Genomic DNA, 72,089 nt, shown 5'->3' on the forward strand with positions numbered 1-72,089 from the left:
AGTGACCTTCAGAAGAGCATTGTGTATCACAGACAAAGTGGTTGATTTCAGGGTCACAGAATTCCAGTGTCAGCACATAGCCAAAAGGTGGTATTGAGAGCAACAGTGTAATATCCAACAGCCAAAGTCTTTTGCAGATCAGGGGATTCATGATAGTCATATGATAAAAAGGGTTTGCAGATGACTACATAACGATCATAGGACATAGTTGCCAGAAGGAAAAATTCTACTACTTCAAATAGATCTGTGAAAAATACCTGACCTGTACAAGCGTTATAGGTAATGGTTCTATCTCCTGTTGCTATACTGTACAAGAATCTAGGGATACAGGCAGATATGAATGAGATTTCTATAAAGGAAAAGTTTTGCAGAAAATAGTACATGCCAGTTTTTGTTTTTCTTTTTGCTTTTTGGGTCACACCCAGAGATTCACAGAGGTCACTCCTGGCTCTGCACTCAGGAATTACCCCTGGCAGTGCTCAGGGAACCATATGGGATGCTGGGAATCGAACCCGGGTCAGCCACGTGCAAGGCAAATGCCCTACCCACTGTGCTATCACTCCAGCCCCCAAGTACATGCCACTTTTAAGGTGGGAATCTACAAAGGTGAGGATAATGATGGTCATGTTTCCAACAAGGCTCAACATGTAGGTGATAAGTAAAAATATAGAAAGTAGAATCTGCAGTTGTGACTCATCTGTCAATCCTAAAAAGATGAATATAGTTATTGTTGTGTGATTTCTCATTCCTGACTTCTGAGTCTTCTTTATCTGTGTGTAAAAGGGAGAGAGATGACTGTAAGATAAAGAAAAGTGTTTCTTTTACTTGGATTTTGCTTAGAAATATTAATTAAATAGTATATTATTCGACTTGATTTCCAAATCCTGCAGACTTTTGAAAAGTCTAATTGTATTCGATTTATTTGAGAACTTGGATTTCACTATGAGTAGTAAAACTTAAATGAGGACAGATAGTTTACCTGGGAATCAGATACAGTAGTATGTATAAATTTGTATCTTTGCATATATGATTGAGGATTTTTTAAAGGGGTAGATAGAGATTTTGCACTACAGGTAAGTTTCCTACCTTGCATATAGCCAACCCAAGTTAGATCCCCAACACTGTATGGTCCCCTAGGTTTTGCCAGAGGTAAGCCCTTAGACAGTCCTAAAAGTATACCTATTTAACTTAGCTAGATATGACCCAAAGAAAACTATAAACAAATGAAACAATAAAATAAAAGAACATGGAAAGAATAACTTTTAAAGTTGGAATAGCACAACGGGTAGGGTGTTTGCCTTGCATGCAGTCAACCCAGGTTCGATTCCCATCATCCCATATGGTCCCCTGAGCACTGCCAGGAGTAATTCCTGAACTCAGAGCCAGGAGTAACCCCTGTGCATCACCAGGAGTGACCCGAAAAGCAAAAAAAAAAAAAAAAAGTTGGAATGGGAAGATTGGGGCAGTCCTGGTTAATTTTAGGAATTCTGAATCTCAACTCAGGGATCATTTCAAGCTCTGCTCTGTGGATCATATCTGGTACTGGGTATTAAACCTGGGTCAACTAGTAAGAAAAGTACTTTAAACTCTTTATTATCTTCCAGACCCATGGTTGAGAGATTAAAAGTAATATCTGAACATTGTAATCCCTGCCACTGTGATTCATTTTCTAAAATATTATAAGAATACATATTATTTTAATTCTTAAACAAATATCATTAAGCAGGAAAGTCATTTCTAGACAATATCTATGATTTGCAAACAACGTCATTTTTAGTATTTATTCAACAACAATCCAATCCAAAGTGTCATGGGATATTTTTTGTCATTATCAATACTTGCTTTACCTACTTAATGTAATCATTAGAATAGACTTATTTGCAGCACATAATTTTTCTCAAGTCTAATAGCATAAAGAATAATAATTATGTATTATTATTTATAATATCATTATAAATAATTAGAAATTACTTTTCTTCCTATAAATAAAATCCAGTTTTAATTTTTATTATCTGCCTGTATAATCCCCTGCCCCGTGCCAAGCTGTCTTCACTGGGGCACCCTTGAAGGGGGGTGGGTTGAGTTTTCCTCACCCCCCCAAGCAGAGCCCCAGCAGCCAAAAACCTCCAGAACCCAGCAACAGCCATGTTCAAGGCCACTTTCCACATGCTTGGACAAGCCTAATCCATGAATTAATTGACAGAGGAACCAGGGACCTGTGGCTGAGATCTCCAAGCCTGCTCAGATCGGGACTGGACCTCCTCCACCCAGATCCCCAGTTTCCTAGTAGCTTGGCAGTCACACCCACAAACTGCCCCCTGGCACCATGTAATCTCATCAACAGCCAGGATCCAGAGACTATAAGACAAAGCTCCCAGAAGAGACCGATACAGAATCTCGCATAGCCAAGCCTGGCAAGCTACCCGTGGCAAGCTACCTGTGGTGTATTCTATATGCCAAAATACCGTAACAATAATGGCCTCATTCCCTTGACCCTGAATATGACAGGGACAAATAGAGATGTTACTGGCGCCAGTGTGAGCAAATTAATGAGCAATGGGATGACAGTGATACAGTGATACCTGAAGATTACTTTTTAAAATTTATTTTATAAGGTAGTTCAAAATATTTTATTGCATTTAATAATCAAACACTAATCCCACCACCATATTATACCTTCCTACCACCATATTTGTGGTATTTTCATCCCAAGCCCCAATCCCTGCCCGAAAGCACAACCGAAATAATATATCTTGTATTGTTTGTTATGAAAAACTGCTGAAATGCTACAAAAAAGTATCCATAGAGGAAATAGTGTGAAGATTGTTCTATTTTGGCAGGGACCATTAAGACTTTCATTAGGATATCACTAACATGTTGTTAAAGGTTGAGTAATGGGAACTTTCATATATATGTTGTATATATTATGAAAATATATGTATATGTGTATGTATATATATATATATTTCACATATATATTTCCCTTTATGATTGGTTGCCTACTATTTGAACCCCATCAAATGTGGTGTGATACTCTTAGAGAATGGGTAGGAAGTGTTTTATGATGTGTTGCATAGCCGAAAATGTGGTCTCACAGATTTTTTTTTGGCTTTTTAAGTCACACCTGGTAATGCATAGGGGTTCTTCCTGGCTCTGCACTCAGGAATTACTCCTGGCAGTGCTTAGGGTACCACATGGGATGCTGGAGATCGAACCCGGGTCGACTGTATGCTAGACAGCCCCTCTACCTAAAGATTATTTTTTGGGTAATTTATAACTCTTGGTATGTTTACAATATATTTTTGGTTCGTATCAAACAGTGAGTTAAAAATACATTTAATTACAATTAATATATATGCTAAACATTCTATACCATAATTGTCTCTTCAGACATTTTCTGTGGGTCACTGCAATGATTATTCCCTGCTTTATTTTCACTAACATCTTTTTTTTCTTATGCAAAGAAGAGATTAGAATATATGATACATGTTTCAGTAAAATACTGATTATGTGAGTTAACAGGAGTGTTTATCAAGCTCATTTTTTTATTGATTCAGTCTCTGGCCTGGATAAAACATTTATATTCATCTCTTAATTAAGCCATTGATATTATTATTAAGTACCTATTAAGCATGGTCTAATTTCAGATAAGATAAATCCCAAATATTTCCAGATCAGTTCTCCAGTTCTATGACACAACTTTTAGATAAATCAAAACAGTAAAAAGACTCCCTGGGTGAGAACTCTTGTTTCCAATTTGAACCACTTGGCCCACAAACGAAGCTGCCCATTAGAGGGGGTGATTTTTAGGCTTCCAGACTTGCTACCAGACTCTGGTAAAATATCATATTCATTACACATTAAATTCGACAATCAGAAGTTGAGCAAGTACTGGGTGCTGGTCACTAGAGAGACATATTGGCTCTATGACTATTATTTAAAAGTATATGCTTAGAACTTTTCTCGCCATATTATAGAATTCCAGAAATGTTATTTCTTTTAGTAATTAAAACAAATTCAAATAGCTGCGGAATGCATGAAAGAAGTTGTAAATAAGACTTTATTATCATTCTTTAGTCAATAAACTTGCAAAGCTCTTTTAACTATAGAAAATATCAAGACTATCACAAATCATTTTGAACTAATTATGAAAATCGCTATAAAACCTAGACAATCCTCTGGACAACTTCATAATTTTTTGTCAAACTAGAAGGAAATTTTGTTTGTTTGTTTGTATGTAGGTGACAAAACACTGCTTCTAAAAATGGTAGTTCATACCATGTTAATCAAACATTCCTACAAATCAAAAATTTTTGATAGAGGTTATAGAAATAAGAACTTATTTATAAATAATTTTTGATAGTTAAATTTTTTCACATTCACGTAATTATAAACATTTATAAATTACCTTTTATTTACTACTTATGCATGTACAAGGAGATGATAAATAGATATGGACTAGACTAGACATAAAAATCATTTACATAGACATACTGCTGATCAATATATGGAGTGATTATTATTGATTCATAAAATAATTTTCAGTTAGAAGCTTTTTTCATTTTAATCAGAGAAGCCAGCCTATATGGAGAAGAGTGACTTGATCACCATTGGATAAATTATAGGCAGATTACAACGGGACTAAATATATAAGGCTTGAATTTGCTGCATGTTTAATTACCATGCTCTTAATTTCTTGAGAGCAGTAGTTTTTGTGTCTTTGTTAGTTAGTTTGTTTGTTTGAAGTAGGCACACCAGGAGGTATAAAGGGTTTAGAGCTTGATCTGTTCTTCAGCTATCACTCTCAGCTGTGCTCCTGGGATAACCTTGATCAGCTACACCCAATGCAAGTTCCTTAACCCCTGTGAAATCTTTGTGGCCCCAAGAACAGTAGCCGTTTTAGAAAGCCACTTAAGGCATTTTTCACCTGTTTGTTTCTCAGAGTATAAATAAATGGGTTTAACATGGGAGAAATGGAAGTAGCTAATATAAATACTCCCTTATTAACATTCATTTCATCTTTTGCAGAAGGTTTGATATAGATGAAGATACAGCTGCCATAAGTGATGGAAACCACAATCATGTGGGAGGAACAGGTGGAAAATGCCTTCTTCTTTTGCTGAGCAGAGGGAAACCCAAGAATCGTGCGAATGATGCTTCCATAGGACCAAACTACAAAAGTGAGAGTCATGAACAGAATAAAGGAAGCGGAGAAAAGAACCATCTTCTCTATGAATTCTGAATCAGAACAGGAGATCTTCAGGAGAGGGTAAGCATCACAGAGAAAGTGGTCCATTTCAGAGTCACAGAAGTCCAGTGTCAGCACATAGCCTAGTGGTGGTATCATGAGAAACAGTGTAATTATCCAACAGCCAGAGATTAGTTTTTTGCAGACCAGGGGATTCATGATAGTCATGTAATGAAGGGGTTTGCAGATGGCTACATAACGATCATAAGACATAGTTGCCAGAAGGAAAAATTCCACTATTGCAAATAAGTCTGCGAAAAACAACTGACATATACAAGAGTTATAGGTAATGGTTCTATCTCCTGTTGCTATACTGTACAAGAATCTCGGGATACAGGCAGATGTGAATGAGATTTCTAAGAAGGAAAAGTTTTGTAGAAAATAGTACATGGCAGTTTTAAGGTGGGCATCCACAAAGATGAGAATGACAATGGTCAGGTTTCCAACAGCACTCAACATGTAGGTGATAAGTAGAAATATAAAAAGTAGAACCTGCAGTTGCGGGTCATCTGTCAATCCCAGGAGGATGAATGTGGTTACTGCTGTGTGATTTTTCATTCCTAGCTTCTGAGTCTTCTCGATCTGTCTGTAAAATAGAGAGAGATGAGTGAAAGGTAAAGAAAACAATGTTTCTTTCACATAGGTGCTCTTCAGTAATGTCAATAAATTAGTTTATTATTTGTATTTCAAATTCTGTGTGCTTTTGGATAATTTAAAGGTATTCAATTCTTTGGAGACCCTGATTTTCAATATCACAAGGAAAACTTAAATGAAGACAGATATGCCACATGGAATCAGATACAAAATATGGATAAATATACACATTTGCATATATGATGAGAATATCTTTTAATGGACTAGAGAAACAGTACTACAGGTAAGTTTTTACCTTATATATTGCCAACTCAGTTTTGATCCCTAATACTGCATGTGGTCCTCTGGATTTTGTTAGGTGTCATCTCTTAGAGGGTGGGTGCTAAAAGAATACCCAGTCTAACTTGGCTAGGTATGGTCCAAATCCAATAAGAAATAAAGGAATAAATTTAAAAAAAGAAGAAGAAAAAAGAAAGAATTTCTTTAAATTTTTGAATGGAGAAGATTGCAGCAAATCCGCTGAATTTCTGGACTTCTAGCTTTGACACAGGAATCCTTTCACTCTCTGCTCTGGGTATTCTATCTGGTGCTGGGGATTGAACCTGGGTCACCTAGTAAGAAAAGTACTTTAAACTCTCTATTATCTTTCCGGACACAAGATTGAGAGTTTATAAGTAATACCCAAACATTGACATCACTGTCATTTCGATTATTTTTCTAATATATCCTGAGATTACAGATAGTTTTAATTCTAAAACAAATGCTATTAAAAATGAAAGTTATTTCAAGACAATACCTATGGTTTGTAAGCAACATTCATTTTTAGGTTAATTCAACAACAATTGTAATCAAGGTCCATGGGATATTTTTTGTCATTATCAAAACTTGCTTAACCTTCTTATTTAATCTTTAGAAGAGACTTTTTCACAGCATATATTGAATAAGTATAATGACATAAAGAACATGAAACAATTTCTTTCCTATAAATAAAAATATAACTTTAATGACAATAAAGAGTTAACAAGACTAGACCATGCTCACTTTTAGTTGATATTGTCTCTGTTCTCGATAAAATATTTTTATTCTTTTCTTAATTAAATCATTGATATTATTATTAACTGTATATCCCAAGGTAAATATAAGGGGAAATATGTAGCACAGGGGTCGGGTGAACTTGTATGCTTTGCATGTTTGGAACCCTGATTTGATCCTGCAGAGCCGTAGGTGTGGCCCTGTTTGTTACAGAACCATTTCATTCATTTGTCCAAGAATCACCAGGAATAGCCTCCCAGACCCATGAACAAGCACTGTATGAGACACTGCCCCACCACACCCCCATCAAAAAAAAAGTGAATTCTTTTGCTACTCTCTAAAGAGACTCTTTAAGTATTCCTCTCCCTGCAAAACAGACATGTTTAAGGTATAGCTTACAGTCTTTGCAACTTCAGTAGTTCCAGACTACTAGTATAAAGCATTAGCCAGAAAGATAGTACAGGAGTTTACGTGTATACCATCTATGTGTCTGACCCCAGTTTGATGCTTTGCAACACATGGTCCCTTAAAGTCTTTTGAGCACTGCCAGGGTCTGTGTGTTGCTAGGCTTCCAACTGGGGTCAGACCCATATAAAGTATACCCCTAAACTCCTAGGTAATCACTGTTACTAAAGTGCCCAAGCAGCAAATCCATCCTCTGACCCTCAAATCCTTTCTCAGTACACTGAGAATCACTGGTCAGGCTTGGGGGTGTGTTGGGCCTCCTCAGTATCTCTTTTGAGACCTGTTCCCAGCCTGGGTAATAAAGCATGAGCTAATAACGCAAATCATACATACTTTTTTAGTTTTCCCGGTGTGTTCTAAAAGTTATTCTACTGTACTGTAATACAGCAGTGGTTTTCATCCACTCCAAAGATCAGTGGCAGTCCATAGAAATTTCCTGCACCTCCCACAAGAAGTTTAATGTTGCTAATGTATGGTCAGATAAAATGCTTTTCAGAAAGTACACATAGCAGGTAGGATTGAAGAGATAGCACAGTACATAAGGTGTTTGCCTGGCACTTGCACTCCCACCTTGAGTTCATACCCAGTATCCCATGTGGTCCCCTGACCCTGCCAGAAATGATTGCTGAGCACTGCTTGGTGTAGCCCCCAAACCCTCTAAATAAACAAAAAGTACACAGAGCAGGAAATTTCTCAGCCTGGCACCCCACTTAGGGGGAACTCGCATGGATTTGTACTGTGGATCATTATCCACAGATATGTGGATAAACACTGGTTAATAACAAGAGTGAATCTAAATTTTAAAAGATACCACATAGTTTAAAATATACTCCATTCCTAAAAATGCTAACTAGGGGCCTGGAGTGACAGCACAGAGTGTAGGGTATTTGCCCTGCTTGTGGCCGACCTGGATTTGATTCCCAGCATCCCATATGGTCCCTTGAGCACCAGGAGTCCCTTGAGCATCAGGAGTAATGCCTGAGCGCACGAGCCAGGAGTAACCCCTGTGTATCGCCAATGTGACCCAAAAAGCAAAAAATATTAACCATCTGAGCTCTAAGCAGATATCCATCTTTTTTATCAGTGAGTACAGCAAGTAGGGCACTTGCCTTGTGAACAGTTGGCCTAGGTTTGAATAAGCCCTGGACACAACCAAGTGTGACTCAAAAATAGATAACTCAAATTGGGATTACAGATAGAACTCAACAGATGTGAACCCCCAAACACAACCCAATGTTATCCAAATACAAAAAACAATTTTAGATATCTGTGATGGACTGGAGCAATAGCACAGAGGGTAGGGCATTTGCCTTGCACGCATCAGACCTAGGTATGATTCCTCCATCCCTCTCAGAGAGCCCGGCAAGCTACTGAAAATATCCCACCACATGGCAGAACCCTGCAAGCTCCCCGTGGCGTATTCAATATGCCAAAAACAGTAACAACAAGTCTCACAATGGAGACATTACTTGTGCCCACTGGAGCAAATCTATGAACAACAGGGTGACAGTGACAGTGACAGTGTATTATCCATGATCTAAATTCAATTTAAATAAATCCAAAATTTTCTACAACTTCTAATTTCCAGATTACTTCTACAGTTCTATAGCAAAACTTCTAGATAAACCAAAGCAGTAAAAAGATTCACTGGGTGAGAATTCTTGGTTCCAATTCTAACCATCAGGTTCACAAATCAAGTTGCCCATAACAGCGGGTGATTGTTAGACTTTCAGAGTGCTGCCAGTGAAGTCCCCTATAATTCTTATTTTTGTCTCATTAATATATTTATGGCTCAAATGAAAGTGAGCCACTTTATTTTATCTTTTCCTTGAAGCTGACATTGTCCTCTACATTTCACAAACACTCTAGACCTTTCACTTGCATCAGATCCTCATTCTTAATTTTATTAAGAATACTTATTTTTTTAGATATTGAATTCCCATTTGACCCAGCAATACCACTGCTGGGAATATATCCCAGAGAGGCAAAAAAGTACAATCGAAACAACATCTGCACATGTATGTTCATCGCAGCACTGTTTACAATAGCCAGAATCTGGAAAAAACCCGAATGCCCCAGAACGGATGACTGGTTGAGGAAACTTTGGTACATCTATACAATGGAATACTATGCAGCTGTTAGAAAAAAGGAGGTCAAGAATTTTGTAGTCAAGTGGATGGGCATGAAAAGTTTCATGCTGAGTGAAATGAGTCAGAAAGAGAGAGACAGACATAGAAAGATTGCACTCATCTATGGTATATAGAATAACAGAGTGGGAGACTAACACCCAAGAACTGTAGAAATAAGTACCAGGAGGTTGACTCCATGGCTTCGAGGCTGGCCTCACGTTCCGGGGAAAGGTCAACTCAGAGAAGCGATCACCAACTACATTGTAGTCGAAGGCCATGTGGGGGAAGGGAGTTGCGGGCTGAATGAGGGCTAGAGACTGAGCACAGCGGCCACTCAACACCTTTATTGCAAACCACAACAGCTAATTAGAGAGAGAAAACAGAAGGGAATGCCTTGCCACAGTGGCAGGGTGGGGTGGGGGGGAGATGGGATTGGGGAGGGTGGGAGGGACACTGGGTTTACGGGTGTTGGAGAATGGGCACTGGTGAAGGGATGGGTTCCAAACTTTGTATGAGGGAAGTATTAGCACAAAAGTGTATAAATCTGTAACTGTACCCTCACGGTGATTCTCTAATTAAAAATAAATAAATTAAAAAAAAAAAGAATACTTATTTTATAACACCTACATTTATCGGACTTCACTCCAATCTTTCCTTTTCTATTCTTCTATGTGTCCTGAATTAACACTCACTGAAGAACACCCTGATGAAATCTGGAGCCTTCATATACACTAACAACTTCATTTCCATTGGGATATGATGGTTCCCTTAGACCACTATTGTTTCCTGTCTCGTTCTTGGCTTACTACACTCAAATGGAAAACCAAGTTATCTATTTTTCAGATTTAAAGCTATCATGCTTCTTTGTCATCTCCTGTTTCACAAATGTGTCTCAATATCTAAATATCAGATTCTTATTCAAAACTGAGCATAAGTGATTTAACTTGAAGTTACCCCAAAACTTGCTCTACTTTTGTTCCCCAGGCAACCCCACTGATTATGTAACATATCTTCTAATGCCTTTGTCTCCAATGCTTGTTCCAGACCATGGGATTAACGTCATCAACAAATCAAATCAAATTATTTCACAGAAATATAAATTAATTTAAATTGAATCTGAAATTTCACTTTAAATATTTTAAATTGTATACTCACATAATCCTACTTCCAGCAGAAAGTCAAAAGTCTTTTAAAGTTTACAATCACCTGGAAATTGATGGAGAATTTATTCAGTTTGCAGGCTATGAGGAACATTTATCACTTTCCCAATACTGAAAGCAGCACATAGTTTATCTCACAGTAGAGAAAATAGAACCCTGGACTATGTATTCAAATAAATTAATATTTTAGAGGAAGGATACTGGTGGTAGATATCATATGTTAATATTGTACTGTAAAACAAAAATTATTATTTACACTTTTGTTATGCAGTGTATCAGGACAGATTCAATCAATTTTATAGAGGAGAATATATTAATGCTAGTCTTTCTAGATTCATTGATTTATACAGCACTTGCGCTTGGAGATTAAATAAATTTTATACCTGGAAGATTTTCTGGAGACCTGCTAAAACAAAATGACTAAATATTGTGAAAAAGAACAGTAGAAACTTTCATATGCTTGATTTTTCTCTCTTTTTACATATATCTTTTCTATTCCTAAAAGGTATATTGTACTATTATCTAAGAGGTTATATAAATGTGTTCCTGCAGTTCTAAATTATAACTGCAATTCACAATTTGTACCTTCATAATTCTGATCAAATAAGAAGATTTATTCATAAGAGAAAATTAAAAATACTCAACAAAAAACCGCATATCTTGTACATGCCTTTTGTCTTTCAGCATTGCATAAGAGCGTACGTGGATTATTTGATAATCTATCATTGATAACTTTATTTGTTTTTGTTTTTTGTGCCACACTCAGAGTGCTTATGTCTTAGTCCTGGGAGTGCACTCAGGGATCATTCTTGATGATGGTGCTTGAGTGACATTTGAACACAAAACCCCATGTCCTAGATTCAAAATCACTGATCACATTCTGTGCTTATCATTGGTGATAGTCAGAAGAATGAATTTTGATAAAGTAAATTAATCTATGCATATTTTCTTTTCAGTGCATTTCCATTTAATTAAATTTGTGAACCCAGTTACAATAGTGCTGTTATTTTGGTTCTAATAGGTGATAAAGTTTTACCATGGTACAAACAAATATTTGGAAAATACATTATGAAGAATTTTAGTTCAAAGGATTCGGAATGTTATTTTATTCTAATAACTAATTTGAATTCATTTGAAAATGTGCTTCACCTGATCATCTAGAAAAGGAAAAGGAAACAGGAAATCTATGAACTTTCATAATGCATGTCAAAACTATCTTAAGTGTGATTAATTTGTATTACAGTTGTCTAGAACAAAATGACAAAAATTATTATCTTTTCTGAAAATGTCAAGCTTGTTATTGCTCTTGAAAAAAGACACATAATATACTCATACCAAAAACTAGAATGTAAAAATATATACTAATATTACAAAATTGTACTATACTTACGAATAGAATAAAAAGTAATAAGACCTCAGTTGAACACATAATCATGATATTTTCATCATATTTCTAAGTGTCTCTCCTAAGTGTCTCTCCTTGTTACCACTTCATTGATGGGATATTAAGAATTTTCAGTTCATCTAGACACTAACAGTTATTCTTGAATAGCCTGATCCACTTTCAATCTAGGAACTGATTTTTGGTAATTCACTACTAAAACAAAATTGTCTCTTTAACAGTCTGAAAAATATAAGATGACTTTTAAAAGATACAGAAACAGATACAATTGTATTGCATTAGACAAAGATAGACTTTTTCCCCCTGTTGGTGGAACAACTAGCAGTTCTCAGGATTTACCTGGCTCCTCGCCCAGAGATCACTCCTGTTGGCACTGGACAATGAGCCTGGCACGCAAAGCATAATCCCTACCTGCTGTATTCGCTCCAGCCCAAAGACAGAATTTCAAAGAATGGATTGGGAGAAATGTTCTATTACCACAGTTACTTATGTTATATAAGTCACTTCATGTAAAAAGTGAGTGGCCCTTGTGGCTAAACTTCACACATGACTAATGAAACTAAGAGAATGGAAACCTGGCAGAGTCTTACCAGAGGTGTCCTTGGGAACTATGTCTTTGGGGACAAGAAACAGTAACTCTCCTAAGTATGTAACAAGGGTTTAATAGTTGCCTGTTGACAAACCTTACTTAGGGAATCTCTTAAACTCATATACCCGCGGGCAAACAGAATACATTCTGATTTTAGCACATAAACACATATGTATACACAGAAGTGCAACCCACTGTTACCATGAAACTTATTTACAATTTTCTATGCAAATAAATATAAATTTGGTGGTACAGTAGAGATAGTACATCAGTGAAAGTGATTGCCCTGTCTATGAGTGACCTGGTTCAATGCCCTGCACCAGACTCCTGGCACTCTATATGATCGCCAGGCACTGTGAAAAGGAACAGCTAAGCACCCAACTAGAAGTGAGCCCTGAACACATTCAGGTGTGATCCCAATCAAACAAAATCAAAGGAAGAAAAATAGCTTTTCTGTGGAGTATGCACTGTAGCACTGTAGCACTGCCGTCCGATTGTTCATCAATTTGCTTGAGCAGGCACCAGTAATGTCTCCATCATGAGAATTGATACTGTTTTTGGCATATTGAATATGCCATGGGTAGCTTGCCAGGCTTTGCCGTGAGGGCGAGACACTCTTGGTAGCTTGTCTGGCTCTCCGAGAGGGACAGAGGAATCAAACCTGGGTTGGCCACTTGCAAGGCAAATGCCCTACCTGCTGTGCTATCACTCCAGTTCTGTCTCTACCTATCTACCTATCAATCTATCAATCTATCTATCTATCTATCTATCTATCTATCTATCTATCTATCTATCTATCTATCTACTTATCTATCTATCTGTCTGTCATCTACCTATTATCTATCTATCTATCTATTTTTGTGTCATGAAACCTAAATAATTAGGCTTGCTGTGTGTAGATTATAAATGAAAAGAAATTAGTCAGGAAGAGATGAGGTGCCAGTGAAGCAATACAAAATCACAGGGACCAGAGAGATAGTATGGCAGGTAAGGCACTTTCAGTGAGCAACCTGGATCCCCAGCATATATATGCTTTCCCAAGCCCACCATAAATGATTTCAGGAGTTAAGCCCTGAGTACAACCAGATATATCACTGTCACTATTACTGTCATCCCATTGCTTATCAATTTGCTTGAGTGGGCACCAGTAACGTCTCCATAGTGAGACTTGTTACTGTTTTTGGCATATTGAATACACCATGGGTAGCTTGCCAGGCTCTACCATGTGGGCGAGAAACTCTGGGTAGCTTGCTAGGCTCTCTGAGAGGGGCAGAGGAATTGAACCTGGGTCAGCTGCATGTAAGGCAAATGCCCTACCGCTGTGCTATCGCTCCAGCTCAACCAGGTGTATGGTCTCAGAAATTTCTTGTTAATTGCATTGTTTCTGAATAATGCTTTGAATGTGATAGTCATTTTGACAATGCATGTTCTCCAAAGTAGTCATTTTGAAAATGGAATATTTAAGCAATTTCTGCTGTTGTCTTCTATTTCTTCCAATAGTGATTTAAAGTTTTCCAATTGTAAGTCTTCCACTTCCTTTGCTAAGTTGAATTGGCTAGGTAATTTAATGTTTTTGGACTTCACATAAATCCAACCTTGAGTGTAGTAGAATTGGGTATTGGGGAGTTCAAGCAGTGCTCAGGATGTTCAGGATGCTCAGTGGGATGGCATCTTAGGATGCCCACCAGAGATTCGTGACCAATCAGGCTGGGGGTTCAATACAAGAGTCCATGGATGCAATGCTCATTAAACGAGGTTCCACATAGTCACAGAGCTTGTGACATCTTGGCTGTACCAAAGCTGCTTAAGTGACTGGGTGGTACAGGATGATTGGTGGGTCAGTTATACCTTATCATAGTGTAATCTTCTAGGACTTGGAGAAGTATTTTCTTTAATATATCCTCATTTGCATATAGAAATGCAGACTCTAAATTACAGAAATAAAAATGCATTTAAGACAAGCTAGAAAGGGTGATCTGAAGGAACTTAGCCACAAGATGTACAGTCAAGATATCTACATATTATTAAACCACTAGATACTAAACTATAGTACGTATGGAATATATGTTGCAATAAATACTCTTAAAGGTGTATTAATGAGACCATTTTGGGCTAGGAGGGAACCTGTGATTATTGGTGGAGAGATATAGTCATTTGTTGTTGTATTGCAATTAGTGTGTTGTTTGCTTGCTAAAACTAAAATACAGTGCTTGCTTTGTCAGCACATATACTAAAATTGGAACAATACAGAGAAAATTAGCATGGCCCCTGTGCATAGATGATATGCAAATTTGTGAAGCGTTCCATATCTTTAATGCTACACAGCTATTAGAAAAGATAAGGGCTGGAGTGATAGCACAGCGGGTAGGGTGTTTGTCTTGCATGTGGCCAACCTGGGTTAGATTCCCAGCATCCCATGTGGTCCCCTGAGCACTGTCAGGGTTAATTTCTGAATGCAGAGCCATGAAAGACTCCTGTGCATCGCCGGGTGTGACCCAAAAAAGCAAAAAAAGAAACAAAAGAAATTTGCATATAAGTAGATTTGCAATTATAGATGAATGAATTAAGAATTGTGGTATATATAAAGAATGGAATATTATGCAGCTCTAAGGAAACAAAGTCATGCAATTTATAGCAGGACTATGGAACTAGAGAGCTGCCTGGAGCGTGGTGGTGGCTGGGTAGTGGATGTAGTGGGGGTCGGTCGGTGAGGTATTTATCTGACTTGGGTAGGGTGGGGCGCTTGGTTTGACCCCCTCCCTCAGATGCCAGAGATTGGAGGAGGCAGACAGATGATCTTGTTTCTGGGTAGAGTTCAAGGTCGCAAAATTCCACATACGTGGTTTTATGGGGCCTCACTCATGCATGAGGTTCGGCCCAAGTGTCCGGAGAGTGGCCTGGAGCATGGCTATTTCACCGAAACTCTTCAGTGCCACCCTCAAGAACATCATGTGATGACTGGAATGGGAAGGAATGGGAGTGAAGATAGACGGTCGGCAATTACACCACCTCCACTTTGCTGATGACATCATTCTCATAACACCAAACATTAGCCAAGCAGCACAAATGCTGTGGCTGACTTCGACCATGAGTGTGGAAAGGTCGGACTGCAGCTGAATCTTAATAAGACAATGCTCATGAAAAACGAACTAGTTCCTGAAGCTCTATTTGCTCTCAATAGAATGAATACCTCCGAATGCAGCAGCTATGTGTACCTGGGTCGAGAAATCAATATGAGGAACAACTTGGTGCCAAAACTGCGCAGGAGAAAGGGAGCAGCGTGGAATGCCATCAAGAGCGTCGAAGAAGTGGTTAAGAGGACAAAGAACCTCTGACTCTCGGCACATCTTTTTGATTCCACTGTTCTTCCTGCACTAACATATGCCTTAGAGACTTGGGCCCTATCAAGCGGATGAGACCGCTAGTCGGGTATCCCAAAGAGGAATCGAAAGAGCTATACTAGGAGTATCACATCTCACTCAAGTGAGAGAAGGAATCCAGAGTTCTGACCTCCATTGACAGTCAAGAATCAGGGATGCTGTCTAGTTTGCCAAGGCATCAAAAATCAGATGGGCCAGTCATGTAATGCAATTCAGAGATGACCGCTGGACTAGAGCTGTTACCAACTGGATTCCACGGGATGTCAGAAGACCTCGTGGCCTCCCACCAACTAGATGGTCAGATTTCTTCGTCAAATCCCTGAATGAATGATTTGAGGCTCTCCCTGTTCCTGGAGTAAGCAGATATCATTGGGCTGCATTGGCACAGGACAAGGACAAATGGTGATGTTACTGGCGCCCACTCGAGCAAATCGAAGATCAACAGGACCAGGACGACAAGTGATACAAGTGATACAAGTGATGGAACTAGAGGTTATGCTGCTTAGTGAAGTCCTTCAGAATGAAAGGGATAGATACAGAAGGCTCTTTCAGACATGTGGTGTGTATTCATTAAATGAATAAGAAGTCCACAGCTCTCTCTCGCCACCTGCATTTGGTGGTCTCAGGCAGCTTCCCTACCCGGATGGCCGATACCATGGGCAGACAAAGGAGGAAATAAGGGCCAGGTTGGTTGTTATCAATTGCAGTTTCTTCCAATATCGTCTCCATTCTCCTCTGACTCTACTTCCCCAAATCTCTTTTCTTTCTCGTGGATTCCCCTTGATTCTCCCTGATTCCTCTCCCCCAGACACTGCTCCTACATTGCTCTCCCATATATTCTTCCCCTACATTCTTCCCCTCCTGTTCCCCTTGCTAGTCTCTCTGAGCTCCAACTCGCTGTCCTGGTCTCTCTAGTCTCTCAAACCCTCCAGACCTTGGCAGTAGTAATCACACCCAGGGCTGGTAGCACAATTAAAATATTAAAGCCCTTCCTGATCCCCTACATCCAGGAGATCCACTCAAGGGCGAAATATCACCTAGGGTGTTTTTCTCCTTTCCTTAGTCCAATAGCCATTTAAACATTGGTCTTAATTCTACTCCTGAATAATATTAGTCATGGACACAGTAAGTGATACATTAAGCTTGTAAGGCGGCTCTCCTTGGGACATCTCGCTATAGATCCCAGACTACAGTGCTCTGGCCAGATTAGTCTTTCCTAACCATAGCACGGTCCTAACCCAGTTGTTACTTTTTGTATCATGACAGAATTTGTAAATGTCCATGCTTTTAACTTATAATTAATTATTATGGCACTTTGGCCTGGCCTATTTCGATGCCAGCATAGCTCCCAGCTTAATCTGGGTCCATCCAGTCTCTCGTTGGAAGCTGCTTTTGGGGTGGTAGGAAGTAAGGGCAACTGAGGCTTAAGCTGAGAAAACAGACACTCTGAAATGAATATTATTCAGTCAATTAACTCCCAACTGTCTGTGTTTGCTCTGACTGTTCAGATGTGTTTCTGTTAGGTAGCAGTATGTTGGGTTCAGTTTTTCAACACATTTTGCCACTCTGCCTCCCTTAATTGGTGCATTTGATACTGGTGACCATTGATACTGAGAGAGATTATTGTCATGATTGTTTTGTGCCATCTTTCTATCAAGATCTATTGATCTATTGTGCTTGTAGGAGTTTGTCTTGTATTACAGTAACCCCTTTAGTTCTTCTTTAAGGTTGGTTTTGATTCTATGAAGTTCCTGACCTGTTTATTATCCATGAAATAGTGTATCATTCTTTCGAGTTTGAGTGAAAGTTTAGCTGGATAAAGTATTCTTGGTGAGACATTCATTTCATTGAGTTTTTTCACTATAACACACCACTGTATTTAGGTGTGTTTAGGCTCAGATGGTTTCCTCTGATAATTCTGCTGTAAATCTACCGAATGCTCCTTTGTATGTGATTTCCTTCTTTGACCTTGCTGCTTTCAACATTGTGTCTCTATCTGTAGTATTCATCGGTTCTCATTATTATATGTCTTGGAGTCTTTTTATTAGGGTCTCTTTAGCTGGTATCCTTCAGGCTTCTTGGACCTGGGTGCCTATATTCTCCAGCTCTGGGAACTTCTCAGCAATATCTCTAACTTTTGCTACTTCATTGGGGTTGCCTCCCTGTCCTGGTACTTCAATGATTCTTATGTTGTTCTCTTGAATTCATCCCCTAGATTTCTTATTCTCCCTTGAGCTACTTTGAGATCTTTCTCTCATTATATACTTTTCCCCTGTATGATTTATGCAGCTTATCTTCAAGCTCACTGATTTTGTCTTCAACTGCTGTCATTCCAATGTTAAGGGCATCCACTGAGCTTTTCATTTTATCTTCTGAATCTTTTATCAGTGATACTTCTGTTTGTAGCTTTCTTATTTCTGCTCTCATTTCTTCCCATAGTTTGTTGGCTGTTCATTCCACTGTTTCTTTCATCTCCTCCTTTAATTTACTGGATGTTTGTCCCACTATTTCTTTGAGCTCATTCAACATCCTCAAGATATCATCTCTGAATTCTTTGTTGGAGAGATTGTATTTGTGGGTATTTTCTTGTGAGGTTTCAGGTCTCATTTCTTCATCCATCCTTACTTTTGGGATCTCTGCTTTTTGTTCATATTGCTGTGGTAGATGGAGGTGGGTCCCTCCAGCTCATTATCAGTGACCTCCTCTCACTGCAAGGGGGAATTCTAGATGGGCCATGTTAATGGTGGTCTCTTTTTTTCCCCTTTAAGAGTGCCACTGCTTTGGTGCTCCTTTGTGCCTTATATGAGGCACAAACATTATTTTGGTGAGTTTTGACAGTATTTTCATTGGAATATTGTTGGGGCTGGACTGAGCTACCAGGGTGAGCCCATGTATACTGTACCATACTACGGACAGGAACATAGGGACCCATGAAAATGGGCAAGATTTCTCGTGTGTCCTGACTGGTTTGGATGAAGCTGAACATTTTCCCCCTTCAAGCTGCCTTCAGAAAAATAATTTCAGTATATTGAAAAGAGCAGTTTTCCTTCTCTCACAGAAGCCTGGCTGGTCTTTGACATGCAGATGGTGTTAGCCAGGCCTGACCTTTGATATTGTAAATTGTAGGCTCTGGCCCATCTTAGTCTTTGGGATGTAAATCCAAGTGCTTTTAGCCCAAGGAAGGTTTCAGTTTTGGTTTTGCATCTTCTTTACGGAGGCCTAGATTACTGGCCTGCAGATACAAAGAAATAATGTTGCCTCAATGTTCTTCCTGTAACATCTTTTGATGCCTTTGGTGATGTCACTGTATTGCGCCCTTTGGGGGTACCATGATCAATAAAAGGAGATCCACAAGGCCCTCTGCCTTTGCTAAAAGCCAGAGAGAGCCTTAGTCCTCCAATCAAGACATTTCTTCCACGTTCCTATCTCAGCACCTCCAACTGCATGAACGTTCACGCAACAGAATATGCTAGTGGACTATTGGCTTAATTGGAATCGACAGGCTGTCCTTTTTAGAAGTAGGTAATGGAGGCTGAGGTGTGAGTGCCAACTGCTGGAAAAGGGATAATAACTGACGCCCCATGAACAACTGTTGTCCTGGAGGTCACACCCACAATCCAGCTGTAATGTTGTAGGAGGGGCCACCTTGGAGCCTGCGTTGGGCTTGCAGTCCACTTCTGAGACACTCCTAAGACTTGTAGGGTCCCCTTTGGGCCAATTGCTCAGAGGGCACCTTAGCTGAGAAGGGGTCTCTTCAGGCTCCTGGGTCTGGTCCTGTGTAAGATTTTTAATAAAATAAGTTCATTTGGATATTTGGCATAGCTTTTACTTAAAACCTGATGGATATTTTATGTACAGGAGAGTAACTTAGGGAGTACGTATATAACAAATAAAAACACAATTTGAATTTCAGAGAATGTTAAGAATAATTATGTGTTAGTTGTGTCCACTTGTATAGTTTTCAAAATCTCATGGTAAACATTAGTGTGCTGGTTCATAAGAATTTGTTACTTTTACATGTTTCTCTTTCCTCTTTTACACAATTGCTTTCATTACCTATAGACAGCAACTCTGCCCATAAGCTAGAGCATGTGCGTGAATGTGGCGGAATGTGCATGCAAGATAATACCTCTCTAAGGGTGAAATTCAATGAAAACTCTGAATGTTGTGTTTCCACTTGATAAACTTCTGACTGAGTACTGGATTTTAGTCAACATTAAATCATGTGGGAAGTATCTTGGAAGTAGCCCTCTCTACCTCCTGCCAGAAGCAGCCATTTCAGCATTGCCTACCAAGTTCAGCATTGCCTGCCAAGAGAAACATGTTTTGGTTGACCAATACTAAAAGCATCTCATAATCATGTCAGAGACTGGAACGTTTCCTAATTTATGATAATTAGTATCTTTTTCATACCTACAGACTGGTCTACTCATATTTGGACTTAGCAAACTGGCCAGTAAACCTCTTGAGAGTTATGCATTTTTATGAATCCAAAGACTTTTTAACTCAAAGCCAGGAATCTCTAAAGATTAGAATGTTCCTGTCTTTAACGAATGGTAATGCAGATTAATGACCAAGATCAAAGATAAAGAAATAAATATGTCTCTTTAAACATCAGTTACCTGTCACAACCCTTCCCTGTACTTTTGCTCAATATCCCAGCATCCATAAAATTATACAAATGACAAAAATAAGTCTTAATAATCTTCTTTGTAAACATTACATTTGATTACTGCATTGAGTTTCCAAACTCTTGGAAAACATTTAAACATTCTAAAATATAAACATTCTGATTGTGTTGTTTTATTTTGTATATATATTATAATGATAAATATGTGATACTCTATTGGTAGTACCTAAAAATTTAATTTTTAATACAAATTAAAATATTCTAAAATCTAAAAAAATAGAAATGCAGAGTTTTTTCAATTTTGTGTAAGTCATAATTATCTTAATAAATATAGGTTAACATGAATATATTGATTAACTTTAAAATGGACAAATTTTGAGAATTATGCCATTAGACGCACTGGAGAGATTGTGTGATATTCTTTTTTGGCTTTTGGAGTCAAAATCGATGCACTGGGCTTACTCCTGGCTCTGCACTTAGGAATTACTCCTGGCAGTGCTTGGGGGACCATATGAGATGCTGAGAATAGAACCTGGGTCAACTGTCTGCAAGGTAAACACCCTACCCACTGTGCTGTTACTCCAGCTTCTGATATTCTTTAATGTTGTGGATGTCTCCCTTCTTGTACAACAGGACGGTCCTGCTGATCTTCCATTGGGACGAAACCTTGCATTCAGGTAGGTAGTGTGTGAAGAGCCAAGTCAGCGTATTGAGTACTGGTGGCAGATTCTTCAGGTGTTCGGGTCTGACCTTGTCTGGACCAAGTGCTATACGCTTCTTTACAGATGAAATGGTGTGTTGGATTCTGGAAGGGAGAACTCTGGGAACGACATATCCATCCTGTGGAATTTGGTATTTGGGCAGGTCGACGTGGCTATCAAAGAGATTCAAGTAGAAGTTGTGGATAACCTTTCCTATTACCCTTCTGGAAGATGTGATAGATCCATCAGGACATCTGAGAGCAGTCATCTTGGCCTTATAGTTGGCAAAGGACAGGCAGGTGTTACAAATACTTTTCCCAGCTTCAGCTGCATCGGCCAACACTGCTGCTCTCTCTTTGAGGTCTTCCTTTATCACTTCTCCGCACAGCTTTGCGAGCTCAGATGTTATCTTGTGATTGCCTGAGGCTCGCGCCAAACCGCATTAGTGAATGAGCTCAAGAGTTTCCAAAGACAGGTGTCGCTTGTTTGTGGCTTTCTCTCTCTCTCAGTGTTCCTCGAACAATGATGGAGGTGCTGAACCAGTTGATCATATTCCTCGTTGATGTTGTCAACGATGGCATCTTCCAATATTGCCACAATAGTGCCAAAGAGCTCCCAGCTGGTGTTCATTCTGGGAGTTCTCTTCTTAAACTTTGCAGCCCTTTCTCCCCGCTCCTTGAAGTAGAATTTTGCATGAAGGAGATGGTGGTCTGATCCCAATTGAAATTTTGGGACAATAATGACATTGGTCAGGCAAAACCGTCGACTGACTATGATGTGGTCAATTTCATTGTGGAACTGTCCACCAGAGACTCCTATATCCAACATTTAGATTTGGCCTTCTGGAACTGCGAGTTACCATGCATGGTCTTGGTCAACATGATGAACTTGGACAGTTTCTCACCCTTTTGTTCCATTCTAGGTTGTGGGTCCCATGTTAAAAAAAAATAGTGTGATTGAAGCTCTACTTGTTCCCGATGGGGAGGAAAGTATAAGGAGGCACTCCTCTCTTCACCCTCAGGAAAACTGGCTCTGTTCCTGCTAAGGCAAAGCCCCCTGAAGCTCCTGAAGAATGGGGGGACCACACAGTGCCCCGTCTAAGTTTGTTCTCGAACCACTTTAAATCATCGACAGGAAAGTGGTAAGGAAGCTTCCTGTACCAGGATATGTAGAAGGGGACTCCCATGTGGGGAGCTGCAGCCCCCTTCCCCCTACCTCTGTTCATCCCTGCTCTCTCCTCACTGCACGGCAGTGCACCTCTGCTCTGTGGTGACCCGACCCCCCCCCCTTCCCATCCCAGGCATTTCCCACTGTTCCCTTTCTAGAACTCCCTTCATGGGACTGATGTGTCCCCTTCGAACTTGACTTGGAGTCCGGGTGAGAAGCAGTTCTCCACAGTTCCTGAATTCACTGCGCAGGGTGAGCCGACAAACACAGAAGCCAATTCTGTGACTTAGTTGAATTGGGTCTTTTAGTTCCGTGTCTTAGATCCCTCCCAAGTGTTCTTCATTCAGCCACTCGAGGTTGGGGCCAGTGGAGAGAGCTACAGTGAGGAAACTTTTGGGAATGGTGAAGTTACAGCCTAGGCAGGAGTTCTGCAATGCGACATGAACCCATGCTTAGATGCGATGTATGTGTTCTCGCTTTTGTGCCATTGTGTGTGCCTGACTCCCAGACCAATGCGTGTTATTTTATAGACAGCACAAGCTACGTCACAAGGCTGCCTTCTGCAGTGTGCAGTTTCCGACTGAGTCTGTTGTTGTGAGAAACTGGTCGCTAGGAAATGTCCACAGTGAGCAAATGTGTGCTCAACCCCAGAGGTAGTATGGCGTAATCCATTTCCACCATTGGAATGCATGCGTCCTGGGAAGTGTCCATCTGACTGGCTCCACGGGTATCAGAAAGATTGTAGAAATATAAATACAGTACATTTTTGAAGAAATGTGCAGCAATCAGTATTTGAAAATTGTGTCTACTTAATATCCAAATTCTCTTGCTTATTAATAAACATCAAGACTTTTTAATCACAAATTCATTATATATATATATTTTTTAACTCGCAGAAAAGACTCCCAAAATGTAATTAGTATTACCTTTTTTATTTCATAGTGTTACTATTTAGGTTTTACTTATTTTTTTGGGGGGGGGTTAAGTGAATTTTTTTAAAATTTTTGACCAGGCAATATTTGTTTTGCACTAATAGTACTCAGGAGACCATGATACTACAACAAGTCTTGAAATACGCAAATTATGTATGGCATATCTTTGACTTAAATCCATTCACCATGACCACATTTAAAAATTATTATTGAGTCTCACCCACCATTGTTTAGATCTTACTCCTCACTCTGTGTTCACATAGGGAACAAATGTGTATTGGCCATATGCAAGGCAAGAGCCTAGTACCTGTACAATTTCATCAGACCTCAATATAAGTATATGTAACATATATACATGCGTGTTTATATATATGTATATATACTCACACATTGTTTTAGGAAATGCTTGTTAGTGCAAAGACAAAGGAATGCAGGGAATCTCCCAGATTATGGGAAGGTCTTCAAAGAAGGATTTCCCCCAGATATTTTTTATGACTTCAGTTTTCTTTTTTTTTTTTTTTTTTTTAATTTTTATTTTTTTTTATTAATTTATTTATTTTTAATTAGAGAATCACCGTGAGGGTACAGTTACAGATTTATACACTTTTGTGCTTATACTTCCCTCATACAAAGTTTGGGAACCCATCCCTTCACCAGTGCCCATTCTCCACCACCCGTAAACCCGGTGTCCCTCCCACCCTCCCCAATCCCATCTCCCCCCCACCCCACCCTGCCACTGTGGCAAGGCATTCCCTTCTGTTTTCTCTCTCTAATTAGCTGTTGTGGTTTGCAATAAAGGTGTTGAGTGGCCGCTGTGTTCAGTCTCTAGCCCTCATTCAGCCCGCAACTCCATTCCCCCACATGGCCTTCAACTACAATGTAGTTGGTGATCGCTTCTCTGAGTTGACCTTTCCCCGGAATGTGAGGCCAGCCTCGAAGCCATGGAGTCAACCTCCTGGTACTTATTTCTACAGTTCTTGGGTGTTAGTCTCCCACTCTGTTATTCTATATACCATAGATGAGTGCAATCTTTCTATGTCTGTCTCTCTCTTTCTGACTCATTTCACTCAGCATGAAACTTTTCATGCCCATCCACTTAACTACAAAATTCTTGACCTCCTTTTTTCTAACAGCTGCATAGTATTCCATTGTATAGATGTACCAAAGTTTCCTCAACCAGTCATCCGTTCTGGGGCATTCGGGTTTTTTCCAGATTCTGGCTATTGTAAACAGTGCTGCGATGAACATACATGTGCAGATGTTGTTCCGATTGTACTTTTTTGCCTCTCTGGGATATATTCCCAGCAGTGGTATTGCTGGGTCAAATGGGAATTCAATATCTAATTTTTTGAGAGTCGTCCAAATTGTTTTCCAGAAGGGCTGAACCAGTCGGCATTCCCACCAGCAGTGAAGAAGGGTCCCTTTCTCCCCACATCCTCTCCAACAGCGGTTGCTTTTGTTCTTTTGGATGTGTGCTAGTCTCTGTGGTGTGAGGTGGTATCTCATGGTTGTTTTGATCTGCATCTCTCTGATGATTAGTGATGTAGAGCACTTTTTCATGTGCCTTTTGGCCATTCGTATTTCTTCCTTGGTAAAGTTTCTGTTCATTTCTTCGCCCCATTTTTTGATGGGGTTGGATGTTTTCTTCTTGTAGAGTTCAACCAGTGCTTTATATACCATTGATATCAACCCCTTATCTGATGGGTATTGTATAAATATCCTTTCCCATTCTGTGGATAGTCTTTGTATTCTGGTCACTGTATCTCTTGCGGTGCAGAAGCTTTTTAGTTTCATGTAGTCCCATTTGTTGATCTCTGTTTTTACTAGATTGCTTAGTTCCGTGTCACCTTTGAAGATACGTTTATCTTCAATATCGTGGAGGGTTTCGCCGACCTTGTCTTCAATGTACCTTATGGTTTGTGGTCTAATGTTGAGGTCTTTAATCCATTTTGATCTGACTTTTGTGCATGGTGTCAGGTCAAGGTCTAAACCCATTTTTTTGCATGTGGTTGTCCAGTTGTGCCAGCACCATTTGTTAAAGAGGCTTTCCTTGCTCCACTTCACATCTCTTGCTCCCTTATCAAAGATTAGATGATCATACATTTGGGGTTGTGTGTAGGGATATTCCACCCTGTTCCATTGGTCTACGGCTCTGCCTTTGTTCCAGTACCATGCTGTTTTAATTGTTACTGCTTTGTAGTAAAGTTTGAGGTTGGGGATGGTGATGCCTCCCATCATCTTTTTCCCAAGAATTGTTTTAGCTATCCTTGGACGTTTGTTATTCCATATGAACTTTAGGATTGCTTGATCCATTTCTTTGAAGAATGTCATGGGTATATTTATAGGGATCGCATTGAATCTGTATAATGCTTTAGGGAGTATTGCCATTTTGACAACATTGATTCTCCCTATCCACGAGCAGGGTATATGTTTCCATTTCCTCATGTCCTCTTTGATTTCATGGAGTAGCGTTATGTAGTTTTCTTTGTAAAGGTCTTTTACTTCCTTGGTTAAGCTGATTCCGAGGTACCTGATTTTCTGGGGCACGATTGTGAATGGGATTGCTTTTTTCATGTCCCTTTCCTCTGCCTCATTGTTTGCATATATGAAGGCCATGGATTTTTGGGTATTGATTTTGTAGCCTGCAACTTTACTGTATAAGTCTATTGTTTCTAAGAGTTTCTTAGTAGAGGTTTTAGGCTTCTCTAGATATAGTATCATGTCGTCTGCAAATAGTGAGAGTTTGATTTCTTCCTTTCCTATCTGGATGCCCTTAATCTCTTTTTCTTGTCTAATAGCTATCGCAAGTACTTCCAGTACTATATTGAAGAGGAGTGGTGAGAGTGGGCATCCTTGTCTTGTGCCTGATCTCAGAGGAAAGGCCCTTAGTTTTTCCCCGTTGAGGATAATGCTTGCCGTAGGCTTGTGATAGATGGCTTCGACTATCTTGAGGAAAGTTCCTCCAAACCCCATTTTGGCGAGGGTTTTCATCATGAAAGGATGTTGGATCTTGTCAAATGCTTTCTCTGCATCTATTGATATGATCATATGGTTTTTGTCTTTACTTTTGTTGATATGCTGGATTATGTTGATTGATTTCCGAATGTTAAACCATCCTTGCATCCCTGGGATGAATCCCACTTGGTCGTGATGTATGATCTTTTTGATGAGTTGTTGGATCCTATTTGCTAGTATTTTGTTGAGGATCTTCGCATCGGTGTTCATCAGGGAAATTGGTCTGTAATTTTCTTTCTTAGTGGTGTCTTTGTTTGCTTTTGGTATTAGGGAGATATGTGCTTCATAGAAACTGTTTGGGAGAGTTCCTGTTTTTTCAATTTCCTGGAAAAGTTTGAGGAAAACAGGGAATAGGTCTTCTTTAAATGTTTGGAAGAATTCGCCAGTGAATCCATCTGGGCCTGGGCTTTTGTTTTTGGGGAGGTTTTTGATTACCGTTTCAATTTCCTTAACATTGATGGGTCTATTCAGGTATTCCAGGTCTTCTTTCTTCAGTCTTGGGAGATTGTAGGAATCAAGGAATCCATCCATTTCTTTTAGGTTCTCCTTTTTTGTGGCGTAAAGACTTTCAAAGTAGTCTCTAATGATCTTTTGAATCTCACTAGTTTCTGTTATGATGTCCCCCTTTTCATTTCTGATTCGATTTATTAGAGTTTTCTCTCTTTCTTTCTTTGTGAGACTTGCTAGCGGTTTATCAATCTTATTTATTTTCTCAAAGAACCAACTCTTTGTTTCATTGATCTTTCGGATTGTTTTTTTGGTTTCGATGTCATTAATTTCTGCTCTAATTTTTATTATTTCTTTCCTTCGGTCTGGTTTGGGGTCCTTTTTCTGGTCCTTTTCTAGGGTCTTGAGTCGTGAAGTCAAGCTATCTATGTGGGTCCTTTCTTCCTTCCTGAGGAATGCTTGGAGAGCTATAAATTTTCCCCTTAACACGGCTTTAGCTGCGTCCCATAGGTTTTGGTAGCTCGTGTCTTCATTCTCATTTGTTTCTAAGTATCTTTTGATTTCTTCCTTGATTTCCTTCTTGACCCACTCATTGTTCAACATGGAATTGTTTAATTTCCAGGTGTTTGATTTGATTTTCCGTATTTGTGGGTGGTTAGCTTCTATCTTCAGTGCATCGTGGTCTGAAAAGATGGTTGATACAATTTCTATTTTTCCGATTCGATTGAGGTATGTTCTGGGGCCCAGTACATGGTCTATTTTTGAAAATGTTCCATGTGCACTGGAAAAGAATGTGTATTCTTTCTTTTTGGGGTGTAAGGCCCTGTATAGGTCTATTAGGCCTCTCTCTTCAATTTCTTCATTCAGGGTCAGTGTTTCCTTGTTGAGTTTTGTTCTTGTGGATCTATCTAGAGGTGATAAGGCCGTATTGAAGTCTCCGACTACAATTGTGCTGTTAGTGATGTCCTCTTTGAAGTCTGTTAGGAGTCGTTTTAAATATTTAGCCGGTCGTTTGTTAGGAGCATATACGTTTAAGAGTGTGATTTCTTCCTGTTGTACATATCCCTTGATAAACAGAAAATGACCTTCGCTGTCCCTTTTGATCTTTTTCATCCTGAAATCTATGTTGTCGGATACCAGGATGGCCACTCCAGCTTTTTTCAGGGGGTTGTTTGCTTGGAGGATTGTTTTCCATCCTTTGACTTTGAGTCTATGTTTACTCTGTTTGTTCAGGTGTGTTTCTTGCAGGCAACAGAATGTTGGGTTTAATTTCCGGATCCATTTAGCCACTCTGTGTCTCTTGATAGGTGCATTTAGGCCATTGACATTGAGAGAGATTATTGTGATGTGGTTTTGTGTCATCTTTCTGTGGGATTTGTTGTTCTTATGGGGCTCCTCCTTGTCTTACAGTAGCCCCTTTAGACCTTCTTTCAAGATTGGTTTTGAGTCTATGAAGGACCTGAGCTGTTGTTTATCCGAGAAGTAGTGTATGGTTCCTTCGAGTTTGAGTGAGAGTTTAGCCGGATAAAGTATTCTTGGTGAGGCATTCATTTCGTTGAGTTTTTTCACTATGTCCCACCATTGTCTTCGGGCTCGGAGGGTTTCTTCTGACAGATCGGCCGTAAATCTGAGGGGTGCTCCTTTGTATGTGATTTCCCTCTTTGACCTTGCTACTTGTAGAATTGTGTCTCTATCTACAGCATCCGCCATTCTGACTATGATATGCCTTGGAGTCTTTTTGTTTGGGTCTCTTTTTGGTGGCACTCTTCGGACTTCTTGTATCTGGACGCCTGCCTTGTCCAGCTCTGGGAATTTCTTAGCGATGATGTCTTTGACTATGTTTTTTTCATTGGGGTTACTTCCCTGTGGTTCTGGTACTCCAATGATTCTTATGTTGTTCCTCTTGAAGTCATCCCCCAGGGCTCTGATTCTCTCTATAGCCATTTTGAGGTCTTTGGCCATGATTTGTTGCTGTCTGTAAGCTTTCTGCAGCTCATCCTCAAGCTCGCTGATTCTGTCTTCGGCTGTAGTCATTCTGCTGTTGAGGGCATCTAGTGAGATTTTTATTTCATCTACCGATTGTTTTATTTGTGAGACTTCGGTTCGAAGGTTTGAAATTTCTGCTCTCATTTCTGCTCTCATTTCTTCCTGTATTTTCTTGGTAGAGCGTTCCAGCGCTTGATTCATCTCCTCCCTTAATTTATTGGATGTCTGTTCCATAGTTGCTTGGAGTAGGTCGACTCTCCTCCATATTTCCTCTCTGAATTGTTTATCTGAGAGGTCATAGATGTTGGGAGACTCTTTTGAGGTTTCTAGTATCTTTTGTTCTCCCTCTCTTGGTGGCGGGGATTTTCGCTGTTTCTTCATATTGTCAGGGAAGTGCAGAGTTGGAACCTTGTAGTTATTTATTCCTCTTTCTTTTTGTGGGAAGAAGGGGCTCCGATTGTGCTGAACTTCCCTTATTCACTGATAGCTTTTATACTGTCAGCCTAAGCTAATGGCTATTTTGTGTAAATGTTTGAGCTCGGAAAAGTGAGTTTTCAAAGGAATAGACAGTATGGATTGAGCTGAGGTAGCAAAGAAGAACTGCGGCCGCGTTAGCGTTGGCCGCTCCGGAAAGAGGCCACGCCCACTTTTTAGGCCACGCCCCCTGATATGAGGACACGCCCCTAAGCAGCAGAGTGGGGATTGGTCAGGATCCGACGGCGGCGGCGGAAAGGTGCCAGGCAGGGGCTTCAGGAGAAGCCCCGAGCCGCGGCGGGCAGGGGGCGGGGAGGGGGCTTCTCCGCGCTGAGGCAGGCTCTCCAAAGGATTGCCTGTTTACCTGCAGGATGGAGATTGGTCAGGATCCGACGGCGGCGGCGGAAAGGTGCCAGGCAGGGGCTTCAGGAGAAGCCCCGAGCCGCGGCGGGCAGGGGGCGGGGAGGGGGCTTCTCCGCGCTGAGGCAGGCTCTCCAAAGGATTGCCTGTTTACCTGCAGGATGGAGATTGGTCAGGATCCGACGGCGGCGGCGGAAAGGTGCCAGGCAGGGGCTTCAGGAGAAGCCCCGAGCCGCGGCGGGCAGGGGGCGGGGAGGGGGCTTCTCCGCGCTGAGGCAGGCTCTCCAAAGGATTGCCTGTTTACCTGCAGGATGGAGATTGGTCAGGATCCGACGGCGGCGGCGGAAAGGTGCCAGGCAGGGGCTTCAGGAGAAGCCCCGAGCCGCGGCGGGCAGGGGGCGGGGAGATGACTTCAGTTTTCTTATACATTCCACATTAGACATCAGAGATTACACATGTATTAGATATTACACATCTAATATATTACACATGTATTAGATATTAGGTACCCCATTATTAGATATTATACATCATATATACACATTATATTTTATTAATTTTAATAAATGAATTTGTTTTACTGTAAAATAATTATTTGATCATTTATACCACTAATTGCGCTTATTTTCAAAAATTTCCTTTGTGTTGTTTGATTTTATTCCCAGTTGGATCCTTTGGGCACAGAAACAAAATTACAAAAGTGATAATTTCCTCATTGAAAGTATATAATTAGCAATTATATTATCTTGAATGGAGAATATGATGACTCTGGTGTGAAAAAATCTCAATCTTGCATTTCTATTATCAAATTTTAAAAATGGAAACAAGCATTATTATTTTATACCATTAATTGTGGAAATATTAGAAAATTAATATATTTGAGTTAGAAGTCAGGTATTTTGTAATCTTTACTACATAAATTTATATTGTATATATTTTATATAGAATGCAGAGATGTGCTGAAGATGTTGGAAACGTTGTAGAAGGAAAAATATACATTATCAATTTACAACGGACATTTTACATATTATTTTTAAATCTTTTATTTATTATTAAAAATATAGACCTACCTGGAGAGTACTCTTAATGCCTATTAAGCAAGTACCAATCATCTTGTTTTATATCTTCTGGAAAAATATACAATTGTATCATTAAAAATATGCTTAAGTGTCTTAGAATTACACTATTTTGCACAATGTAAATTAAGGCAACTATTAGGAGAATGTTTTTGTTTGTATTTGAACTGCATTCAATGTTGCTTGAATTTGAATTGCACTCAGTGTTGTACAAGTGAGTGTACTCCTGACTGCACTTGGGATCATGTCTGGTGGTGCTCAGGGGGCCATATGTTGTGCTGGGGATTGAATTGGAGTTGATTGTGTTCAAAGGCATGGATATTACTTCCTGCTCTATATCTATGTCCTCTGTAGTGTTTACTTTCTGATTAATCATTATAAAATATTTTGTAGCATATATTTTAAGGGACATAAACTTGTTAAATATATTAAATTCTGTACTCAATATCATAATTCATTACACATTAAATTTAACAATCAGAAGTTGAACAAATGTTGAGTGCTAGTCACCATAGAGACATATTTGCTCTGTAACTACAATTTAAAAATGTATATTTAGAACATTTTTTTGCCTGTCACTGTGACTGTCACTGTCATCCCGTTGCTCATCGATTTGCTTGAGTGGGCACCAGTAACATCTTCATTGTAAGACTTGTTGTTACTGTTTTTGGCATATCGAATACGCCATGGGTAGCTTGCTAGGCTCTGCCGTGTGGGCAAGATACTCTTGGTAGCTTGCTGGGCTCTCCGAGAGGGGCAGAGGAATCAAACCCGGGTCGGCTGCATGCAAGGCAAATTCCCTACCCACTGTGCTATCGCTCCAGCCCCCCCAACAAATAATAAAAAAATATTTACAATTTGATGAGACACCAAAATAAGTACTCATAGTGCCACTTGGCTTTGCTATTTTCTTCTCATAATACACTGCCATCAAAACTGCCAACTGTTTACTGAATCTTATGCTGGAAATTACGTATATATTCTAGGACTGTGCTAATAGTACCTCCATGTGACTAGTAAATACTTAAAATATGGCTAATATGAAATGAGATGTGTATCAAGGAGGGAAATACACTGGGTTTGAAGACTTAGTAATAAGACTATAAAACACCTCACTTATTTATATAGTGTGCATGAGATTTTGGTTCCTGGTTAAATGAATTAAATGAATCATTAAAATTATTTCACCTTTCTTTGTACTTTAAAAATACGTGGTTACTAGAAAATCTAAAATTATACATGTGGCTTGCAATATTTCTATTGAACATCCCGCTCTAAGAGAACCCAAGAGACTTGAGCTATATTCTTTAAGGTTATCAAGAACCAAGATCAAATAAAATACTTTATTTGATCACACAATTCTCAAGCCAGAGTGAACATAAAATGTGAAGAAGAGGTAGGATATGTTTTAATGGTAGAGAAAAAGTATATAATATGTCATCCAAAAAAACAGGATATGAGATTATTTAAAAGTAGAACTATTGTAAACACACATAGAAATTACTCAGATTTACTTTAACAATATGAGAAAAAAAAGACTAATTCCTCTTGCAGGAAGCATGAGTCCATCTCCTTAGTCTTGGCTCCTGCATCTCTCTCACAGCATGGTTAACTGACTATATCAACTCAAATGATATACAAACTACATATTTATGTCAGGAAATAGGACCTAATTTATTCTGAAATGCATATACAGATACAAAAATAGGGGAACGAGCACACCAAATCACTAGTGCTGCTTATTTCTGGGTCATCAAATATCAGACTTTTCTTTACTTGTTCTACATTTTTTCAATGTTTTTCACAACAAAATTTGAATTTTTTCTTAACATAAAGTGAAAAATGTGTAGTAAAGTATAGATAAAAACAAATCCTACTTCAGCTCCTTCAGATGTGTTAATTCTATAATTTACAAAAGAAAAAAATCCAGACAGCTGCTAAATGCATGGCAGAAGTTGTAATTTGAGCTTTATTGTCATTCTTTAGTCAATAAAATAAAAAGCTGTTTTAGCCATACAAAATATCAAAATTATCACAAATATCTTTCAGTTGATTATAAAAAACATTATAAAACTTAGACAATCCTCTAGACAAGTTCATATATTTTTGTCAAAGTAGAAGGAAATTTTGCTTGCTTGCTTACATGTTTGGGGCTCACATCCGGGTGTTTCGCAGGTTTACTCCTGCCTCTGAGATCAGGAATAACTCCTGGCAGTGCCCGGGAAACATACAGGGTATTGGGACCGAACCCGGGTTGACAAAGTGCAAGGCAATTGTGCTCCCACCTGTCCTATTGCTCTAGATCTGAACTAGAAGAAAATATTAGGAGGAAACAAATTGCTTTGAGGGCTAGACATAAACTGTGAAATTAAGGATGCTGTAAAAATATAATATTATAAGGTAAACTCTATGATACAAAGTAGATTATTAAAAACCACAGAAAAAATGATGACGGTATGGATCACTGAACCAAGAGGCCTATATCTGCAATGTGATGACCAAAACTTTATCTCAAAAAGGTGGTTAGTTCAGGCCCATGTTAATAACACAAAGCAAAACAAAAATTTTGTATAGAGATTCTAGAAATAAGAGCTTATTTCTAAATCATTTTTGATAGTTAAAATTTATTCACTTTCATGTCATTATAGACATTTTTTACTACCTTTTACTTCTTTAATATTCATGTATGAACCTTGAGATTACAAATAGACATGTACTAGTCATAAAAATTATTTGCATAGACATAGGAAGGATCAATATATGATGACATTATTCTTGATTCATAAGATAATTTGCCTTTAGTGTTTTTTATTTTCAAACTCAGAGAAATTAGTCCAAAGAAGTGTGGCTTGATCATTATTGGTATAAAAATGTATGAAGATTACAAAGGTGCAAAATACATATGGCTTGAGTTTACTTCGTGTTTAATTTAACAAGCTATTAATTCATTGAGAGCAGTACGTTTTTTTTTTTTTTCAGAAGGAAGCACACAGAGTCCTTACAGCTTTCTCTATCCTAAACAAAATACCCTGATCAGTTACATGAAAGGCAAGTTCCTTAACTCCGGTGATATCTTTGTGGCCCCAAGAGTAATAGTTGCTTTAGAAAATTATTCAAAGCACTTTTCACTTGTTTGTTCCTTAGTGTATAAATAAATGGGTTTAACATGGGAGAGATGGATGTAGCTAATACTGATACTCCCTTATTAGTAGCCATTTCATCTTTTGCAGAAGGTTTGATATAGATGAAGATACAGCTGCCATAAGTGATGGAAACCACAATGAAGTGGGAGGAACAGGTAGAAAATGCCTTTTTCTTCTGCTGAGCAGAGGGGAACCCAAGAATCGTGCGAATGATACTTCCATAGGACCAAACCACAAACGTGAGAGTCACAAACAGGATAAATGAAGAGCAGAAAAGAACCATCTTCTCTATGAATTCTGAATCAAAACATGAGATCTTCAGGAGAGGATTAGCATCACAGGCAAAGTGGTCGATTTCAGTGTCACAGAATTCCAGTGTCAGCCCATAACCAAATGGTGGTAATAAGAGCAACAGTGTAATTACCCAACAGCCAGAGATAAGTTTTTTGCAGACCGTAGGATTCATGATAGTCGTATAATGAAGGGGTTTGCAGATGGCTACATAACGATCATAAGACATTGTTGCCAGAAGGAAAAATTCTACTATTCCAAATAGGTCTGTAAGAAATACTTGACATGCACAGCCATTATAGGTAATGGTTCTGTCTCCTGTTGCTATACTGTACAAGAATCTAGGAATGCAAGCAGATGTGAATGAGATTTCCAAGAAGGAAAAGTTTTGCAGAAAATAGTACATGGCAGTTTTAAGGTGGGCATCCACAAAGGTGAGAATGATGATGGTCAGGTTTCCAACAGCACTCAACATGTAGGTAATAAGTAGAAATATAAAAAGTGGAATCTGCAACTGTGGATCATCTGTCAATCCCAGGAGGATGAATGTGGTTACTGGTGTGTGATTTCTCATACCAGTGTTATATCTTGATCTAATTGTAAAATGAAAAGATATAAGAATAAGATAAGGAAAAGAATGCTACTTTTACTTGCATTTTAGTTAGAAACGTGAATTAATGTATATATTCTTTTTTTTTTTTTTTTTTTTTTGCTCTTTGGGACACACCTGGCAATGCACAGGGGTTAATCCTGGCTCTGAACTCAGAAGTTACCCCTGGTGGTGCTCCTGGGGCCATATGGAATGCTGGGAATCAAACCCGGATCGGCCGCATGCAAGGCAAATGCCCTACCAGCTGTGCTATCACTCCAGCCCCAATGTATATATTCTTTGGCTTGACCATTTTTGAGTTTTATGTACTTTGGGATAGTTCCATGACTTTCAATGTGTTTAAAACATTAGCTTTCAAATTTCTTAATTAAAATTTAATGAAGACAAGTATTTGGATGGTAATGGTGAAATAATTATGTGTACATGTTTACATTTGCATATATTATCAAGAATTACATTGGGGAAACTGGAGAGATATTCTACCTTGTAAAGTTCTGCCTTTGGTATAGCCAACTCACCGTTGCGCCACAGTGCCACATGTACTTCCGTGGACACTGCCTGTGGTGATCAACTGAATTTGTTATTTTCCCTGGAAAAATTTTTGTAGATGACTCATAAACTGATAGAGTTCAATACAAGATATTTGTTGGTGAATATCTTGCACAATAGAAAAATATTTTCTACTACAAATAAGCTATACATAACATACCTTTATATACCATAATCATCTCTTTGGGCTGGAGCTGTAGCACAGTGGGTAGGGCATTTGCCTTGTATGAGGCCAACCCAGGTTCGATTCCTCTGCTCCTTTTGGAGAGCCCAGCAAGTTACTGAGAGTATCTCACCCACACAGCAGAGCCTGGCAGGCTACCCATGGCGGGTTCAATATGCCAAAAGTAGTAACAAGTCTCACAATGGAGACGTTACTGGTGCCTGCTTGAGCGGATCAATGAACAATGGTATGACAGTGATACAGTGACAGAATCATTCTCTTTAGATATTTTCGATGAATCACTGGAATAAGGGAATAATAATAATCAATGGAATAATAATAATCACCTTGTTTTATTTTCACTAACCCATCATTTAGTTTCTTATATACAAAATATAAGAAGGACGAGTAAAGAGGGCTAGGATGATTGGATACATTACTGGGCCCGCTCAAGCAAATTGGATGATCAGTGGGATGTCAGTGATACAGTGATTTACAAAATAGAGGGTATAGAATATAGGATGACATGCAGGAAATAACACTGATTATGTGGACATCTGAAAATATTATGCTCCCTTTTAAATTATTCATTTCTTTCTTGTCCTAGTAAAACATATTCAGTTTTCTCTTAAATTATTGACTGTATTTCCTCTAGGGTTTAACAGATGATCTAATTTCAATGTGAAAAGCCCCATTTTTTCCCCCTAATTTCCACATTAGTCCTCCACTGTTTATGACATAGCTTCTCTAAAAATGAAAGCAGAAAAATAATGTTCTGAGTGATTACTCTTGGTTCTAATTTAAACCATCAGCTCCACAGGTCAGGCTGACTCCTAGATTCCTAGAATGTTCCTAGGGGATTATCCTAGTGTTATTGTTTTTAATACGTGCTACCTTTATGGTTAAAATGAAAGTTAGCCACTTTATCTTTCCCTTGAATTTGACATTGTACACTATACTTCATGACAGTTTATATTTTTTACCTGCTTCTATCTTCATTTAGTTTTATTTTTTGTTTCTGATTTTTTTGGTTTCATTTTTATTTCTGAATTTCCTTCTTCCTACTTTTTTTTTATAACCATTGTCTTTATGACACTTTGACTCTATTTTCTTTAATCTTTTTTTCTATGTGTTCTTAATAAACATTCACTACGTGCATGAGTTCAATTTAGTGTCTAATTCATGGTCATTCTAACTAATGAAATGCAGACTCATATTTTCATATGAAGCTTCATACTTTACTTAAATCTACATGTTCATTATGAAATAATGCTTCATTTACAGCACTAATATTTCTTGTTTCATACATTTCTTAGTATAATAAATTGAAATTCCATTGTCTTTTGTTTTACATTTCTAACAGAAAGAAAACAATAGTTCTGCTTTGTTATCTCTAGCTTCCAATATGTGTATCTTTATTATAACTATCAGAATCTTAATAACATCTTGGAATGAGAACTTTAACTTGGACTTGTACCAAAAGTTTTTCTATTCTTGTTCATCAGACAGCGTCATTAATTATTAGAACCTGTATTCTAATACCTTTAACTCCAATGCTAGTCCCAGACCATGAAATTTTCTCTCTCACTAAATGGAATAAAATAATTTCCATAGAAATACAACTTAATTTAACTAAAATGTGGGGCATTACTTTAAAATATTTTATATTGTATATTGAAATAGTCCCTACCTCAGAATGTAAGAAGAAAATCTGCCAGGGTTTACAGTCACTTGGGTAGAGGGCAGTTAATTCAGTTTATATTCCTTGGGAAACTGGAGCACTTTTCCAAACAGGCAGCACAACCTAGTTAATACCACATTAGAGAATTGAGAATCTTAAATTGTGTATTCAAATCAACTCATACTTCAGACATGATTGAACACATTCAGGGTGGTATGGCCGTAGATTATACTCATGCTTCACAAGAAAGATATTTGTAACATGGTTGGTGGATGTGATATGATAACAGTATGTTACTAAAACTCAAAATAAGTAGTTGTACTCTTGTAATGCAAAAACATCAGTGTACAAAAGATTTGATAGGACGGGTACACATTAATTTCAGCCTGTTTCACTTATCAAATAAGTATAATCCTAGTCTTGTGGACATTTACAATATTTGAACTTGAGGATTTTACGGATATTAGACTTGGGAGATTTGCTGGAAAGCTGCTAAAATAACATATCTGAGTAATGTGAAAACTCAGTACCAACTGTTGTGCGTTTGACTCACATCTTTAATTATATATATATATATACATACATATATATGTTTTATATAACCTAAGATGACATATTATGCATATGCATATTTTGCTCACTTTTTATTGATTCACTCCTGTGCTCGGGATAAAACACATTCAGTTTTCTCTTAATAAGTCATTGACATTATTATAAACTCTATAGCAGGGCCTAGAGCAATATCACAGTGGGTAGGGCATTTGCCTTGCACACGGCCGACCCAGGCTTGATTCCTCTGCCCCTCTCAGAGAGCTCGGCAAGCTACCGAGAGTATCCTGCTTGCACGGCAGAGCCTGGCAAGCTACCAGTAGCTTACTTGACATGCCAAAAACAGTAACAACAAGTCTTACAATGGAAATGTTACTGGTGCCTGCTTGAACAAATTGATGAACAAAGGGATAACAGTGTTAATTAACAATGCAGTGCTAATGTAATAGCACATGGTATTACCTCACTGTATTATCTTTGTAACTGTCCATATCAATATTTTCATCAATTCTACGCTTTAAATGTAGTTAAAAATCTACACCTATATAATCTGACAAATAATAACTTTGTTTATAAGAAAAATAATTTAAAATATCAACATAAAAATTAATATTGTCCACATTCAGTGTATCTTTTACTTTGCATAACAGTAAAGGCCACTTTCTTATTTGGTATGATTTTTATTTGTATTTTTCTAAATAAAATGACATTCTTTATAATAATGAGATTAGCATTGCTATTATGAACAAACCCTAGTAATAAGTGAACAAGCAAGATTCTTTTATATTAGGGTAAAATTTTTTGACAATCTACTGAATGAGAGAAAATATTCCAGTAACATAATTTTGAAAATAGTCTTGTTTTAAAGATACCTAAGAAATTCACAAAACTAAACAAGAAATCAGTCTACCAATATATGGGGAAAACAGCAAAATAGAAAAAGGAAACAGAAAGGTGTCTATCAGAAACATAAACTCTAGCTAATTATCATTAGTTACAAGGTAAAAACAAACCAAAACAATAAAATATAAGTTCATACCTGTGAGAATGGCTAGTATGAAACTAACCAGAAAAAGAAGTTTCAAGAAGGACTGGAAAGGAAACTTCAAACACTATAAAAGGAATATAAATTAACATAAGATTATTTTAAAATATAATAATACTCTATGTAAGGCAGCAGAAAAGTCTCAGGGTACAGGGTACTGCAAATGGATCTATAATATAACACATTAGTTTAGTAATAATTATTAAAAGAAGAGCAAAATTGTAATTCTAAAGTTTTTATATATAATATAAAACCACATATGATTGTATATAAGAAAAGTGTGTTTCTGAATGTAATTTATAATGATATATGGAAATTCAATTAATACAAAATTAAACAAATGAGTATAAATGTAAGCAATATTTGTAGAAATAAAAATATTTCCTATATTTAAAAGTAGTAAAGTAAAGCCACACCCAGTGGTATTCAGGGGTTACTCCTGGCTTTGTACTCAGGAATCACGGCCAACATAATCAGAAGACCATTATAGGATTCGAGGGGTATCAAATCCAGGTTGGCCATATGCAAGACAATTGTCCTATCTGTTGTACTATTTCTTCAGCCCCTCATGTCATCTCTTAATGGTGATTAACTACTTTACCATCTTGGATCCAAGAAGTTGGATCTTAATCTTCTCTGTCATGCAAAACAACAAAAACCCTCAAACATCTAGGAATTCATATAATTAGGAAAGTAATAACCTATTTAGTGAAAATTATAATTCACTTCTGAAGGAAACAGATGACCAATGAAAATGGAAGCACACCCTTTGCAATGGAGAGTGGGAAGATCAACATCATTCAAAAGACCATCTTTTCCAAGTAGTTAACAGATGCAAGATGATCTGCACTAAAATTTTTATGACGTACTTTAATGACATAGACAAACACTTCTAAAATTCAACTGAAATCATAAAACTATTAGAAAAAATATGGGAAGTGTTAAATATTCAGACTTCATTTTTAACTGAAAATCTGTGTATCGAATATACTAGAACAAACACAGACTCTCAAAATCAATGAAATGAATAGAAAGCCCTGATGTAAATTACAGAACCCATTGATTTACAGCAAATTTGTGTATCAGGTAGAGCAGAGAGCCTCTTTAACAAATTGTGCTGGGAAATTTCATTAGCCATATGTAAATAAATAAATTTAGACCCTTATCTTTTGCTTTTTACAAATGTCATACCAAGGTGAAATAAAGCACTTGATAACAAACCTGTATGTTTAAAATACATGTATAGGAAAGTATAAGCAGACTCTCCAACATTTTGACTGTCATAGGAGTCTTTAATGATGCAATGTCATCAACAAAGTAAATAACAGTCACTCTCACTATCACTGTCATCCTTTTGCTCATCGATTTGCTCAAGCAGGCACCAGTAACATCTCCATGTGAGACTTGTTACTGTTTTTGGCTACCCGTGGCATATTCGATATGCCAAAAAAATCACAGTAGAAATAAATAAACAAAAAGTATAGCAAACAAATAATTTTCTGCACTATACAAGAAATAGACACTTAGATTAGGAAGACAGCCTTCTGATTCAGAGGAACTCTTTTCATACCATTCATCAGACAAAGGGCTGATTTCTAAGATACATAAAGCACGTTCTTTTTTTTTTCTTTTTGGGTCACTCCCAGCCATGCTCAGGGATCACTCCTGGCTCTGCACTCAGGAATTACCCCTGGCCGTGCTCAGGGGACCATATGGGATGCTGGGAATTGAACCTGGGTCTGCCGCGTGCAAGGCAAATGCCCTACCCACTGTGCTATCGCTCCAGCCCCCCATAAAGCACTTTCAAAGCTCAACAATAGCCAAAAATTCAGAATGGAAAGGAGATAGACATTCTCTTGAAACATGCTCAATGGACAAAGAAAAATGTTCATCATGTAACTGACTGTCAGGGAAATGGAAATAAATAGAGTGAGATATCACCTAAATACAGCAAAATTGGCGTAAATGAAAAGGAACAGAAATACTAAGTGTGTGTGGGATGTGTTGAAAAAGAAATGCTTAATCACTGTTGGTGGGACTGTTCTGTGCTACATACTGGAAAACAGTTTGGAGACCCATCAGAACATCACCAATAGAAAACTATTGTACACCTGGGAATCTATACCAAGATCACAAAACATTAATCTGAAAAGAAATATATCTATGTTTATTGGACCAGTATTTCCAGTATCCAACATCAGGAAACAACAGTTCTCAACATAAATGAGTACCAACCGCTAAACAAAACGTAGTATAGATACACAATGGAATTTATTCTGCTGTGAGAAAAATGGTTTTGCAGCTTGCTGTCATTTGGATGGGATTGGAGGTGGCCATGCTAAGTGACCTGAATCAAAAATTAAAAGATAAGTAGATGATTTTACTCATGTGCAGAATACAAAGGAACACAGGATTAGAAAATTACCAATTGTTTCCAATTCAGCAAACAAATCCTGAAGTATGATTGATAGAACCATACATGGTTCCTGTTGATACCGTTATATTAGGTGTCAGCTGGGATAGTTTTTCCCAATATTATATTGCTGATTTTACTATGGCTCTAGAATTTCAAACAATTTTGTTAAATTTTATGCTTTAACAATTTTTCCAGCAGTAAGTTAATTTCCAACAAAATATTTGGTGTCTCTTATAAATCTCTGGAAATACTAAATATGAATTCAATCTATTCCCTATAGACCAAAGATGTTATCTTTTGAAAGTCTTTTAAAAATTTCACTGAACACCAAGAAATAATTTTGGATTTGATTTTTTTATAAAAAATACTGCAATCAGAACACTGGTTTAACATTATTTAGAAATGTTAGCAAATCTCACGATTGTGTTATTAAAAAAAGTATAATCAATTTATTTTCTGCAACTTCTGTAACTGACTCTTTCACCAGTTTCACAAGTCAGCAAATGCTGGTTTTTCAAATTTAAGAGGGTTGATTACAATAATATACACAGAAAGTGTTGGCATATAGGAAGTAAAAAAATCTCCACTTCTAATATTCTCTCTGGCTCCTTACTTTCAGTTTGCTACTCAGAAATTTATGTTACTACATTTATACATGGGCTGGAGTGATAGCACAGCAGTTGGGCGTTTGCCTTTCACATGGCTGACCCGAGTTCGATTCCTCCGCCACTCTCGGAGAGCCTGGCAAGCTACCGAGAGTATGGTGCTCACACGGCAGATCCTGGCAAGCTACCCATGCGCATTGGGTATTGCCAAAAGCAGTAACAATAAGTCTCTTAATGAGAGATGTTACTGGTGTCCGCTTGAACAAATCGATGAGCAACAGGATGACAGTGACAGTGACAGTGACATTTGTACATTAAACAAAAGCCCCTGTGACTGATGTTTCATTTCCTTTATTATTTACATGGCAAGTGAATTTTGCTGAGTATAAAATGTCCTATAGTTGCCAGTAATTAAGTGATTAAGGACAAAGGCTGTGCAATTTTTAGTATGAAGTATTAGATTTCCAATTTCTTCTAAGCAATCTTATGTAGTACATGACAAGGGAAGATATTTCTAATAGTCAACAGAAAATCAAGTATATCATTTATTCATGTTAACATAAAAAGAAATTTAACTCTAAGACTATCCTTAGCTAACTCTATTATAGTTTCTGGATATTTACTCTAGATTACTGTCATACTGTCACTGTCATCCCGTTGCTCATTGATTTGCTCGAGTGGGCACCAGTAACATCTCCATTGTGAGACTTGTTGTTACTGCTTTTGGTATATCGAATATGCCACGGGTAGCTTGCCAGACTCTACTGTGCGGGTGAGATACTCTCAGTAGCTTGCTGGGCTCTTCGAGAAGGGCGGAGGAATCGAACCTGGGTCAGTTGCGTGCAAGGCAAAGCCCCACTGCTGTGCTATCACTCTAGATTATACCCATAAGAATTCTAAATGGTGTTGTTTCAGTGCCTCAATTATTCCTTTTTTTTCTCCCACCAAGTGAATATCAGACAGTCGTGACATTCTATCAATAAAAATGAACATAACTAAGCATTAATGATAGGCGTACTAATTCAGGAGGAGAATAACCATTTGGTAATCTCAAAATCTTCAGACTCCCTTGGAATTGGCGTTCTGAAACAAATGAGGAAACTATTATCCCTAGGTCCTAAAGAGTGTCATTTGAACACAAAGTCATGTCCTTAACTCAACATTCCTTATCTCAGGTGGCAATCAAGAATAATGGATTTGATAATGTAACTTAATCTTATATATTTTCTTGTTAGTATGTTTCCATTAATATTTACATTTAATTAATAGAGTAAATCCTAATTATAATGCTGTATTTTATTTTGTATTCTAATTGGATGATAAAGTGATATAGTTAAATAAATTGTTGAAAGTTCATGATTAAACAGCCACTTTTTACTTAAGAAATTAATCTGTTACAAGGACTAACTTGGATTCACTTAAAAGCATGCTTGAGAACTATATCTGAACATACTAATGTTTCTAACAAAGAACAAATAAACAGGAAGTGACTGAACTTTAATAATGATTGCAATTAATATATTTATGGAAACTTCTCAGTTTATATTTCCAATTGTCTAGAACAAAATAACAGCAAACATTATGTTTTCCGGAGATATCTGAGTTCTATTTCCATTTTTATAAATATAGCCATGAGTATTTTTTACTCAGATCAAGGAACAGAACGCTAAATAGAAATTAATTGATATTAAAAAATACAAGCATACTTACCCTAAGTGTGGAAGATAATAAAGCCTTTAGTAAAACACATGAGCCTGATAATTCCAGTACATTTTTAAGTGTCCCTCCACATTACTACACTGTTTGCACATTAATGTGCTCTCATAATTTTTAGTTACTACTGCCATAAACAATCACTCTTGAAGAGCCTATTCAACTTTCAATCTAGTAAATAATTTATGATACTTCAATACTGAAACAAAGCATTTCTTTAAAAGTCTGACATTATAAAATGACTTTTAAAAGATATAGAAATTGCTACAATCTGATAGCTCTAAACAAAGAAAAATTTGAGTTTGCCTCTGTGTGTGTGTGTGTGTGTGTGTGTGTGTGTGTGTGTGTGTGAATATTTGGTGGGATGGAGGAGGATAAGAGTGGGAGGACACAGCTGGCAGTTCTCAGGGTTTACTCCTAGCTCTGTGCTCAGAGATCAGTCGTGCCTTGCCTGGGCAAGAGATCATAATCAGGTGGGGCACATGCAAGACATTCACCCGACCTGCTGTATTATCACTCTAGTCCAAAGACAGAATTTTAAAGAATGAAGATAAAGGTTTATTACCACAACCTCTTATGATATGTAAGTCCCTCTGTGGATAACTGAATGGTCCGTTGTGACCAAGCTTCTCATTAATGAAACTAACAGAACTGAAATTTGGCCAAGACTAACAAAGGTATCACTGGGAACCATATCCCTGGGGACAAGAAATAATAAGATAATAAGTTTTCCTAGATACCAAGGATTTAACTGTTCCCAGTTGAAAACCCATAATTCAGGAATAGTTTACACTCAGCTCCTAAAGTGTAAATAGAATGTATCTCAATTTTAGTACAAAGCATGCATACTGATACCCAATGTTACCATGAAGAAAGAGTTACCAGTTTTCTTGTAAATAAATACAGATATGATTGGACAGTAGAGATAGTAAAGCAGGTAAAGAGATTGCCCTTTATGTGGTTGACCTGGGATTAATCAACAACACTGCTTGTGGGTCACATGAGTCCTACCAGGAGTAAACCCTGATCACAGAGCCAGGTTTTTGCATTAAATTACTAGTCCTTATATTTAATCTAGTCCAGTATGACTGAGTATTACCCACACACCTTGCACACCACAGACTGGTTTGATGGGCATTATGCCTCTTTTTAATTGTGCTTTTATCATAGTTTCAGTAATATGTTTAGAACAACTTTTGATGGTGTTGAAGTACAAAATTACTGCAACTTCAAACCAACAAATTCCCTAAGACCCTCAAACAGTAACCTTGTGTCACTTATTTTTAAAAATTTTTTAAAAACTTTACAGTTACAGTTACAAGTTACAAGGGCTGGAGCCATAGCACAGCGGGTAAGGCGTTTGCCTTGTATGCGGCAAATTCCTTCGTCCCTCTCGGAGAGCCCTGCAAGCTACCAAGAGTATCCCGTCTGCATGGCAGAGCCTGCCAAGCTGCCGTGGCATATTTCACATGCCAGAAACAGTAACAAGTCTCACAATGGAGGCGTTACTGGTGCCTGCTTGAGGAAATCGATGAACAACAGGATGACAGTGCTACAGGCTACAGTTGCAAAGTGAGATACAGTTCCAGAGTTTTCATAATTGAGTTTTAGTCATACAATGATTGAAAACCACCCCTCCAGCAGGGCGCATTTTCTACTAAGAATATCCCCAGTATCCCTATCGCCACTCCACTGATCCCACACTCCGCCTCTGTGGCAGGCACCTTCCTTTATATGTGTTCTCTACTTTGGGGCATTATGGCTTATAATACAGATGCTGACAGGCCATCATGTTTGGTCCTTTGTTTACTTGAAGCACACATCTCCATCCTGAGTAACCCCTGCAACCATCATGGACTCAGTGGTCCCTTCTCTTACCCAATTGCCTTCTCCCCCAGCACATGAAACCAACTTCCAACTTTGGAGAAATCCTCCGAGTTAGGAGTTTTGCCTCATTTGTCCTTGAGTGTTGGTCTCAGATTATGTTATTATATAGTTCACAAATGAGTGCAGTCATACATCTGTCCCACTCTTTCTGACTCATTTTACTTAGCATGATACTCTCCATGTCCATTCACTTACAAGAAAATTCCATGACTTCTTTTCTAACAGCTGCATAGTATTCTACTGTGTAGATATGCCATAGTTTCTTTAACCAGTATTCTGTTCTTGGGCATTTGGTTGTTTGCAGATTCTGGCTATTGTTAAGAGCTCTGAAAAAAAAAAAACATACAAGTGCAGATGTCATTTCTACTGTGCTTTTTAACATCTACTGGGTATATTTCCAAAAGTGGTATTGCTAGGTTATATGGAAGCTCAATTTCTAGTTTTTTGAAGAATGCCAATATTTTCCAGAAAGCTGGGCCAGTTGGCATTCGAACCAACAATGAATGAGAGTCCCTTTCTTCCTGTCTCTGCACCAGCATTGGTCGTTCTTGTTCTTTTTGATGTGTGCCAATTTTTGTGGGTAAGATGTTGTCTCATTGTTGTTTTGATTTGCAGGTCCCTTAGGGTTAGCAATGTAGATCATTTTTTTCATATGCCTTTTGGCCATTTCTATTACTTTTTTGAGAAAGTTCCTGTTTCTTCTCCCCATTTTTTGGAGGATTTTTTCTTGTAAAGTTCTACCAGCGTCTTGTATTACCTGAATATACAAATTCTACTTTGGTGCACATGGAACATTCTCCAGGGTATATTACATAACTGGGCCATAGAAATTCCTCTATAAAATTAAGAGGATAGAAATTGTATCAAAAATATTTTCAGATCAAGCCGCTCTCTGCCGATATGTGACCCAAGTGGCTGCACGTGTGCGGCCTCTCTGTTGCTGGATGACCATGATCCCGGAGGCCATCTAAACTACTTTTGGTACCAGCAACTTCTTGCAGAAAAGTCTCTAGACTGTGAACTAAGCCGCGGCTCCATGCAGCCCCAGGAGTGGAAAGGTTTTTCTCTCTTGGCTTTTCCTTTCCGGGAGGAAAGGCATGGCGACTGACATCTTACAAGGACCACTAAAGAGAGGCATAAGCTTGCAATGATGCACTTTCTGGCAGAAATTTCCGTAAAGTTAGTTACTAAAATACAGAAAATGAAAACTGTGTGGCCGTGTACTCACATCTCTTCATTCTCAGCAATGGAAAACAAATGATCAAATGCTTCCTTGATTTTGGTCTGATTTGGGGCGGGGGGAACTCCAAATAATAATAGTGAGTTTTTTGTGGAAATATTGAATGTAATCAAAGTAAAGAGAAAGTAAAGTGAAAATTATCAGCTACACAGGTGGGAGGTGGGGGAAGGGGAGGTATATGGGGGTTCTTGGTGGTGGGATATGTGCACTGCTGAAGGGTTCGACTATTGTATAACTGAGACTTAAGCCTGAATGCTTTGTAACTTTCCACATGGTGATTCAATTAAAAAAATCTTTTCAGATCATGATGCACTGAAAAGAGAAGTGAATCATACACAGAAACAGAAATTCAAATCAAACACCTGGAAATTAAACAGTTCACTACTGAAATACCTGTGGCTATTGAAAGTAAATCAAAAGATTCCTGGAAACAATAAGAATGAAGACCCAAGTTATCAGAACTTATGGGAAACAGCAAAAGAAGTGTTAAGAGGAAAGTTGATAGCTCTATAAGCATTCCTCAGGAAGGAAAAGCAAGCCCTCCTAAATTTCTTAACCTCACAGCTTAAGATCCTGGAAAATGACTAACAAAAGGAGCCAAAAACATGCAGGAAGTAGAAAATAATGAAACTTAGAGAAGAAATGAATGATATGGAAACCCATAAAATAATCTTAAAGATTAATGAAACCATGTGCTGGTTCATTGAGAAAGTAAACAAGATCAATAAATTACTAACAAGATTCACAAAGAAAGAAATAGATATCCTTAATAAATAGAATCAGAAATGAAAAGGGGGGCATCATAACAGAAATGACAGAAATTCAAACGGTACTCAGAGATCACTTTGAGAATCTTTATGCCACAAATCCAGAGACCCCTGATGAAATGAATAAATTCCTGGACCCTATAATCTCACAAAGCTGACACAAGAAGACTGGGAATACTGAACAGACTGATCCCTGTCAAGGAAATTAAAATAGTAATCAAAATTCTCCTGAAAAAACAAAAGCCCTATACCAGATGGATTCAGTAATGAATTCTTCAAAACCTTTAAGAGGACTCACTCCCAATCCTGTTCAAACTTTTACAAGAAATTGAAGAAATAGAAACAATTCCAAACCCATTGACCAAAACAATTCCAAACTCTCAGACCAAAAGCAGAGAGACACCACAAAAAAAGAGAATTACAGGCCAATATCCCTTATGAACACAGAGGCAAAAACCCTTAACAAACACTAAAAAATAGAATCCAATAACTCATCAAAAAGGTCAAACACCATGATCAAGTGAGATTCATCCTGGAGATGCAAGGATTTTTTTTAACACTTTCAAGTCAATCAGCAAGGATTTTTTTAACACTTTCAAGTCAATCAACATAATACACTTGTTATATAAGAGCAAAGATAAAACTGTGTGGTATATCAGTAGATGCAGAGTAGATGTATTTAATAAGATACAGTATCTATTTATGATTAAAAACTCTCAACAAAATGGGAATTGAAGAAACTTTCCTCAATATAGTAAAATACATCTACCACAAACCCACTGCAAGCATTATTCAAAACGGAGAAAAACTTAGAGCCTTTCCTCTAAGATATGGGACAAGACAAAGTTGCCCACTCTCACCACTTCTATTCAATATAGCTCTGGAAGTACATGCCATAGCAATTAGGCAAGAAAAAGATAGCAAGGGCATCCAGATAGGAAAGAAAGCAGTCAAACTCTCACTATTTGCTGATGACAAGATGCTATACTTAGAAAATCCTAAATACTCTATAAAAAATAGGTTTGTAAAGTAAAGTGGCAGGTTACAAAATCAACACCCAAAAGTTCATGACTTTTCTACATACAAATAATGAAAGAGAAGAAAGATACACTTTTTAAAAACACTCTCTTTCACAATAGTGGCTCAGAAAGCCAAGTACTTTGGAATCAGCTTAACTAAAATGGTGAAGGAACTATACAAAGAAAACTATGGAACACTACTCATAACTAAAAGAGAACACTAGGAAATGGAGACACATCCCCTTCTCATGGATTGGGAGAATTAACATCGTCAAAATGGCAATACTCCCCAATGCATTATACAGATTCAATTCAATCCCTATAAGGATACCCAGGACATCCTTCAAAGAAATAGACAAAACACTCCTGAAATTTTATTTATTTACTTATTTATTTATTTATTATATTTTTATTTTTTAATTAGTGAATCACCATGAGGGTATAGTTACAGATTTACACATTTTCGTGTTTGTGTTTCCTTCATACAATGTTTGAGAACCCATACCTCCACCAGTACCCATTCTCCACCACCAATAAACCCAGTATCCCTCCCACCCCCAATACCATCCCCCCCACCACATCCCACCTCTGTGGCAGAGCATTCCCTTTTGTTCTCTCTTCTTTTGGGTGTTGTGGTTTGCAATAGGGGTATTGGGTGGCCTTTGTGTTCAATCTATAGTTTACTTTCAGCACACATGTCCCTTCCCGAGAGGGTCCTCCAACCACATTTTACTTGGTGTTCCCTACTGTCTCTGAACACTCCTGAAATATATATGAAACAATAAACCCCCAAGAACAACTAAAGCAATCTTTGGGACAAAGAAGGTGGGTAGCATCACCCTCCCCACCTCAAATTATATTACAAAGCAGTATTATTTCAGACAACATGGTATTGGAATAGAAACAGACCCTCAGACAATGGAATCGAGTTGAATATCTGACACAAATTCTCAACTATATGATCAGTTAATTTTTCATAAAGGAGCAAGAAATTTAAAGTGGAGGGGGCGAAACTGATAGAACAGCGGGTAGGGCATTTGCCTTGCAAAGGGCCTACCCAAGTTCAATCCCGCATCCATAATGGTCCCCCCACCACTGCCAGGAGTAATTCCTGACTGCATAGCCAGGAGTAAACCCAGAGTATCTCTGAGTGTGACCCAAAAAGAAAAAAAAAGAAAAGAAATGTGAAATGGAGGACGGAAAGCCTCTTCAACAAGTGGTGCTAGGAAAACTGAACAGCTATGTCCAAAAAAAAAAAATGAATTCAGATCTCTGTCTAATGCCAACCACAAAAGTCAGATCAAAATGGATTAAAGACCTCGATATCAGACCTGATTTCCTAAGGAACATGGAGGAAAATGTAGGCAGAACCCTCCATGATATGGAAGCTAAGGGCATCTTAACTGAGCTAACTGGTTGACAGTACCACTTGATGGGAAGCAGCCCCTGGCCATGAAGGATATGTGACTGAGTTAATGGACTAAAAGAACTGCCTGGTGTTTATACAGTCATGGAGCTGGAGAGTCAGAAGCCGTACACCCATGTATTGTATCTTGTGTCTAACTGATAAGTGCCTAGCTGATAAGATGCTTTCTTGGTATATGGGTATGTTTTACTTTCTTGATATATGTGAATGCCTTGCTTTCTTGATCTATGGGAATTGGGACTATCTCTCAAATTGGGAATGTTTTCTTGGTATATTTTTCTGTATACTTTTGTTCATTTATGACATGTTTGAAGTTATTTCTGACTTTGGAATTGTTTATCTTTGTGCCAACTCCTGAGGCCTGTGTGCCCAGAATGGCTATATAAACCCTCTGCTGTAAGCCCCTCAGGGTAGAGCTCTGGCCTCTTGCCTCTTTGGCACGACAGCTGGACCCCAGTTAGCAGGAATAATAAAGTCTCGGTGTGTGTTTTGCAATCCCGCTGGACTCTCTGTCTCTCTGAGTACTGAGGGGTGGTCTCGATCCTAACAGTTTCCACTTGATAATGAACTCCTGACTGAGTATTGGATTTTAATCTACATTAAATCATGTGGGAAGCAGCACGAGAGTGACCCTCTCTACCTGCTGCCAGAAGCAGCCATTTCAGCATCTCCTACCAAGTTCAGCATTGCCTACCAAGAGAAACAAGTTTTGGTTGGCCAATACTAAAAGCATCTCATGATCCTGTCAGAGACTGAAGTATTTCTTAATTTATAATAAGTAGTACTTTTTTCATACCTGCAGACTAGTCTACTCATATTTGGACTTAACAAACTGCCCAGACAACCTTTTGAGAGCTATGCGTGTATATGGATCCAAATATATTTTAACTCAAAGCCAGAAATCTCTAAAGATTATAATGTCCGTGTCTTTAAAGAATAGTAATGCAGATTGGTGTTCAAGGAAAAAGATAAAGAAATAAATATATCCCTTCAAACATCAATTATCTGTCAAAGCCCCTCCCCCCACTTTTGCTCAAAGTCCCAACTTCCATAAAATTTTACAAAGGACAAAAATAAGTCTTAAAAATCTTCTCCATAAACATTACATTTGGTTACTGCAGTGGGTTTCCAACATTATAAACATTTATAATGTTAAAACATTATAAAACAAAAGCATTCTGTTTGTTTTGTTTCATTTTGTATATGTATATATATATATATACACACACACATATATCTTATAATGATAAATATGTGATACTCTATTGAGGGTACCTAAAAATTTAACTCTTAATACAAATTGAAATGTTCTATCACAGAATCACTATCACGAAATCCCATTAATTGTTGATTTCTTGAGCGGGCTCAGTAACCTCTCGTCCTTTCCCTGAGATCTTAGAAGTCTCTCTCGACTTGGCCCTCCCAAAGATGTAGCACTGGAGGCTCTTTCAGGGTCAGGGGAATGGGATCCAGCTTGTTACTGGCTTTAGCATATGAATACACCATGGGAAGCTTGCAAGGCTGTCCCATGCAGGCAGGAAACTCTCAGAAGCTTGCCAGTTTCTCCCAGAGGGAGAAGTAGGCTACAAGCGGTCGCGTGCTTCTGGGAGCTTGCTTTTAAGTCTCTGGGTGTTGGCCGTTGATGGAATTACACACACCTGGGTTCCTCTGCTGGTACCTTCATGCATGAGGTCTGTCCGTACATGTGGAGAGGGGCCTTGAGCATGGGTGTAGCTAGGTTCCGGTGGTCTTCGGTTGCCGGGAGCTCTGCTCGGGTGGAGAGGAAAGCTGGAGCCCATCCCCTCCGAGGTGTCCAGGGGAAGGCAGCCAGGCGTGTGGGCAAGAGACTCAAAATGTTCTAAAATCTAAAAATTCAACCAATACAAATTTTTTGATTTTATGAAAACTGTAATTATCTTAATGAATGTAGTTTACTTAAAATTATTGATCAATTTTATAATTTAACATATTTTGAGAGTTACACCAATAGATATACTGATGAGATCGTATGATATTCTTTAAGATGCTTGACTTATATATGGTTGACACTTTTTCTGTCCCCAGTACTGCATATGTTTCCCTGGACAGTGCTATGGTAAATCACTAAATACTGAGTCAGCAGTAATACCTGAGCATAGCTGGGTGTAGCCCAACTCCCCTCCTTAAAAACCAGCAAAACAGAACAATAATCCATAGTATTTGCTTGACATATAGTGGGTAGAGCATTGTGGTCGAACATGGGTAAATTTTTGCCATCCCATATAGTCTCTTGTGTTGAGGCTGGACAGAGCCATCAGCCTGAGCCCATGTAGAGTACACTGCACAACAGTCAGGAACATTGTGACCCATGAAAATGGGCACAATTTCTTGTGTGTTCTGACTGGCTTGGATGAAACTGAGTATCTTTTTCTTTAAGCTGCCTTCAGTAAATAATTTCATAAATTTTGGTTTATGGAAAGACTCAGTTTCCTTCTCACAAATACCTGGACCCAGCTTCTCTTTGACATGCAAATTTCAGATGCTAGCCCAGCCTGATCTTTGGCGTGCAGATTTCATGTACTATCCCAGCTTAGTCTTTGGAATGCAGATTCCAGGTGCTAGCCCAGCTTGTTTGGGGAATGGAAACCCAGGTGTTGTAGCCCAAGAAAGCTTTTGGTTTCAGCTTTGTATTTCTTTCTGCTCAGGCACACTGACTTGCAGACATAGAGAAACGATGTGTCTTGCTGCCTCAATGTTCTTCCTGTAACTTCTTTTGATGATCTCACTGTATTGAGCCTGGTAGGATGATAATAAAAGGAGACTTTAGGATGCTCTACTTTTTGTCACAGGATCTGAGTGAATCCAGGCCCTCCGTGAAATATAATTTCTCTTGCATTTCTTGTCTAAGCATCTACAGCTGAACAAATATTCACACAACACTCTTGGGCATTGTTAGCATTGGTCCTCAGTTGAGCACAGATTCAGGATCAGCCCTGAGCAAGCCACCTGTGACTCAAAGACCAAAAAATGTTTTATTCTGAAATTTTTGATAAGTTAATATTAATATTATACATAAATGACTTTGCTTAAAACCTCATGAATACGTTATGTTTGATGTGAACATTACTTCTGGAAATAAGGAATTTATAGAAATAGAGATACAATTTTTTGAAGAAACGTGTAGTAATCAGGATTTGTAAGTTGTATCTACTTAATTTCCAAACTCTCTTGCTAACTAAAAAACATCAAAATTTTGTTAAACAAAAGTCCCATATTGTTGGGGTCTCAGCAGCCAGCCTGAGATCCTGGCCAAATCCCCTGTGAATAGGAGCAGGCTCTATTCATAGGGGCCGGGTGTCCTGTGTCGGCACTCCACCCAGAAAGACACTTTGGTTGAGGAGATAACGGATGAGGGAGCTGACAGTCATCACTTGCCTGAGCCTTGAGAGAGGGAAATAGAAATCATTAGCTAACATCTGTAATGAGCTTGATGAGGTATATGTGATGAACGTGATAACCAGGTGTGCACGATATGCATTTAGGCTGCCCTGAAGTTCATGTATAAATACCCTGTGTGAGAGCTAATAAAATGAGAGCTGTTGACCTCCAGCTTTCCCTGCTCTGTGTGGTTTTTTCTTGGTGGCGGGGAGTCCGCGGTGCACAGAGGGGCAGGGCAGAGGCTTCTCCCCTTCCCACTCCCTCTCTATAGGGAGTAAGTCCGGTGGCTTGAGGGATCATACTCCAGTTTGCCGGGGTCAACTGGCCAAGACCCTGACAACTTATATTTTTATTAACTTACAGATTCAACTCCCAAAATATAATTAGTCTTACCTATTCTGTTTTATAGTGTTACTTTTTAGGTTTTTTTTTTCTTTTGGTGGGGAGTGGATTCTTTTTTTTTATTTTTAACTATGCAATACTAGTTTTACAATAACAATCTTCAAGAGGCCATGATACTACCAAAAGTCTTGAAACATGCAAGTTATGTATGATATATCTTTGAGCTAAATTCATGATACCATATCCACTTTTAAAAATTATTGTTGAATCACACTCATGATTGCTTAGGTCTTACTCCTCACTTTTTGCTCAGATATGGTACTTGGGAACAAATGTGTATTGGCCCTGTGCAAGGGAAGAGCCTAATACCTGTAAAATTTCATCAGAGCTCAATATAAATATATATATGCATATAGATATATGTATATATTTTATATATATATATACACACACATTGTTTTAGAAAAGACTTTATTAGCGAAAAGATAAAGGGATGCAAGGAATCTCCCAGATTATGGAGGGTCTTCAAAGAAGGAATTCCCCGCACATATTTTAAATGTCTTCAGTTCTCTTAGACATTCCACATTAGACATCAGACATTACACATGTCTTAGATATTACATATTAGGTATCCCCATTACATTTTATTAAATATAATAAATGAATTTTATTTTACTGTAAGTAAAAAATAATTTGATCATTTATCCTTCTATCTTATTGCACTTATTTTCAGAAATTTCCTTTCCGTCTTTTGTTGTCACTCACAGTTGGATTCTTTGGGCACAGAATCAAGAAAATTACAAAAGTGATAATTCCCAATTAGAAGCATATAATTAGCAATTATATTATCTTGCTTGGAGAATATGATGACTCTGGTGTGAGGGAACTTTAATCTTGAATTTCTATTACCAAATTAAAAAATTGGAAACAACCATTATCATTTTATACCATTAGCTTTGGAAATAGACTGGAGTGATAGCACAGTGGATAGGGCATTTGCCTTGCACGTGGTTGACCCAGATTTGATTTCTTTGTCCTTCTCTGAGACCCCGGCAAGCTACCTAGATTATCCTGCCTGCACGGCAGAGGCTGGGAAGCTACCCATGGCATATTCAATACACCAAAAACAGTAACAAATCTCACAATAGAGACATTACTGGTGCCCAATCGAGCAAATTGATGAGCAACGGGATGACAGTGCTTGAAAATGCTTGAACTGTGGAAATATTAGAAAATTAATATATTTGAGTTAGAAGCTAGGTATTTTGTAATTTAAACTACATAAGCCCACACTGTATATATTTTAAATAGCACGCAAAGATACACTGAAGGTGGTGGAATCTTTGCAGGGAGAAAGAAATGCACACTACCATTTTACAACTGATACTTTACATATTATTTTTAAATATTTGAATTTTTATTAAAAATATAAACCTACCTCGAGAGTCCTCTTAACACCCATTAAGCAAGTACCTATCATCCTGTTTGATATCTTCTGGAAAAATATACACGTGCATCATTAAAAATATGCATAAGTGCCTTAGAATTCCACTCTATTGCACAATGTAAATTAAGGCAACTATTAAGAGAATCACAATGAGGTATGTTTACTAATTTATTTTTTGTTTGTATTTGAACTGAATTCAATGGTGTACAAGATTTACTCCTGATTCTGCACTTGGGATCATATCTGGTGGTGCTCAAAGGAACTTATGTTGTGCTGGAGATTTAGTTGGGGCTGTAACTCTTATGCAAAGACATAAATATTACTCCCTGTTTTATCTCTATGGTCTCTTTAATGTGTACTTTATGATTAATCATTATAAAATATTTTATAGCATATATCTTAAGGGACATAAACTTGTGAAATACACTAAATTTTTCGCACATTATTATATTCATTACATATTAAATTTGACAATCAGAAGTTGAGCAAACGCTGAGTGCCAGTCACTGGCGAGACATATTTGCTGTATGACAATCATTTAAAATGTATGTTTAAAACTTTTTTTGACATATTATAGAATTCCACAAATGTATTGATTATTTTGTTAATAAAAGGAAAAATCCAAATAGCTACTGAATGCATAACAGAAGTTGTAATTAGGGCTTTATTGTCATTATTTAGTCAATGAACTACAAAGCTGTTTTAGCCATACAAAATATCAAAATTATCACAAATATCTCTCAGTTGATTATGGCAATCCTCTAGACAAGTCCATATATTTTTGTTAAATTGATCACTGTCATCCTGTTGCTTATCAATTTGTTCGAGCGGGCATCAGTAACATCTATCATTGAGAGACTTATTGTTACTGTTTTTGGCATATCCAATATTTTGTTAAACTAGAAGGAAATCTTGTTTGTATATTTTGGGTGACATCTGACTGTTTCCCAGGCTTACTCCTAGCTCTGAGTTTAGAGAGCAAACAACTACTGTGATGTCAAGACATGAATTTTGAGATTAAGGATGCTGTAAGAATAAAATTAAATTAAATTAAAAGGTAAACTCTAAGATATAAAATAGATTTTAAGAGAACATAGAAAAAGTGACCAAGGTATAGATCACTGACCCAAGAGGCCTACATCTCCCTGGGCAGTATCATCAGCATTAACTCATAGCTTTCTTGAGTTCTGCTTGGGTTGCATAAGCAAATAAAATAAAATAAGCAAAAGTTAAAAAAAGCAATAAAAGCGAATATGAGATAAAGTCATTGACTACATTATACCAAAAAAACTCCCCCCAATAGCACTAACCAGACAATTACTTTTTCTTAGAGAACATGATGACAAAATGTCTATGATGACAAAGGTAGTTAGTTCATGGCCATGTTAGTACAATATTCCTACAAATCAAAAATTTTTGATAGAGATTATAGAAATAAGAGCTTATTTCTAAATCATTTTGATAGTTAAATTTTATTCACTGTCATGTAATTATAGACATTGTTTGCTACCTTTAGCTTCTTTACTATTCATGGTGTCATTGTATCACTGTCATCTCCTTGTTCATCGATTTGCTCCAGCAGTAACATCTCCATTTGACCTAGCACTGAGATTTTAGCAGCCTCTTTTTACTCGTCCTTCAAAATGGTGCCACATTGGAGGCTCTTTCAGGATCAGAGAAATGAGACTCATCATTGTTACTGTTTTTGGCATATCAGATACACCACGGGGAGTTTGCCAGGCTCTGCCATGTATGTAGATAAAAATTATAAACTGATATGGCTCCTAGTCATAAAAACCGTTTGCATAGAAATAGTGAGGATCAATACATTGGGAGATTATTCTTGATTCACAAAATAATTTGCTTTTTTATTGCTTTTGCTTTTCAAAATCAGAGAAGTTAGTCTATATGGAGAAGAGTGACTTAATCCTTATTGGTATAAAATGTAGTCTATATGGAGAAGAGTGACTTAATCCTTATTGGTATAAAATGTACGAAGATAACAAAGAGATATAAAACATAAGGCTTGAGTTTACTACATATTTAATTTAACATGTTCTTGTGTTCTTAATTTATTAAGAGCAGTACTTTTTTTTTCTGATATGTAGGCGACATCTCATAGCCTTGTTCTCCGTCTTGGAGAACCTGTCAAGCTACCGAGTTTTTACTGCCCACACGGGAGACCCTGGCAAGCTCCCCATGGCGTATTCAAATGCCAAATACAGTAACAGTGATGGGTCTTATTCCCTTGATCCTGAAGAGCCTCTAATGCGGCACTGTAGGGAAGGATGAGTAAACAGAGGCTGCTAAAATCTCAGGGCTAGGATGTATGGAGACGTTACTGGGCCTGCACGAGCAAATTGTTGATCAATGGGAGGACAGTGATACAGTGATACATTTTTTAAATGGTTTTATGTTTGTTTGTTTGTTTTTAGAGGAAGCACACCAGAGGTATTCAGGGCTTACTGTTTCCTGTATTGTAAACAAAATACCCTGATCAGATATGTACAAGGCAAGTTCCTTAACCCCCGTGATATCTCTGAGGCCCCCAGAGTAGTCGTTGTTTTACAAAGTCATTCAAAGCTTTTTTCACTTGCTTGTTTCTTAGAGTATAAATAAGTGGGTTTAACATGGGAATGGTGGAAGTAGCAAATACTGTTATTCCCTTATTAATAGCCATTTCGTCTTTTGCAGAAGGTTTGATATAGATGAACATACAGCTGCCGTAAGTGATGGAAACCACAATAAAGTGGGAGGAACAGGTAGAAAACGCCTTTTTCTTCTGCTGAGCAGAGGGGAACCCAAGAATCGTGCGAATGATTCTTCCATAGGACCAAATTGCAAAGCTGAGAGTCACGAACAGGAGAAACGAAGCACTGAAAAGAACCATGTTCTCTAGGAATTCTGAATCAGAACAGGAGATCTTCAGGAGAGGCTTAGCATCACAGACAAAGTGGTCGATTTCAGAGTTACAGAATTCCAGTGTCAGTCCATAGCCCAGTGGTGGTAATAAAAGCAACAGTGTAATTACCCAACAGCCAGAGAGAAGCTTTTTGCAGGTCAGGGGATTCATGATAGTGGTGTAATGAAGGGGTTTACAGATGGCTACATAACGATCATAGGACATAGTTGCCAGAAGAAAAAAATCTGCTATTCCAAATAGGTCTGTAAGAAATACTTGACATGCACAGCCGTTATAGGTAATGGTTCTGTCTCCTGTTGCTATACTGTACAAGAATCTCGGGATACAGGAAGATGTGAATGACATTTCTATGAAAGAAAGGTTTCGCAGAAAATAGTACATGGCAGTTTTAAGGTGGGCATCCACAAAGGTGAGAATGATGATGGTCAGGTTTCCAACAATGCTGAACGTGTAGGTGACAAATAGTATTATAAAAATGAAAGTATTTATCTGTGGATCATCTGTCAATCCAAGAAGGATGAATGTGGTTACTGGTGTGTGATTTCTCATTCCAGTCTTATATCTTGATCTACGTGTAAAATTGAAAGAGATGAGAGTAAGATAAGGTAAAGAATGCTACATTCACTTGGATTTTAGTTAGAAATGTCAATTAATGTATGTATTCTTTGACTTATTTTTGAGTTTTATGTACTTTGGGATAGTTTCATGACATTCAATGGGTTTAAAACTTTACCTTTCAAAATTATTAATTCAGATTTAATGAATACAAATACTTGCATGTAAATAATTATGTGTATATGTTTACATTTGAATATCTTATCAAGAATTGCTTTTGGAAACAGGTAAGCTTCTGCCTTTCATTTAGCCAACTCACTGTTGCTCCACAGTGCCAAATGTAGTTTCATGGACCCTACCTATAGTGATCAGATGAATTTTACTGTTTTATATGAAGAATTTTTTGTAGATGATTCATAAAATGACAGTGTTTAATACAAGACAGTTTTCATGCATATCTTATACGATAGAAAAATACTTTCCACTATAAATAATCTATACATGCCATACCTTTATTTTTATTTTATTTTATTTTATTTTTTTGCTTTTTTGGTCACACTCAGCGATGCTCAGGATTTACTCCTGGCTCTTCACTCAAGAATTGCTAGTGGTGTAATCATCAGAGAGATGCAGATCAAAACAACCATGAGATACCACCTCACACCACAGAGACTAGCACACATCCAAAAGAACAAAAGCAACCGCTGTTGGAGAGGATGTGGGGAGAAAGGGACCCTTCTTCACTGCTGGTGGGAATGCCGACTGGTTCAGCCCTTCTGGAAAACAATTTGGACGACTCTCAAAAAATTAGATATTGAATTCCCATTTGACCCAGCAATACCACTGCTGGGAATATATCCCAGAGAGGCAAAAAAGTACAATCGAAACAACATCTGCACATGTATGTTCATCGCAGCACTGTTTACAATAGCCAGAATCTGGAAAAAACCCGAATGCCCCAGAACGGATGACTGGTTGAGGAAGCTTTGGTACATCTATACAATGGAATACTATGCAGCTGTTAGAAAAAAGGAGGTCAAGAATTTTGTAGTCAAGTGGATGGGCATGAAAAGTTTCATGCTGAGTGAAATGAGTCAGAAAGAGAGAGACAGACATAGAACGATTGCACTCATCTATGGTATATAGAATAACAGAGTGGGAGACTATCACCCAAGAACTGTAGAAATAAGTACCAGGAGGTTGACTCCATGGCTTCGAGGCTGGCCTCACGTTCCGGGGAAAGGTCAACTCAGAGAAGCGATCACCAACTACATTGTAGTCGAAGGCCATGTGGGGGAAGGGAGTTGCGGGCTGAATGAGGGCTAGAGACTGAGCACAGCGGCCACTGAACACCTTTATTGCAAACCACAACAGCTAATTAGAGTGAGAGAACAGAAGGGAATGCCTTGCCACAGTGGCAGGGTGGGGTGGGGGGGAGATGGGATTGGGGAGGGTGGGAGGGACGCTGGGTTTACGGGTGGTGGAGAATGGGCACTGGTGAAGGGATGGGTTCCCGAACTTTGTATGAGGGAAGTATAAGCACAAAAGTGTATAAATCTGTAACTGTACCCTCACGGTGATTCTCTAATTAAAAATAAATAAAATTTAAAAAAAAAAAAAGAATTGCTAGTGGTGTAGTGGTGGTGCTGAGGGATGCTATGGGATTCCGGGGATTGAACCTGGGTCCGTCACCTGCAAGGCAAGCGCCCTATCCACTGTGCTATCGCTCCGGCTCCACCTTTATATGCCATAATCATATCTTTGGATATTTTCTATGGACCACTGGAATGATCATACCGTCTTTTATTTTCACTAACCCATCATTTTGTTTCTTATCTATAGAGTATGGAATATATGATATGTAGGATAAAACACTAATTATATAGATAGCTGAATATATTATGCTCCATTTTTAGTAATTCTTTTTTTTTGTCTAAGTAAAACATATTCAGTCTTCCCTTAAGTTATGACATTGTATTTACTTTAGGGATTAACAGATGATCTAATTTCAGTGTAAAAATGCTCACGGTTTCTTGTTTCTAATTTCCAGATTGGTCCTTCACTGTTTTAGACCTAGCTTCTAGAAAAACCAAAGCAATAAAATAGTGTCCTGAATGAGACCTCTTGGTTCTAATTTGAACCATCAGATCCACAGGTCAGGCTGACTCCTAGATTCCTAGATTGTTGTTACAGGACTATCCTATTGTTATTGTTTTTAGTACGTGCTATCTTTATGGTTAAAATGAAAGTCAGTCGTCGTTATTTTATCTTTCCCTTGAATTTGACATTGTCCACTATACTTCATGATAGTTTGTATTTTTTGCTTTTATTATATCCTCATTGAGATATATTTGATATTTTTGTTTCATTTTTGTTTCTAAATTTTGTCCTCCCTACTGATTTTCATTGTATTTATGACATTTTGCCTCTATTTTCCTATGTGTTCTTAATAAACATTCACTACACACATGAGTTCATTTTTGTCTCTAATTCATGGTCATTCTAACTAATGAAATACAGACTCAGAAACTTCATATTTTAGATGAGTTCTACATTCTTATTGTAAAATTCTGCTTTATTCACACTATTACACCACTAATATTTCATGCTTCATGCATTTCTTACATACTAAAATGAAAAAACAATGTCTACTGTTTTACATTCCTAATACAGAAAAAGCGATAGTGCTGCCTTAGCTTTGTTATGTCTTGTTTGTATCTATTTTATAACTATCAGAATCTTATTTAAACCTTAGAATCAGAACTTTTTTCTTGGATTTATACCAAGAGTTGTTCTATCTTTGTTCCTTAGACAACACCATTAATCATTATAAGATGTATTCTATTGCCTTTATTGCCAATGCTAGTCCCATACCATGATATTTTCTCCATTAATAAATGTAATAAAAGAAATTTTATAGAAATATGAATTAATTTGACTTAAATGTTAAGAGCCTCACTATAAAATATTTTACTATTTAAATATTTAAAATATTTTAAATTATACAATAAAATGTTTCCTACCTTTGATTGTAAGAAGAGCATCTTCCAGGGTTTAGAGTCACTTAGAAATAGGACAGTTAATTCAGTTTGTATGCCTTGGGAAATTGGAACACTTTCCCAAGACAAGCAGCACAACCTAGTTAATATTACATTAAAGAAAAGAGAATCCTAAATTATGTATTCAAATAAACTCATACTTCAGAAGAGAGATATTGGTAACTTGGTGGTGAATGTGATTTGTTAACATTATATTACTAAAATACAAAATAAATATTTGTATTCTTGTAATGCAATGCATTAGTCTACAGATACAAAAGATTTGATAGGAAAAGTACACATTTATTCCAGTCTATAATTCATTTATCAAATAAGTATAATCCTAATCATTTTGACATTTACAACACTTGAACTTGAGAATTTTACAGATTTTATACCTGGGAGATTTGCTGGAAACCTGCTGAAATAACATGTCTGAGTAATGTGAAAAATCAGTACAAACTGTTCTGTGTTTGACTCACCTCCTAATTATATATAAATATATATGTTTTATATAACTGAAGGTGATATAGTGAGCATTTTCATACTATGCTTACTTTTTAATTGATTCGGTCACCTTTGCTCAGACCAAAAAATATTCAATTTTCTCTTAATAAGTCACTGGCATTGTTATCAACTCTATGTAATAGCAGATGCTATGATCTCACTGTATATATAACTTTCCATATCAGTCTTTCATCAGTTCTAAGCTTTAAATTTGTTAAAAGCTTGTAACTACATAATTCTGAAAATAATAAATTTCTTTACAAGAAAAATAATTAAAAATACCAACACGAAAATTTAACAGAAAAAAACGTGTATCTTTTAACTTTGCATACCAGTATCAGTAGATTAAAAAAAAAATCTATCCTTGATTAGCTTAGAGGTTGTAAGAGTGAGGAACAACAATGATTACAAAGGTTTATATTTGCACATCTAACAACTCTTTATGGACACTTATATATCTCATAGACTGCTATAGGATTGCATGATTTGTCTCACCTTTTCATTTTTAACACATGGTTTTCAATTTTATAGTTTTACTATGGTATTTGTATGATTGTAAAAGGACAAAGGAATATAAAGTCCACTCTCTTGTTTGGAAAGACTTTTATTTATATTTTCCTAAATAAAATGACATTCTTTACAAAAATGAGAATAGCATTGTTGTTATGACCAAACCCTAACAATAAGTGAATAAGCAAGATTCTTTTGTATTAGGGTAAAACTTTATGAAAATCTACTGAATGGGAGAAAATATTCCAATAATGTGCTTTTGAAAATAGGCCTGTTTAAAAGATACCTAAGAAATTCACAAAACTAAACAAAAAAACAGGCCATTCATGAGAGAAATAAACTAAATAGACAAAAGAGATATAAAGATGTCTGTCAAAAACAAAATATAGCTCATTATCATTAGTTATAATGTAAGGGCAAACCAAAATAATAAAATAAAAGCTCATCCTGTGGAATGGCTAGTATGAAACTAACCAGAAAAAGAAGTTTCAGCAGGGAGTTAGAAAGAAAACTTTAAACACTATAGAAAGGAATATAGGGTATTATAAGATTATTTTTAAATGTAATAATATTCTATTAAGGCGATATAAAAAGTCTCAGGGAGGGCTGGAGCAATGGTACAGTGGGTAGGGCGTTTGCCTTGCACGAGGCCGACCCACTTTCAATTCCCAGCATCCCATATGGTCCTCTGAGGACCGCCAGGGTTGATTCCTGAGTGCAGAGGCAAGAGTAACCCATATGCATTGCCAGGTGTGACCCATAAAGCAAAAATAAATAAATAAATAATCAAACAAATAAATAAATAAATAAAAAGTCTCAGGGTACAGGGTACTAAAAATGGATCTATAATATATTAGTTTAGCAACAATTATTAAAAGAAGTGCAAAATTGTAATTCTAAAGTTTTTATATATGCAATGTAAATCACATATGATTGCATAAAAGTAACACATGTTTCTGAATGTAATTTATAATGATGTATGGAAAATTCAATAAACACAAAATTCAACACTGAGTATAAATGTAAAAATATTTGCATAAATAGAAATGTTTTTTATACTTAAGAAGTAGTAAAATGAAACCTTTTCAACATAGTCAATAACAACTACTTCAGTGGAATATATTTTTAAATTTCTTTCTCTTTCATATGTGACTGTAATTCATTTTGTAGCCTGCTAATTTACTGTGCAGGCTTACAGTCTCAAGGCATTTCTTTTAAATGAAGTGCTTGCAGTTTTCTACATCTTGTTTATTTTAGTTTGAGGGCCATACCCAGTGGTGTTCAGGGGTTACTCCTGGCTTTGTACTCAGGAATCAGTGCCACCAGATATGAGGGACCATTAGGGAAGCAGGGGTATGGAACCCAGGTTGGCCACATGCAAGGCAACTGTTCTACCTGTTGTACTATCACTCCAGTTCCTCATGTCATCTCTGAATAGTGACTAAATTATTTAGCATCTTGGATCCAGGAAGTTGGATCTGAATCTTCTAAATATCTAGGAATATATATGATAAGGAAAGTAAAAACCTATTTAGTGAAAATTATAATTCATTTGTGAATGAAGACCAATGGAAATGAAATCACACCCCTTTCTCATGAAGTGTGAAGATCAATATCATTCAAATGAGCATCTTCTCCAAGTAATTGACAGATGCAACATGATCTGCATTAAAAAATTTATGGTACACTTTAATGACATAGAGAAACACATCTAAAATTCAACTGAAATCATAAAACTACTAGAATAGCCAAAATAATTCTGAAAAAATATGGGAAGTTATATTTTCAGACTTCATTTTTAACTGGAAATATATAGTAATCAGTCTCTTGATACTAGATCAAGGACAGACTCTCAAAATCAATAAAATGAATAGAAAGCCCTGATGTAAACCCTCAAATGTATAAGCAGTTGATGTACAGCAAATTCATGTATGAGTTGGAGTAAGGAGAGACTGTTTGGCAAATATGGTGCAGGAAAATTTCATTACCCCTATGTAAATAAATGAATTTAGCCCCCTATATTATGCTTTACAAAATGGATTAGAGCCCTTCATAACAAACCAGTATGTTTAAAATTTATGTAGGAAAGCATAAGCAGTCTCTCCAGCATTTTGACTCTCAGAAGAGTCTTAATGATGCAATGTCATCGACAAAGTAAATAAAAGTAAAAATAAATAATTGTGAACATAACAAACAAACAAAAATGAAAGAGACCTAAATTAAGAAGACAGCTGGTGACTCAGAGGAACTCTTCTCATACCATTCATCAGACAAGCGGCTGATTTCCAAGATACATAAAACACTTTTGAAGCTCAACAACAGCCAAACACTCAACATAGAAAAGGAATAACACACATTCCTTTGAAACATGGCCAGAAGAAACAAAGAAAAATGTTCATAATGGAACTGACCATCAGGGAAATGCAAATAAAAACAGTGAGATGTCACCTAAATTCAGCAAAATTGGTGTATATGAAAAGGAACAGAAATAATAAGTGTGTGCGGGAGGTTGTTCAAAAAGAAATGTTTAGTCACGGTTGGTGGGACTGTTCCATACTACAAACTGGAAAACAGTTTGGAGATTTCTCAGAACATAACCAGCTAGAAAACAATTCCACTTCTGGGAATCTGTTCCAAGAAAACAAAAACAAGCAGAAAAGAAATATATCTGTATTTATTGAAGCAATATTTACAGTAGCCAACATTTTGCTGTGAGAATAATGGTTTTGCAGCTTGCTGTCATTTGGATGGAAATGGAAGATGTCAGCTGAATCAAAAAAGTAAAAGCTAAGCATATGATTTTACTCATGTTGAATCAAAAAAGTAAATGATAAGCAGATGATTTTACTCATGCGCAGAATACAAAGAAACACAGAATAGGATTAGAAAATTCCCAATGCAAACACATTCTGAAATATGATTGATAGAACTGTAAGAACCATACGTGGTTCCTGTTGATATGTTTATATTACATGTCAACTGGGATAGTTTTTTCCCAATATTATATTGGTGATTTTACTATAACTCTAGAATTTTAAGCAACATTGTTAAATTTTATGCATAAATGATTTTTCCAGTGGCAAGTTTATTTCCAATGACACAATCAGTGTCCCTTATAAATCTCTAGAAATACTAAAGATAAATTTAATAAATTCCCTAAAGTGTTATCTTTTTAAAATCCATCTGAAAAGCAAAAAGAAAATTTGTGGATATGATCTTTTTATAAAATAAACTACAATTAAAACCCTGGTTTAACATTATTTAGAAATGATATCAAATCTCATGATTGTGTTGTAAAAAAGTATAATCAATTTACTTTCTGCAGTTTCTGTGATTGAGTCTTTAATAGGTTCATCAGTCAATAACAGCTGGTTTATCAAATTTAAGAGGACTGATTACAATAATTCACACGAATGTGTTGGCATATAGGAAGTAAAAATCTCGTCTTCTAATTATTCTCTCTAGTATTATCTTTTGCACCCTCATTACTTTCAATTTGCTACTCAGAAATTTATGCTACTGCATTTGTAAATCAAACAAAAGCCCCTGTGACTAGTGTTTCATTTCCTGTATTATTTACATAGCAAGTGAATTTTGGTGACTATAAATGTCCTATGTTTTTTAGTAATTAAGTGATTAAGGACAAAGACTGAAATTTTTAGTATGAGGCATTAGATTTCCAATTTCTTTTCAAGCATTGTTGAGAAGAATGACATGGGAAGATATTTCTAATCATCAACAGATAATCAAGTACATAGTTTTTCCATGCTAACATAAAAAGAGTCTTAAGTCTAAGACTATCATTAGCTGATTCTACTATAGTTTATGGATATTTACTCTAGATTATGCCCATAAGAATTCTAAATGTGTATTTTCTTATTGCCTAAATTATTCGTTATTTTCCCCCATCAAATGAAGAACAGATGTCAGTTGTGATATTCTATCAATAAAAATGAATCTATAATTCATAACTGAGCATTAATGATAGGAGGACTAATTCCATCTCAGTAGGAGAATAACCGTCTGGTAATCTCAAAATCTTCAGACTCCCTGGAAATTGAACATTCTAAAACTAATGAGGAAATGATTAATCCCTCGGGTCCTTAAGAGTGTTAATTGAATTCAAAGTCATGTTCTAGACTCAACATCCCTTATCTCCGGTGGCAATCAGGATCAACAGATTTGATAAGGAAAATTAATCTTATATATTTTCTTGTTAATGTGTTTCCATTAATATTTGCACATAGTTAATATAATAAATCCCAATTGTAACACTATATTTTGGTTGGATTCTAATTAGACGATAAAGTGAATTGGTTTAAACAAATTATTGAAAGTTAGATCATGAAAGAGGTCCTTTCTAATTTAGATGTTAATCTGTTACACTGACTAACTTAGATTCACGTGAAAGTGTGGTTAAGAACTATATCTGAACATACTAAAGATGCTAATAAAGTACAAATAAACAGGAAATGACTCTAATAATGGATGCAATTAATATTCCTATGGAAACGTTTCAGTTTATATTTCAATAATCTAGAACAAAATAACAGCAAACATTAATTTCTCTGGATATATCTGATTTCTATTGCCATTTTTATAAATATGGCCATGAGCTATTTTACTTAAATCAAGGAACAAGAATGTCAATTAAAAATTAACTGATATTGCAAAATACAAGTATACTTACCCTAAATGTGGAAGATAATAAAGTCTTTAGCAAAGAACAAGTCCTGCTAATTCCAATGTATTCATAAGTGTCTCTCTATGTTTCTACACTGCTTGCACATTAATGTGCTGTCATAATTTTCAGTTTCTACTGCCATAAACAATCACTCTTGAATAGCCTATTCCATTTTCAATCTAGGAAAAGATTTCTGATTACCTCAATACTGAAACAGAAAGTTTCTTTAAAAGTCTGACAAGTATAAGATGACTTTAAAAGGATAAAGAAATTGATAAAATCTGATAGCTCCAAGCAAAGATAAATTTGGTTCTGCCTCTGTATGTGTGCACGCACATGCGTGTTTGTGAGTGTGTGTGTGTGTGTGTGTGTGTGTGTGTGTGGTTGGATAGGGTAAGAGAGAAGTGGCAGGACACAGCAGCCAGTTCTCAGGGTTTACTCTTAGCTCTGACCTTAGGTATTAGTCCTGCCTAAGCTGGCCTGGATATCATAATCAGGTGAGTCACATACACGACATTCACCCTACCTGCTGTACTATCATTCTAGTCCAAAGACAGAATTTTAAGGAATGAAGTAAGATAAAGGTTTTATTACTACAGTCTCTTATAATATCTAAGTCCCTCTGGGGATAGCTGAATAGTCCTTTGTGACCAAACTTCACATTAATGAAGCTAACAGAAGTTAAATTTGGCAAAGACTAACAAAGATATCACTGGGAACCATGTCCTTGGGAAAAAGAAATAATAAGTTCCCTAGATACCAAGGATTTATCTGTTCCCAGTTGAAAACCCATAATTTTGAATTATTTTAAACAAACACCACAAAGTGTAAACAGAATATATCTCAATTTTAGTATAAAAATTGCATACATATGAGTGCTATCCAATGTTCTCATGAAGACATACTTACCAGTTTTCTTCTAAATAAGTATGTATTGATGGGCTGCAGAGATAGTAAAGCAGGTGAAGAGATTGCCCTTTATGTGGTTGATCTAGGGTCCATCACCATCACTGCATATGGGTATATGGGTCACATGAGTCCTACCAGGTGTTAACCCTGATCACAGAGCCAGGAGTAAGTCCTATGTACTATTAGGTATGGCTCTAAAATTATATATATATATATATATATCATCATCATCATCACTGTCATCACTGTCATCCCGTTGTTCGTTGATTTACTTGAGCGGGCACCAGTAATGTCTCTATTCCTCCCAGCCCTGAGATTTTAGCAGTCTCTCCTTACTCGTCTTTCCCAACGATTGGAGGCTCTTTTCAGGGTCAGGGGAATGAGACCTATCATTACTGTTTTTGATATATATATATATATATATATATATATATATATATATATATATATATATATCTTAGAACCAAAGCTTTCAGGCCTGAGAGAAAGTACATTGGTCAGATACTTATCTCTAACACAACAGACCAGTTTTATCCTGGATACCACATGTGGCCATGCGGTTCCACAGGACCCATCAGGAGTGACTTCTGAGCACAGAGCCAAGATAATGAATGCCCTGAGCACAGTCAGATATGGTTCAGATTTAGAACAAAACTAAATCTAAAAGAAAAACAACTTTCTGTATAGTATGGTCTACACAGTAGCACTGTAGCACTGTCCTCCCATTGTTGATCGATCTATTCGAGCAGTCACCAGTAACATCTCTATTGTGAGACTTGTTGTTACTGTTTTTGGCATATCGAATACGCCACAGGTAGCTTGCCAGGCTCTGCTGTGCGGGTGGCATACTCTCGGTAGCTTGCTGGGCTCTCTGAGAGGGATGAAGGAATCGAACCCTGGTACACTGCATGCAAAGCAAGCACCCTAAGCGCTGTGCTATTAATTAAAGAAATACAACAATTTGGAAGTATTGGACAGATGTGTTATTGAAAAGATTGCACGGATCTTAGGAACCAGTCAATAAAATGCCTATCTGATTTTTTGGGGGAGTATTAAGCCTCATATGTGGTATGCAAGGTGTTTGAGTAATACTCAGCATCCAGGACTAGATTCAAAACAAGTACCAGTAATTCAATGCAAATCCCTAAAGACGCAGTGCTGCTAGGCCCCTGTAGTGTCCAACATTACCTATTTTATCCCCTGGTTCTTAAGAGCTTCTTGGATTCCACTTGGGAATATTCTGTGAATCTTGTGATGCCTGTGAATCAATTAGGATCTGTTGCATTCTCCTTAACATTGCACTGGTTCAATGGGCATTATGCCTATTTATGATTATACTTTTATCACAGTTTCAGTAATGTGTTTAGAACAACTTTAACACTGAGGGTGTTGAAATACAAACTTACTGAAACTTCATGCTAACAAAATGTCTAAGACCCTTAAACACTGTCATTGCGTCACTTCTATTTTGTGACGTATTTTTTTTTATTGACTCACCGTGAGGGAGTTATAAAGCTTTCATGATTGAGTTCCAGTCATACAATGATCAAACAAACATAGCCCCAACAGTGTGCATTTTCCACCACCAATGTCCCGAGTATCCCTTCTGTCAAACTCACCTCATCCCACCCCCTGCCTCTGTGGCAGGCAACTTCCTTTTTATGAGCTCTCTATTTAGGGGCATTATGGTTTATAATGCAGATACTAAGAGGACATCATGTTTGGTCCTTTGTCTACATGCAGCACAGATCTCCATCCCGAGTGATCCCTCCAACCATCATTTACTTAGTGGTCCCTTCTTTCACCCAACTGCCTTCCCCCGCATAACATGAGGCCAACTTCCATCCATGGAGCAATCGTCCTAGCCCTTGTCTCAGTTGCCTTTCCATGTTAGTCCCCTATTATGTTATTTTATATTTCACAAATGAGTGCAGTCATTCTGTCTGTACCACTCTTTCTAACTCATTTCATGTAGCATAATACTCTCAACATCCATTGACTTACAAGCAAATTTTATGACTTCATCTTTCCTTACTACTGCATAGTATTCCGTTATGTAGATATACCAAAGTTTCTGTAACCGATCATCTATTCTCAGGTACTCAGTTATTTTCAGATTCTGGCTATTGTGAACAGTGCTGAAATAAACATACAAGTGCAGATGTCATTTCTACTGTGTTTTTTTGCACCCTTGGGATTTATTCCCAGAAATAGTATTCCTGGGTCATATGGAAGCTCAATTTCTAGTTTTTTGAGTAATGCCCTTATTTTCCAGAAAGGCTGGGCTAGTTGGCATTCCTGCTAACAATAGTAGTGATAACAATAACAATAACAATAACAATAACAATGTGATAGTCCCTTTCTCCCTGCCTCTTTCAAAATATTGGTTGTTCTTGTACGTTTTAATGTGTGCCAGTTTCTGTGGGTAATATGATATCTCATTGCTGTTTTGATTTGCATCTCCTCAATAGAATCAAAGCCATCTACTACAAACCCACAGCAAGCAGTAATCATAATGGGGAAAAACTAAGAGCCTTCCCTGTAAGATCAGGGACAAGACAAGGTTGTCTACTCTCACCATTTTTATTCAAATTGTACTGAAAGTTCTGGCCATAGCAGTTATGCAAGAAAAATATATCAAGGCATCCAGATAGGAAACGAAGCAGTCAAACTATCACTCTTTGCAGATGATATGATGTTATACTTAGAAAATCCTAAAGACTCTGTAAAAAATAGATTTGTATAGTAAAGTGGCAAGTTACAAAATCAACACCCAAAAGTCCAAAACTTTTCTATATACAAAGAATGAAAGAGAAGAAAGAGATATATTTTTTTATTGGATCACCATGAGAACAGTTACCAAGCTTTCAGGTTTAAGTCTCGGTCATACAATGATCAGACACCCATCCCTTCACCAATGCGCCACCAAGAACCCCAGTATCCCCCCATCTCAACCCTCCCCCCACCTGTGTGACAGATGAGTTCCACTTTACTCTCTCTTTTTTTATTGCAATTAATACATTGACAAAAGACCCGCCATTATTATTTGGAATTTCCCCCCAACAATCAGACCTGCTCAAAAGGCAGCAGGTCTTCATTATCATTAGATAATTTGTTTTCCATTGATGATTATGATGAGCATATGTTGTCACGCAACTGTGATAGTGGCAGTACAATTTTGGATTTTTGATATTTTAGTAATTAAGTCTGGAGGGATTTCTGCTGAAAGGATCCGAGATTGATTTGTGTCCCTCTGAGATCATGGCCGTTCAGGAGCTCCATAAGTAGCAGGAGCCGTTCGTGGGAGGCAAGAGACATTTTTAAAAACACTCCCTTTCACAATAGTGGCTCAGAAAAACCAAGTACTTTGGAATCAGCTTAACTGAAAAGATGAAGGACCTATACAAAGAAAACTACAGAACACTACTTCAAGAAATAAAAGAGAACTCTAGGAATTGAATTGACATTGTCAAAAAGGCAGTACTCCCCAAAGCATTATAGAGATTCAATGTGATTGCTATAAGGATACCCACGATATTCTCCAAAGAAATAGACAAAACACTCCTGAAATTTATGTAGAACAAAACCACCCAAGAACAGCTAAAGCAACCTTTAGGAAAAGGATAAGGGTGGCATCACCCTCTCCACCTTCAAACTGTACTGCAAAGGGAATATTGATTAAAACAGCATGGTATTGGAATAGAAACAGACTCTCAGACCAATGGAATAGAACTGAATATCTGACACAGATTCTCAAGTATATAACCACATAATCTTTGATAAAGGAGCAAGAAATGTGAAGTGGTAGGTGCCAGAGTGATAGTACAGCATGTAGTGCATTTGCCATGCACATGGCCAACCAGAGT

At 37.4% G+C, this 72,089-nt stretch overlaps 3 protein-coding genes and 1 non-coding gene across 4 annotated transcripts; 1 reads left to right on the forward strand and 3 right to left on the reverse strand.

Annotated features, from left to right (window-relative positions):
• Window positions 1–53: 53 nt before the first annotated feature.
• Window positions 54–5,806, reverse strand: LOC101557933 (olfactory receptor 6C68-like). Its single transcript, XM_055124571.1, has 4 exons — window positions 4,891–5,806; window positions 4,682–4,707; window positions 577–770; window positions 54–318 (listed from the first exon to the last, which is right to left on the reverse strand). The coding sequence occupies exons 1-4, from the start codon at window positions 5,804–5,806 to the stop codon at window positions 54–56; spliced, it is 1,401 nt and encodes a 466-aa protein (XP_054980546.1).
• A 9,019-nt stretch (window positions 5,807–14,825) lies between these two features.
• Window positions 14,826–14,932, forward strand: LOC129402814 (U6 spliceosomal RNA). The gene has a single exon (XR_008628855.1). It is a non-coding gene; the product is annotated as a U6 spliceosomal RNA (small nuclear RNA).
• Window positions 14,933–33,732: 18,800 nt separating this feature from the next.
• On the reverse strand, window positions 33,733–34,795 carry LOC101557667 (olfactory receptor 6C2-like). Its single transcript, XM_004601878.2, has 2 exons — window positions 33,882–34,795; window positions 33,733–33,748 (listed from the first exon to the last, which is right to left on the reverse strand). Exons 1-2 carry the CDS (start codon window positions 34,793–34,795, stop codon window positions 33,733–33,735), a joined length of 930 nt encoding a protein of 309 aa, XP_004601935.2.
• A 22,823-nt stretch (window positions 34,796–57,618) lies between these two features.
• LOC129401748 (olfactory receptor 6C2-like) lies at window positions 57,619–58,569 on the reverse strand. Its single transcript, XM_055124572.1, has one exon. It carries the CDS (start codon window positions 58,567–58,569, stop codon window positions 57,619–57,621), a length of 951 nt encoding a protein of 316 aa, XP_054980547.1.
• Between the last annotated feature and the right edge of the window lie 13,520 nt (window positions 58,570–72,089).

Source organism: Sorex araneus, chromosome 2, assembly GCF_027595985.1.
Source record: "Sorex araneus isolate mSorAra2 chromosome 2, mSorAra2.pri, whole genome shotgun sequence".
Taxonomy (NCBI): Eukaryota; Metazoa; Chordata; class Mammalia; order Eulipotyphla; family Soricidae; genus Sorex; species Sorex araneus.

What these genes read in the sequence shown, in the direction of transcription:
- LOC101557933 (XM_055124571.1), bottom strand. Translation starts at nt 5,806, where the DNA reads ATGAAAAATCACACAGCAGTAACCACATTCATCCTCCTGGGATTGACA. An exon ending in CTCAAGAAATTAAGAGCATG is followed by an intron (nt 771 to 4,681) that starts GTAATTAAACAT and finishes TTTTACACACAG; the next exon opens with ATAAAGAAGACTCAGAAGTC. An exon ending in TCCCACCTTAAAAGTGGCAT is followed by an intron (nt 319 to 576) that starts GTACTTGGGGGC and finishes CTGTATCCCTAG; the next exon opens with ATTCTTGTACAGTATAGCAA.
- LOC129401748 (XM_055124572.1), bottom strand. Translation starts at nt 58,569, where the DNA reads ATGAGAAATCACACACCAGTAACCACATTCATCCTTCTTGGATTGACA.
- LOC101557667 (XM_004601878.2), bottom strand. Translation starts at nt 34,795, where the DNA reads ATGAGAAATCACACACCAGTAACCACATTCATCCTCCTGGGATTGACA.